The sequence below is a fragment of the Lepisosteus platostomus genome, chromosome 9 (assembly GCF_059453375.1).
Source record: "Lepisosteus platostomus isolate fLepPlt1 chromosome 9, fLepPlt1.hap1, whole genome shotgun sequence".
NCBI lineage: Eukaryota > Metazoa > Chordata > Actinopteri > Semionotiformes > Lepisosteidae > Lepisosteus > Lepisosteus platostomus.
This window is the reverse complement of record NC_142619.1, coordinates 26,171,801-26,243,889: the sequence shown is the minus strand read 5'-3', so window position 1 is coordinate 26,243,889 and position 72,089 is coordinate 26,171,801. Positions and strand designations below refer to the sequence as shown.

At 37.8% G+C, this 72,089-nt stretch overlaps 2 protein-coding genes and 1 long non-coding RNA gene across 6 annotated transcripts; 1 reads left to right on the top strand and 2 right to left on the bottom strand.

Moving 5' to 3' along the window:
- Nucleotides 1-31,820: 31,820 nt before the first annotated feature.
- Nucleotides 31,821-36,531, bottom strand: phlda1 (pleckstrin homology-like domain, family A, member 1). The gene is made up of 2 exons (XM_088647315.1): nt 35,706-36,531; nt 31,821-34,872 (listed from the first exon to the last, which is right to left on the bottom strand). The coding sequence occupies exon 1, from the start codon at nt 36,195-36,197 to the stop codon at nt 35,733-35,735; it is 465 nt and encodes a 154-aa protein (XP_088503441.1). The 5' UTR covers nt 36,198-36,531; the 3' UTR covers nt 31,821-34,872; nt 35,706-35,732.
- A 1,903-nt stretch (nt 36,532-38,434) lies between these two features.
- Nucleotides 38,435-70,986, bottom strand: nap1l1 (nucleosome assembly protein 1-like 1). Of its 4 annotated transcripts, XM_088647314.1 has the most exons (16): nt 70,840-70,961; nt 60,389-60,428; nt 57,193-57,281; nt 55,696-55,798; nt 53,843-53,984; nt 52,843-52,935; nt 48,382-48,510; nt 47,920-47,991; nt 47,582-47,721; nt 47,244-47,389; nt 46,221-46,240; nt 45,788-45,910; nt 45,633-45,665; nt 45,396-45,446; nt 42,621-42,655; nt 38,435-40,596 (listed from the first exon to the last, which is right to left on the bottom strand). In XM_088647314.1, exons 2-15 carry the CDS (start codon nt 60,403-60,405, stop codon nt 42,650-42,652), a joined length of 1,164 nt encoding a protein of 387 aa, XP_088503440.1. In that variant the 5' UTR covers nt 60,406-60,428; nt 70,840-70,961; the 3' UTR covers nt 38,435-40,596; nt 42,621-42,649. The 4 variants fall into 4 exon arrangements, with proteins under 4 accessions (XP_088503440.1, XP_088503437.1, XP_088503436.1 ...); XM_088647311.1 differs by lacking the exon at nt 42,621-42,655 and having other exon boundaries at nt 70,853-70,986; XM_088647310.1 differs by lacking the exon at nt 42,621-42,655 and having other exon boundaries at nt 70,840-70,959.
- On the top strand, nt 40,858-42,737 carry LOC148654679 (uncharacterized). Its single transcript, XR_015941511.1, has 2 exons — nt 40,858-41,235; nt 41,949-42,737. It is a non-coding gene; the product is annotated as an uncharacterized LOC148654679 (long non-coding RNA).
- Nucleotides 70,987-72,089: the final 1,103 nt, after the last annotated feature.

Below are 72,089 nucleotides of genomic sequence, written 5' to 3'. Positions count from 1 at the left end.
TGCACTGGAGTACTGTACTAAATGGACACTTGTCTTACACCTCAGGTTGGAGTGTTTCTATAAATTCTGTGAGCCTACAGGGACGACAGGTACTTTAATTGGTCTATGTCACCAAAACTCCTAATGTATCCAGATCAGGTGGATTTTTTCTGTAATGTTTGTTGATAAATGCTTAATAATAAACTTGAGCATTATTGCAACAGGGGAGGCCTTGAATGAAGAAATAAACTGGTACTGACTTTTTGTAGTTTCTTAGACTATGTGTCTGCTGTTTCTGGATTATCTAAAAAACATCAAGAGAAAAATAAATACTTCTTTTTTCTTTAAGCTGAACAAAAAAGATAAAAGGTCTCCAGGAAGATACTGTAGTCACATGCAGGCTGCCAATTTGGCTGGTACATGTCCGTACTGAAATAGTCTCTTCTTAAAAGGCAGTGTAGCCTCTGCGGTTAAATGAAAGGGCAGCTCTCATCCCGGCCTTCCCCACAGTATTAAGGGTGACCCAGTCCTGTGCACTGACACGTGATCAAGAACAGAGAGCCCCATTATACTCCCTGTCACTGGTTTGTGTGATCACTTGCTTGTCCTTCTCAAGCAGACAGAGCCCATAAGCTGCACTTCAAGTGAAATAGGAAGCCACAGGAAAAAAGGAATGAGGGTTATGAAAAAAGGGTGAGGGTGGACGGTACTCCCAAATACATTACGGCTCACACATCAGAGGTCAGAGCACTTCTGCATGGGGTTACTATCACGTCTAGAAAATGTGCATGGTTTCAAAGACTAGAATTTGTGTGCTGTTTTTATTTACTTCTATTAAAACAATCAGTCATGGCCCCAGGGGTCTGTTCCATCAGATAAAGGAAGTGCAGAAAAGCTGACACATACTGTATTGCTCAGCGATTTCTAATGTCTTGTTTAGGGCAAAACACAGAAACAGGTCTTCAACCCACACTGAATCATGGTTAGGCTAATTCCTTAACTCCCTTGAGTTGTAAACTAACTGTACTGATTTAAGAGCAAAATATAAACCTAGATCAAATGTGGTAAAAAAATAATAAAAATAAAATAGAGTTCAGGGGAAAAGGAAGGCGTGGAACTTTAATTTTAAAAGTACAAAATTGTAGTAAGATAGAAAATGGATAGGTGGACAGACATATTTAAAATATCGTATCAACTCATACTGTCATCCAAACAGTATTTCTGAGAAAATATAATTCATTTTTGGGTATTAGTTATTTATAGATGTCCATGGCAATATAGTCAGGGGAAAGGAAATGTACATTTTCATAATTGTTCAATCTCCTTGTCTGCTTTTTCAGCCAGTATTGGTTAAATGAAATATTTTTCATGTAGTTCTCCGCTGTGTTCTTCATATTAATAGTGAAATATCCAAAGACAAGTGACGTTTATTATACCTGACAGGATCTCTGCTTCTGAACAGCCAGGAATAAAAGAAATACAATGCTACCTGCATATAAATGTGCTGGTGGTCTGGAAAATTAGATTTTCCATATCCCAGGACTATTTCTGAACTTGTCTGTCCAGTTCATCAGGCCTGACAGATATTCTCTAGTGCATAAGCCAAAGGAGAAGTCAATGACATGAGCCGGACAGAATGAATTTGCTTCCGCCCTCAATGGGATTGTTCAATTCAGAATCTGGAGACACAGGCAATAGATGAGAATAATTTCAATTTCAATTTTGCACTTTCAATTTATTTCTGCAAAAATCTAAGTATTAGAGAGTGTGCTTCTTGAAATATTAGGACCAAAAGCATTGACAGAGTATTAATTAATTAATAAATGGTTATTTTTGAACATTTGAGGCAAAGTCCTTCCTCTGTATGTAGTATATACTGTACAGTGCATTCAATACTTATAAGGATGAGCATATTATCAACATGTCAACACTGTAAAATGCAGCAGAGATGAGCTATTACCAAAGGTCAGTAAAATTACAATACAAACACCCACAGTGGAAACTGAGGCCAACCTTCCAAGACATGTCAAGACAAGGTGGGGCAGCAGAAAAGAGTACTAGCAAGTCATTTTGACATTAAATAGAACTGATAAGTGGGGTGAATAAAGATTGTACAGTGCATTCTAAACGTATTCACACTCTTGAAGTTTTCACATTCAACTGCTTTAAAGCTAGTAGTTATGATACTATAAAGTAGGGATTATTAAAGGGATTTTACAACCTGCTCCACGCATTCAAGCAAAAAAAACAAAAAGCAATAAATAGAAAATTAATCTGAAATAAAAATGGAAAAATCGTGATTGCGTAAGTATTCGAACGCTTTGCTGCGGTGAGTCTAAATTAATTTAGATTAATTTAAAATTAAAATTACCTCAACGACCCACACAATTATTTGACTGGTCTCTGTCTACAATAATTGATGCTGACATGCCTCTAACCTGAAGAAGGCACCACGGCCGAAACGTTGTGTTTTCTTTCTTCTCTTTTCACCATGGAATAAACCTATTACTTGTTCCTTTGCATCCTACACATGCTTACGCAGCTACCCACATGAAAAAATACACTTGACTCTGTAAAGTCCGTCAGGTTGTATATTTCAAGCAATGGTTCAAATTTTAAAGACTAAGGAGCTTTTTTAAAAAATCTGAAAATATCCCAGTCAATCCAAAAGGGGTTGTCAAGCATGGTGGTGGCAGTATTATATTATGCATCTCCTTCTCACCCATAGAAACTGGGAAGATTGTCAAGACTGGTTGAAACAAAGATGGAGCAAACTACTAGCAAACTAGAATGATATCTGCTTCAGACGTACATTTATGTTAAAATGTAACCTTTCCAAAGCTATGCTAAAGTTGCTTAAGCAAAGGAAAGAGATTATCCTTGGACAGTCCAAAGTCCTGACTTTAATTCTATTGAGTATCTATTGGAAAAACTGAAAATCTCCTGTACATAGGTAATCGCCCAGGAACCTGTAAGAGCTTGAGTAAATCTGCCATGAAGAATAGGCAAAACTGCCTCAGCCAGTGTGCAAAGTTGGTAGAGACTTACCTGAAAAGACTTGTGGCTACAATTCCACCACATACTGTATTGAGTATTGAGTATTAACAGGACTATCTTTATTTTTTTTCCTTTCTGTTTTGCTGACAATTACTGTAACATGTCTTACCCTAGAAAGATTTAAGTTTGAGCATTCAGGTTTTGAATAAAATTTTAAGCATTAAAATGTGCATGTAGTATTTTGTCATTTAATAAAATGGGACAACACATGAAGAGTCAGAATACTTTTAAGAAGGCAGTGTTATTGTCAAAAAAGTAACAGTAACTGATGGACTGATGGCCAAATACACTATGCACTGTCTGTTTCGCAAAATATTAGGAGGCTGCCTAAAGAAAATAAATTATACAAATTAAATTTAAATCCTAAATGCTGCCTGTCTATTGTTCCAAGAATTAACAGAATATTTGTCTCTGAGTGTTTCAAAAATATACCAAACATGGTTTTTATGCTTTCCATTGACAGCCTGAATTTCAGCTCAGAGTGAAGAAGATGAAATTGAAATAGCTGAACATGTAAATGACTACATTTTTTGTAACCCTGTTTTTAACTCCAATTTCTGGAAGCTCAGAAAATAGCCCAGCGTAAAATAGAACACTGCTCAGAATGGAGCAATTTTATATTACAGAGGCCAAAGTGCTCCAGGAACTAGGAGTGTGAGTACCTTACCCACACCTGATGTTACTTTTTCAATTGCACAATATTATTCCTAGACCATTAGCCAGAATCTTTTAACAGTCAAACAGATTCTCAGATGGCAAATTTTGTGCCAGCCAGCACAGGGGGAGACAGGCAGCAGGCAGATCTTTTTATTTCAATTTTCAGAGGCTGCTGATGAACAGCCACAGTATATGACTGAACATCACAGGAAGCAAAGGTGATGAATGAAAGTGAATACTAATAAGGGGAGGTACCACTATTTATTGTGATGTAAATGCTATAATAGCACACGCAATTCTGCTCTTTCAGAAATGATTGAAAAGTCTTGACTTGGCAAAAGGGGAGAGCTCCAAGTTTGACAATGATACTGTATAAGATGAAGGCAACATTGTAGAAACAGCATAAAGGATAAAAAGCACATACTGTAGTCACATTCCAGGACCAGTGTTAATGTTACTAAATGTGTAAGGTAATACAGTACATGCAGATACCAACACTTTTGGGTTGGAAAAATATATTCTTTTAAAATGTAATTCAGTACAGTTAAATATTGTACAGTATGTGTGAATGATGTCCTGTCCAAATTAAAGTTACAACTCATTAAAGTTGGTTACAGTCATCAATGCAGTGTGATAATAGTTATTGTTTAAAGTAATGCATATCTCTTAAAAGCAATTCCCTCTTTTTGTATCATTTAAAAAATGACACAATCTCATACATAACTAAAATTTCTAAATGGGGTGGATAGAGGGTACATACAATACAGGGGGTAGACAAAATAATGGTATCACCAACCAATATATGAATATTTATTAAATAATAAGGAGTTTGGCCACTCTTTGCCTTCAGAGGAACAGCTTCAGTACTTTTTGGAATACTGTTATACAAGTTTTGAATATCCTAGTGGGATATTGGACCCAAATACCCAAATGGAAGCCTCTAGTTCTTTCAGAGAGAAAGAATGTGGAAATTTACTCTTCACTCTACGTTCCAGGACTGTCCATAAAGGTAATATGTGATGATATGTATATATAAATGATATTTAGATCCGGTAATTGTGGAGGCTATGGAAGGTGTTTGACTTAATTCTGGTGTTCATGAAACCATTCTTGTATCTTTAGCAGTGTGTATGGGGGCGTTATTGTCTTGGAACATGAGAACATCTTGAGGAAAGAATGTTTGCACCATAGGCTGCACCTGGTCACCTAAAAAGGCTTTGTATTCATCGGCGGTAATTCTACCATGCAATGTACTATACTAATTGGTTTCAATGATTTCCATGAGATGGTTGCCCATACAATACCATAGCAGGTCCTCCACCATGTTTAACAGTAAAGAACAGACAGTGTGGGTTCAAGGCTTTCTTTTTTCTTTCTTCAAATATAAACCAATCTGGATGTGGGAAAAGGAGTAAAAGACGACTCGTCAGACCGTACTACTTCCTGTCACTGCCAGCTTTTGTGCTCATTATATCAGGTTATGCATTGCTTCACATTGGCCCAGGTTGTAAGTGGTTTGCGAATAGCAGCCCTACCCTAACTGTCAGTATTGTGAAGCTTACAGCATTCAGTTTCTGTTGAAATCTGGTCACAGAGATGTAGATTCCATTCTGTGATATTTTATGAGGCAATTGTTTTGTGGTTTATGCAACTATCCTGTTAAGTGTCTGTCTATCCCTGTCAGCAAGCTTCAATTTGTGACCACTTTTCCTCTATCCTGATGCTGATGTTTTCCCTTTTTTGGCACATCGTCATGATTTTTTAACACTGTTCCTCTTGACACATTAAATAATTGTGCTGTTTCTGTGACTGACACTCCAGCAATTTGGGTGCTATTTGACCATTTTCAAAATCTTTTTGATCTCTCATGTTGCTTTAGAAACTCAGATCTTAAAGTGTTGATTTTAAGATGTCTTTTAAAGCAGAAACAAAGTATTGAAATTAACACGAAACGTATAGAATCCTTTTTAATTGGGGTTTAGTTTCTTGAAAATAAAAGTTATGTTTCATTAGATGTTTCCATTATTTTGTCCACCTCCTGAAACAGTACAGCTGATTACAGTTTTAAAACGTATTAAAACTAATTTTTGGTACCACTGTTGTACATTCGGGAGATAAAAATTTGCATAAGAACATCAGAGAATTTAAGAGATGAATTTAAGAGAAACACAACTTATTAAAGAAGTTTAAAAGAAAAGCAAGCAGAATAAGTATAACTCCTAGAAAAAGATACATTTAGATATTTGACAGACTAGAAGAACCAAATCTCTTTAGCCTCAAGAAGATTACGAAGGGACTTAATACAAGTATTTAAACCCATGAGAGGTATTGAAAGGTACTGTCAATGAGAGCTTAATAGTCGCTAGGACTCAAAAGAAAGATATGTAATGTAATTACATATATATTAATTTCTGATGTCAGATATACAGTATTATTGGACAAAATACATTGAATCTCACTAAAAATTGGAAAATGAAAGGGGGGACCCATTTAAAATGATAATGTAAGTTACACTATTTTGTTTAAATCTTAGAATCAGCATGTAAAAATCGTAACTGATCAATTTAATAAGGTGCAAATATTTCTTTGAGGGTTAAGGTGTTTTTACACATGAAATAATTTAATAAATTGCATGTTCTGAAGCCACAAAATGAAGTCAGAGAGCTGATGTGTTTGATATGCTGCGCTTTGCTTTCTTCACGTTTATGTGCTGGATTTGTGTGACATCCATATCACAAACTAATTATATAGTGCTGCAAAGAATATGATATACATGTCATAAGACTGCTTGATGTTGGTAATGATTGCATTTATCCTGAATGCAGTTTGCCTACCGTCATAAATATTGTGGATACATTTTTTGTGCCCAGTGCTTCTGCCTCATTATTGAGCCTAGTATATTCCCCATAGATGTCTTTACCTTACTCAGAGCTGTAGTCACTGCTGCCAGGGAAATCTTAATTGCCTCCCTGTTGTGTTTGAATTCAATATACAGTACAACAGGCTTGGCTTTTGAAATAGTCTGGACCTGCCTGCTCTGTATTTCAAATAAGCAGAACCTTCCTGAGGGTGAAACAGTCTGACATACCGTAGTACAAGATGCAAATCAGTTGTGGGTTTATATCTATGTATGTTTTTCAGACAAATGATCTGTGAATTGAACCACATTTTAAACCACCTAGATTTTAATAACTCTTTTGTTGCATTCTACAATGACATTTTTATGTATGGTTATTTTAATTAACAAATCAAAAAGCTTCAATGTCAATACTACCTGATTGTTAATAATTAAGTGTGTCATTCAAGTTGTGCTTTATGCATATACTGTACTTGCGAAGAAAGCAGAAATACAACTAGCATTTAATCCAGGCAATTGAAACCTACAGATTCTACTTAGAAATACAACATATACATTGTATTGTATTTGGACCTAAAATTGGGTCTGAATTCATTATATCAGTGTGTTTACATTCTCTGTAGAAAAAAGACTTGATACAAAGTTTTGTTAGATCAGTACTGTGATTCCAAAGTTTCTCTTCACTGATTTCTGGAAATTACTTCTGATATTTATTCAGAAGCTATTGAACTGAAACAGGAGACAACATGATTTATTAACTAAAATTAGGCTTGACGAACTTGCCTGTCACAATGCTTAAAATTTAATATAATAAGATTGCTCCATCAGTTTCATGCTTTATCATGATTTCCCACTGGCTAATCGTTGTGGATTCAAAGAGCAACATTGCCTGTAGACAAGGAAGTGCTGAAAATAGAAGATGTCTTTTATCATAGGGTGGATAAAATTAATCACGAAAAGGAAATGCAGATTGTCACTTTTGCATTTCAGAATTGTATTTGGTCACCACATTAATGGAGCGCTTTGCTGTAAAATAGGATACAATGCCAGTCCTGTTCTGTGTTAAGTCTATCTGGCAATGAAGTCTTCATTTCCTATGACGACCTTGCTGTAGAATAAGAAACTAAAATAAAAATTTGATCAGTATTTCACCTACAATTCACAAACACTAAATTCTGCATGTATTGATTACATGCAGAGTTCAACATATATATGGATGAAAAATCTATTTTATTTATTGCAGTGATTGAGAGTGTACAGGTATGAGGCTTTGAGGCTAAAAAAATTGAAAAAGCATTAACAATCCTTCTTCACTGTGATGGATGAAAAGCAAAATATCTTAATGTGTCTCGTGATGAAAAAATTAAATCCCTTTCCTGTAAAATTTTTCTTCTTTGAAATTGAAGGGTAAAAGAATTTGAACAAATGTTGTATTTTGTCCTTTGATTGTTTTAATTAACACCCAGTAAGAAAAGTGAAACTCCCCATGAAAGAATAGGACTTCAGTACAGAGCTTACCATTGTACACTGAGAGGCGTGGGGTTGCTGAATTATGTCCACTGTCCATCGTTGACCTTTGAGGATGTTTTTTGATTGAGTAGCCATGACAGCCAAAGGTCTCGACCTTTAGCCATGTCGGGGCTAAAGGTCGAGAGAAGTAAGATTCTGCAGTGATTTTGTTTGTCTCAATACTGCCTATTTGTCATTTTTGTTAAATCTAGGACAACGATGGGCAGCATGGTGGTGCAGTGGTTAGCACTGCTGCTCTCAGTGCTGGGGCCCACTGATTAATTCCAGACCTGGGTACTATCTGTGTGACATGTCTTTGCTCTTCCCCTGTTCGCACAGCTTTTCTCCAGGTTCTCCAGGTGCTCCTGAGAAAACCGGCCCTGGTGTGAGTGTGTGCGTGCTTTCGTTGTTTTGTCTGTGTGTCCCTTGCAACGAACTGGCATCCCAATCAGGGTGCGTCCTGCCACGCTGGCTGGGATGGGCTCTGGCTCCCCCATGGCTCTGAATCGGACCAAGCTGTTAGAAAATGAACGGATAGGACAGTGTGTTTGCCAGAAAAAGGTGGGGTGGCTGGTGTTGCCTCCAAATAAGCAAAACCTGTAGCCATGCGTTTACATTACTCAGACAAGTTAGAGACGAGACCAAGAACTAGACACCTCACATCTTTTTGTAGTCGTGGGTTTACCTTACCTTCTTGTTAGATTTAAAGTAAATCTTTTAATCTTTGTTTGCCCGTCTTCTTACTCTTCCCTGTTTTTCAATAACTTTTTTGTAATGCTGTGACCGGAACTGAACAAACAACCTAGATGAAGTTCCAGTAATGAGTTTTTAGCTTGAATCTCCCTGCTTTGATATTCGTCTGGGGAATAAAAACAACTCGGCAAATCAGTATGATTAAAAAAGTTCATCTAAAAATCTCTTATTTATGACAGTATTTCTTTTAATCCATGAGTCCATAGCAGACTGTCTTTCAGAAAGGCTCATTTATAATTAAGACTCAGAATTATTTTTAATTTGTTTTTAAATTTTACAGCTTTCTTTTTCAATTTTTGGTAACGAAAATACTTCCAACTAACATTGATTTGAACCCTTATTCAGCTCTAATACAATGTTTTGCTGGTTTTGCTTGGCACAAAAAAGGGATTACAGCCCATTAAATTAAACCATCAGAATGCTTACAAATGAGAGAGGGCCACTTGGCACACTGAGCTGATTGACTGTCTGAACAATGGCCATTGTTTATGCCTGTAGTGTTTAAAGCTCACGACAAACTGACAATCGGTATTAGAAATGAGCGGGGTGCATGAGGTTTGGAGTCTGACAGCTGGTTTCAGATTTTAAAAATCTTGCAAAGATTCATGTTGACCTTGCCTATAACAACCAGCTTGGAATAAGCCTACACATTTAGAGACCTGGAGGACTGTACTTGTAGACTGTGCACGTCTTACATCAATGCCACTCCTGCAGTCCTCAGTAGTCACGATTAAGCTTATGAACAAACAGCAGCCTTTTGTGTCTGTGCTGTACCCAAGCTAAACCATTTAATAATGTCATACTACATGACCTTTCTGTGCTGCCTTGTAAACTGGCCGTCACATTTACTTGACTTATTCTGAAACAACTCTCAGCCTTATGGTATAGGCCTGTAACAAAGAGATTTAAATTCAGATTGGGCCACTCCTAACTCCAATCAGAAGTCCTAGTCCTGGTATTTAAGTCCCATTTAGACTGAGATGGAGTACATCCAAAGGAGGAGCCACTATCTAGCATCAGCTGTTGAAACTGACCAGGTGCCTCCGTGCCTCACAGTGGCAGCACATTTCCATTGTGGGTTTGACAGATCTGATGTCACATCAGCTCGGGGGGAGCTACTATAAATGTTCCTCCTTCCACAACTGAGTTCAGGAGTTCCACGGTGTGACCTGTGAGACCACATGAATAATAATAATACATGGCTATCATAAATTAGACTATTCACTGAACTTCTTATTGTAATTCTTGTAATGTTTTTGGCCCTGTATTTCCAAAGGCTTGCCTGTACTAATAATTCCTTACTTACTGTATATGAAGTAGTTCAGGTGAGTAAGATAATCACACCCGAAGAAGGCTCCACGGCTTTTCTTTTCAGCATGGAATAAACCTTTTACTTGTTATTGTACATGATTATTGTTTTCCACAGAAATTGGATATTAATCAGCAATAGTCTGAATGTTACAGTCTTGATTTTTTTTTAATTCAGTCATAATTAAACTTAGTTCAAGTCTTCCATATTACACAGTTTGTGTGCATGTATGCATTTAAAACACATTTCAATACAATGTAACATTTCAGATGGTACAATGTTAATAAAGTATCATAATTAAACATAATGACAGCTAAATGTCTGTTGTGGTACAAGTGGAATTGAATGTCATTTGGTGAAACAGCACTTCATGAAAATGATTGTCTTAGGTTTGAGTTGGAAGTGAATTACTGGATATAATTCTTAATTGTAAAGAAAATGTCAAGCAGATCAGTCCCAGTCTGCAGATGTTTATGTTCTCCAATTTGTTTTCTAATAATTCATTTCTGACAATATTAATTTGAAAGCATTAAACTACTAAACATTTTCAAAGGTGGCAGAAATTCCCTCTCCAGTAGTTAAATTGCATTTTCAGTTGGGTGGCTGGACACATTTATTTAATAGGATGTACTGACCTACTTGTCACAGCCCACCATGATTTGAAACAAATACTGTATCTTAATTGGTTCAGTAGTATTCAGTATGCCAGTAGTATACCAGTAGTGGTGATTTGCTACCACAAATAATCAATCCATGATGCAAGATACACTTTTGAAAAACTCGTAGCTATAGATCCAGTTATGGTAGTTTACAAGTTTAAGACAACTGGTCACGTAGCTGAAGCTGATACCCTAGGCCTAGTGTCTTTCAAGAAAAGAGCTGAAAGAGATTAATGGTCCAAATGGACTCCACTCATTCCTAACCTTTCTTATGTTCTCATAATGTTCAAATGAGAATGAGGCTTCAGACTTAATTTTTATTCCCATAACAGAAATATATCAATAGTTAAGAATAGGCAGCTATTATAATTATTTTTATTAATAAGTAATAATAATGGTTATTTTGATAAAGTTTACATTTTTATTATAAAGTAATAATTTTACATTATTATTTTACTATAATAAGTATACTTAACTTCACTGCTATATTGTACTTGAATAGTTTTGTTATTATTTTATTACAGCCTGGCTTGTGATTAACTATTAACTACAAGCAACAGTTACAACAGAATATATATTTTACTAGCACTAATAATATGGAATGGCCTTTTTCAAAAATGTTACATCTTCATATACCATTATAAGATATTAGTTTCCAAATCATTAGGTGTGCTCAAGGTCCTGGGTTTCAATGCCTGAGCTTCAATTTCTATGCTATCTGCACAGAATTTGTATGTTTTGCCTGTGTTTGCATGGGTTTCCTCCCACAGTCCAGAGATGTGGTGGTAGATTAAATGGCTTCTGTATAAATTGGCCCTTGTGAGAGAATGTGCGTGTTTGTGTCTGTGTGTGCCCTACGATGGACTGGTGTCCCATCCAGAGAGTCTCCTGCCTTGCTTGCTAGGAACCTGTCTGGCTCCCCTATGACCATAAATTGGACAAAGCAGTTAGAAAATGGATGGACAGCTGTTACAAGAAAGATATGGTGATTTCGAATCATTCCAGGGAGGAGCAAAAAAATATATTCCTGGGTTTAAAGGGTTGTCATATTCTAGGGGTTAAAAGAATTGTATCATTTTTGTCTTGAGCAATGTCAACCTATTGATCCTCCTCAAAATCAATAGAGAAATACCAACAACAACACATGGAAGCTACAAGGAATTGCATTTAAAAACCGAAAACAGAAGTAATCTTTTAAAGAAACGGGCACTTTTTACCCAATATGGAACAAGCTATCCAAGTATGGAGTCAAAACTGATTTTTAGGATTGTTTCAAAAAATGGCTAGATGAGATCCACAGGTCAATTAGCTTTTACTAGACAAAGAAACTAGATTGACAAAAGCTTCTCCTATTATTTGTAACCTTTCTTATATTCTAATATTCTAAGTATGAAGAGATTATTAATCCCTTAAGAACACCATCTTACTTCACTATTAGTATTTGTTAACTGTTATAAACGGCACATTTAGTTTCTTCCAGTGCAGCAAGCAAGTATACTGATCACTGATTTGAATTTTCCCCAGGGATTGAGGTACAGTACATAGCCCAGTGTTCAAAATACTGTTTCCCAGGAACTATATGTCACACAAGGCTGAGAGAGGCTGACAGATGGAAGAGAATTATAAACATTATATTTGTGCCTTTTTATATACGCGCTAGTACTCCAGTTTGAACAATAATCTGTGCAAGATGCCACAAAGAAGAAAGGTACTAAAATTCAGCACCTACCTGACAGATGGTATACACACACTGGGTATTTAGAAGCTTCTTCTCTTGTAGAAAGGAATTAAATTAGAAAGAGTCTGGTTTCAGTAAATCTGTAAACACTGTTTTCAGACCTCTGACTCTTCATGAAAGCTTCTCAGAGGCAGTTTAAGCTTTGAAACATGAAGAGCGACTGTATAAATATTACTCTGATACAGGTGGCAAGTACCTCCAGCTCTACAGAAACACAACAACATTGAAGTAAGGCCCTCAAACGTGTATTGCTATCTGAGGTGAAAAGGGTCTGTACCTTTCTTATTGTAGAGCTATAGATCTTTTTCACTACAACACATCTGATCACCATTTCCTAGGACCGATGAGTATTCAGTAAAGACAGAAGAGGTATCACTTACAAATTAGTATATTTTGGGCAGCGTGGTGGTATAGTGGTTAGCATTACTGTTTTGAAACGCTGGGGCCCTAGGTTCAGGGGTGTTATCTGTGTGGACTTTCCCTCTGTGTGCCTCTGTGTCTCATGGAGAACAAGCCGGTGTATGTGAAAAGACCAATTCCTAATGCAAGAAATTGTATATGGCTAATAAAGAGATCTTATCTTATCTTGAGGGCTTCTTCTTGGTGCTTCAGGTTTTCTCCCACACTCCAAACACATACTGCTATATTAACTGGCTTCTGGGAATACTGGCCCTGGTGTGTTTGTGTCTTTATGTGCCCTGTGAAGGACTGGCATCTTGTCCAAGATGTCTCTCACCTTGCACCCTTTGCTTGCCAGCATAGACTCCAGCTCGCCCGGGATCTTGTATTTGCTAAAGCAGTTAGAAAATGGTTAGCGTAATAAAAAACAATATTTAATGCACCTAACAATATTTGTTTATGTCTAAGTAATAAGAATCACAGGCAAATAGGCATCATTTAAAAATAATTCTAGAAGATGGCAGGACATGCTGGAGTATGCTGGAGAGCACCAGTTTATAGCAAAATCCAAAAATCCAAACGTCTTTATGTTATGGTTTTAAAAACAACATACTCTGTTTCAGGTTGACATTTTCCATAAAAGCTGAAGGCTGAAACAGTGCACCATCTGACTTTTTGCTCTGGGGACATCTTTGAAAAGTTTATTTTTGATTAAAATCTCATGTCCAGTAAGGCTGTCAGGATGATGAATGATACCAAATGCCATTGGAACATGGGAATTCAATGTGGTATTTAAAAAAATGTCCCTGCAAAAAATAACATCAGATTACAGACAGGAATTTAATGGTCAACCCCAAACAAAGTTAAAAATAATGCACTATTAATGATTGGTTTAATAACATGAGGAAACATAGGTTCAATTTTCAGTGTTCCAAGACACACATCTTAATTTATGTTGCTATTGAAGAATGTGTAGTACTCGATTTGTAAAGACATTTTAAATTCACACATTCTATGAATTAGTAAAGATGAGAAATGTTATCATGTTTTTTCATGGATTTCAATGTTTATATTTAAAATTTATTATAATAGTTTTATATTCCACCTTAACTTTACTACTACTCATTTATTGCTCTTTTGTATTAACAAAATCGTTTTTTTTCCTTATTAAGGGGTAAAAGGGCATATAAGTGTATATGCCCATACTTTTATACGTTTATAAAATGGTTTAGTGCAGCTTTCAATGACTTCTAACTTTAGTTTTCATTGCAGAATAGCCACACTGACAATCACAAAGTGTATCTTTCATGTGAAAGACAGAAAGAGAGAGGAAACAGACAGAATAAAGCAAGGCACATGAATTGTATATTTGCTTTGTCACGTCTCTTTGGTAAACTAGGGCTTTATAAATGATATCACGTCCCTCCAGCTAAGCTTGAGATTTAGAGCCAACCTAGTTAGCTGTGGTTGGCTGACAGCAGTGGGGCCAGATTCAGTTTATATTTCACATCAATGACACTGGGTCAGTGTATTTCCTTTGGCATCATTGTCACATTGTGCAAATCAAAAGCTTCTTCACAGGGAATGTGAAGTCTGCACTGGTATTCATGTTTTCTGTGACTGAGCTACAACATTTAGACAAACATGTATTCACAATTTAGTCACCTATCTGGGGGCTCAGTTTGAATCCCCTCTTTATACCACTGTAGATGTGAGCTACAAAAACAATCACAATACTATATGTTCCAATGAACAGAACCTAACCCAAAACTCAGACAGCAAAATGAATAGTGAAGTAAGCTGGTGCTCTTAAGAGGTACATAATTATCTTTTGGGTAAGAAATTTGTGGGAAAACATATGATTGTCTTAGCACAGTATTTAAAGCAGTGCTGGAGAACAGAACTTGCAATCAGATGGTTTAAATGCTGACATACTGTCTACTGACCCCAAAGAGACTGCAGTCTTTGACATTTTCTACTGTCCTGAAGCAATATAAAATTTCTGTATATTATTTTGTCTCTGAGATATTTTTAAAAGGCCCTTCTAGAATACCAATTTTGTGTGAGAGGTTTTAAAACGCCTGTTTGTTATTCTCTACAGGCACATGGAATAATAATTCTTCATGAAATACAGATTTTTAAAAAATGTTCTTCACTTCATTCACCAGCAATAATAAGGCTTCCAGTTTAATCTAAATGATCGTAAAAATTAATCACTTTAAGCTATATGATGATTTTGTAAGTGAAATGTGCTGAAAATACATTTTCTGTGTCTGTCTGCTGTGTCTATCACCACTACTTATTTCAAAGGTAAAAGGCCTTTTTGAAGTTATTGCTGGAAGTAATGTTTTAGGAGAAGAAGTTTTTGATCTTGAAAGAACTTGCCTTTGCCTTTAAACAGCAGCTGCTGACCAGCAGCAAATTCTAGACAAGGTACTTTCCTTTCTCTAACTTTGATAAAGGTTTGTCATTATAAGGTGGGGCCAGCTGCCTATCACCTGTACTTGAAGAGATAAGCTGTTTCATGAATCCTTTTGCATTACTATACAATGAGACTGTCGGGCTGGCTAGGATGTGGTTAGGCATTTATAGCTGCTCTCATTGTTCCTTTGATAGCCGTTCAGATTTTTTGCTTGGTTATTTATGTTTAATCATAATCACAAGACAAGCCACTTCCTTCACAGACCACACAGCAAATAAAACATTCACCTTGCATAAACTGAAGCACAATTTGAGGGCTGTGGGTGCAGGTTGATTTATTTCAAGGGACAGGAGAATGTAAAGACTGAAAGAGTTATTTCTACCTAAACCAAAACATCACCTCTAGGTTAACTTCTTTATTCTTGTGTCCTTGTTTCCCATTTAAAACTCTATCATGTCTTGGAAATCCGATCATTGTCAGATATTTAAAACTGTCACATCAGCAGCCTGCATTGTATTAGTGATGGACAGCACTGTCATCAACGGCAGATTAGTGCTGTTTATCAAGTGCTATTAGCACAAAAAATGAAATAGCATTTTAAGGTAAAAATAACTTAGAACTTGGGATACATACAAAAGTACGCTCTGAGACAAAGCTATGAAGACTGAAAGGGTTAGCAGGGGTATAAAGGGTTTAGATTGGTATGGTACTTAATACTATAATTAAAAAATAACTGCTATTAATGATACACTTACTTTCTCTCCATTTAATACATGTATACATGTTAATATGTTTCGCTGTTCAATCATAATCACAAATTGAGCTTATGGTAGAGGTTCGAGAGGAAGGTTAGATTCTAATCTCATACACCTTTGCTCACCTACTGTACATATGCAAGTCTCATACCCAGGACCTACCTTCATGTATCTCTTTAGCATCCCCCTCCACCCTTGCAGCAACTCTCTGCTCACTCCTTACAGCAGTGATAGGGTGGTTTGGGGGCAGAGTGGTGGCTCTGTAGCTAAGGATCTGTACCTGTGGCTGGAAGGTTGCCGGTTCAAATCCTGTGGCTGGCAGAGGAATCCTACCCTGCTGGGCCCCTGAGCGAGGCCTTTCACCCCAACTGCTCCAGGGGTGCTGTACAATGGCTGACCCTGCACTCTGACCCCAAGCTTCTCTCCCTGCCTGTGTGTCTCATGGGGAGCAAGTTGGTATAGGTTAAAAGATGAATTCCTAATGCAAGAAATTGTATATGACCAATAAAGTGACCTTATCTTATATTCATGGCTCGACTGCCATACCCTCAGCTAGGCGAGTCACTCGAAAAACATACTTTGTCCCTCTTGGATTCATTAGGATCTAACTGAACTACTGAAATATAAACTAAGATTAAAAAAAGCTAAGGTGACCAGCAATATAAACAGGAAATAAGAGGTCCAATTCTGTGAACATCCACACAATAACAAATATTAAAATCAGGTAACTCCTATATTCAGTCTGAAAAAGAGTAAATGCAAATGAGTCAAAAATAAAATGCAATCAAACATACTGTAAATTGTATATGTCTTGGAAATTGGAGTAGGAGTGGTATATAAAGTACTTAATATTTCAAGAGATATACAGATGTTATAATAATGTACTCCTGTTCTTTTTTTAATGTAATTTATATATTTTTTTCTGTAGACACTTCTATAGAGTTTTATTTATTGACAACTTAGAATGTCTCATTATTTTTCTTCTTAATGTTATAATGTAATACTTAGTGTTATCTAATACTGAGCTTTATTACTTTTATCTCTGTTACTTTCTATAACCTTTTTCAGTCTGTTTCCTAGCTGGAGTTGTGCACTAGCCAGGAGAGGAATTATAGACACAAAGTTTATTTCTGTAGCTGCTCTTAAATGGAGCTCAGCAGCTAAGCAACACTGTACACGGTCACTACTGGAATGGAAGAAAAGAAAAAAATGGTTGCGTGTGGTTATGGTAGACAAGTAGGAGGCGCTCTTCTCTCTGGACCAGAATTTCTAAAATCAATGCCCCAGAAAGGAAAGAGAACAGACCTTGCTGTAGGAGATGCCTTTCTTCGGATATTATTACAAATGGGGGGTTATGAAACTGGTGAATATCAGGAGGAATAGGCAGAGTGGTTAAAGTCAATAATTAAAATAATTATTAATAACCCCCAACTTGTAAGTAATTTCTCCAGAACATACCTAAGTGGTTGGCATAATTAGAGGCACATTAATTCTTTATTCTCTGGCACAGCTTTGGTAAAAAAAAGTAATAATCCAGTTCTCTTTATTAACAATCACAATACCACAAACTATACTACAAACAACATAAACATACAACATACAAGTTACTATATTTACAGAATGTACAAAAAGGCATTTCAGAGGCCTAACATCATAATCGCCCAGAAAACCTCAGACTGCTACTAAGTATTACTAAGTATTGAACTCCTAAACAATGCCCACAGAGGCTACAATAAGAGATAAGCTGTCTTCTTCACAACTGCAATACAACCTGCAGTTAAATCTCTTTCTCTCTGAAAAACCAGGATGTCACAAAATAAATGGGAGCCTATATCCCTCTTCTAAAAAATGCACCCCTAAGCAGGAAAGACGTCTCTAACCGAGGAATCTTTTACCCAGGAAACTCAAGCCCCCTAAAAACACAGAATAGCAAGCTCTCTCTATCAAGGTTCAAATAGTTAGCTCCAATCAGACCATGTCTGGATGATCATGAAGAAGGGGCTCTAACTTGGCACAAGCTTCAAGTTCCAACCCCTCCTGACTCCTCTCTTGAGATCTGACCTTCCTTCTCTCCTCTCTTTTCCCCTCTGCATCGTCTTGTCTCCTTCTTCCTCATTTTTTTCTGTGATCTTATATGGTGTGATTCTGGACTGTTCATTGACAATCATTAACCCACAACTTAATTTACTAGGTAAACGAGCTGAACTTTATAATTGTCTTTGATCAGGGGACACCCCACATCTCAGCAAACATCCCCTCTGCTTTGAAGCTGGAAGTATTTGCACTTCTAGGTGTTACACACTTTATCTAAACTCTTAGAGACACTTCCTAGTCACCTATAGCTGTAACAATAAATTAAACCAAGTTCCTGATTACTTGAGGTTATTAAAAGATCCCATGGCACTGTTCATTAGAGGAGGAATGTTCAGTATCCAGGCTAAATTCTACTGTGGACACGAATAATCTGCATTACCCTTAAAGCCACCCATTAATTAATTTGACAAAGATATTTCTCTCATTTCTCTACCAGACCTGCTGTGTGGTGTGGTGGGGCTGTTATATTAATAATTATAATTGCTTACACTTATATAGCGCTTTTCTGGACACTCCACTCAAAGTGCTTTACAGGTAATGGGGTCTCCCCTCCACCACCACCAATGTGCAGCATCCACCTGGATGATGCGACAGCAGCCATAGTGCACCAGAATGCTCACCACACTCCAGCTATCAGTGGGGAGGAGAGCAGAGTAATGAAGCCAATTCATAGATGGGGATTATTAGGAGGCCATGATGGGAAATGGGAAATTTGGCCAGGACGCCGGGGTTACACCCCTACTCTTTTTTTCGAGAAACGCCCTGGGATTTTTAATGACCACAGAGAGTCAGGACCTCGTTTTTACGTCTCATCTGAAGGACAGCACCTGTTTTACAGTATAGTGTCCCCATCACTATACTGGGGCATTAGGACCCATGTGGACCACAGGGTGAGCTCCCCCTGCTGGCCCCACTAACACCTCTTCCAGCAGCAACCTTAGTTTTTCCCAGGAGGTCTCCCATCCAGGTACTGACCAGGCTCACACCTGTTTAGCTTCAGTGGGTTGCCAGTTATGAGTTGCAGGGTGATATGGCTGCTGGCTGTTAGCACATAATGGCTGCCATGGATCACTCAGGTGGGTATTGCATTTCAGTGGTGGTTGAAGTGGGTCCCATCCTGTATGTCAAGTGCTTTCTGACTCTCTGGGGTGAAAACAATTATACAGTATAAATGTACAGTATGGTTATTATTGTAACCACCTATTCTTGAGCCGAACACCAGAACAGAAACCACATAACTCAGGTCTTTTCCACTCGACAGGCACAATTGCAATTGACAATGCCTACTCCTCTGAGTTATCTGGAGAACCCACTAATCCCAGAGAAGAGCCTACTTGTTTTGTGACAACGTGAAAGCCACCCTTCAAAATCAATCAAAGAACTTCTGTTCTGTATTGCTACAATACAAGCTAAATATTGCGCATTCATTCACTCTGGTTAATTATTTTCCATGATAAAATCAGCATTTTCAAAAGAGGATAAAAAGCTTTGAAAAACTCTTCTTTATTTTGAAATTTTGATATTTTAGTTTCACACATAGAACAGAGCACATCTTGTCTGTTTAACCGATGCATAATTTATCAAATTGTATCATGTGATGGGTATCAAACAGAAATATCTTAAAGCTCACCCTGTAGCCACATATAAATAAATTATGTTGCATTTAATAATTCAGCACAAATTTGTTTTTGCCTGTTTCTGAGGGCTACTTTACTGCAAGCTTCATTCCTAATGAATGCTGGAATTGATTTTGAAGCGTCCTTCTGTTCTGTAATTAGTGTTTGGGTTATCATTAATTAAACATTTACCTTGGAAAGCCCTTTGGTCTCGTTCATTACAACACTGCGTTTCATATTTATGAAAATTTACTGAATCAGAAAGTTGCCTGTTAGGATGTGTAAACATGGTCGAGACTTCAAGTTAGATATGGCTTGAATGTTATCACTTAATGCACATAGATTATGGGCATGCCTGGGGTCTAGATCACACATTTAACTAGTTTTCCTGATGTTTCCACAGTCTCCTTATCTGTCAAGAATGATGCATTGTAGGTACTGGCTCACCTTCCTTTATAACTAAGGCCAAATCATATCCTTCACCTGATTTTTGAGCCCTTGTGATTTTAATGCAAACCTGCACTTCTCAGAGTCATGCGTTTCTCTGTGTTTCTGTCAAGCGTGCTTCTTCATTTGTGATGAGATAAGAGAGACATGCATAATTAGGTAAATGTGTAAATGTAGACCTACACATTTTTCTCATACAAGTTGAAATTTATAAAAGTTCGATTTGAAGTAAAAATGCAACCTATCTACGTTTTTACATCTGGAACTCTGTTTGGAAGAAACTGCTCCAATATGATTGAACAGATGAATCCTTTAAGGATATTGTCTGAGAAATCCAGACATCCCAGGAGCAAATTAAATGAGTGAACTTTTCATTTTCCAATTATCCTTGTGCATTTGAAGGAAGGAAATCTTTAGAGCCTAAGGGTAGTTTTAAGAAAATGTGTAATTTGAATAAAAGTGATATGGGTTTTGTAAATGCACATTTTGTGAATGAGATTACATTTATCATACACATATATATAATACATAGTGATGGACCTAGTAGTTTCGGTGGGTTCTAAGGAGGCAAACTAAGGCCATCAGTTTGACTCGAGACACAGTTAATAAACTAGAGAAAAAAAAAAGGAAAGCACCTGGAGGCTATCAAATATGATGAAAAGAGTGTTTTTTTCTGGCAGGAGACAGATGCCAAAATTCCCACCAACTGAGAAAAAACTGAGAAAAAGCTTTTATTTCCTTATGGAATTACTCCCAGTGCCATCTTGTATATAATCTTTTATATCAGCACAAATACAAGCCTCCCAGTCCCTGTTTCTCTATATTCAGGAGGTTCAGGCCTGGGCTCATGACTGTTTTTCATTTTGTCTGCACAAATATATGTTATAGTTGAAAACAGAACATTCAGTAAAGAATATATGTTTATTTTTTTAAATAAATCCAGCTACCCATGTCCTCAGTTTTATGTTTTGTGTCAATTTATTGTTTTTAATCTTTGCTGAAATGTCACTAGAAAGCAGATAGAGAGAGCTGAACAATAAACAGGTTTTGTCAGTTTAGATTCCAGATGACCTGTCTTAATATTCAGGGGGGATGTGCCTACATCTGTGTCTACTTTGTGCTCTGTATAAAACTGGCATCATTGTCCTGTTCCTGCCAATGTTTCTGCCAATGTTTCTACACTTCATCACACGTCTTAGTATTGCTCAGAGTAATTCACTTTCTGTAGTCCAAAGTATTACATACAGGTATCTTATTTCAGTACTTAATTAAAAGAGTTTCTGAAGTCTGTCGTGTGATGAAGGTTAATCAATCATATGAAGTTTCAAAGACACTGTAAACTTTGCTTTACCAGGAACCTTTTTCTTTTCAATGTTTTTTGTTCTAGCTGAAACAAATCCTGGAAAAGCAAATCACAATTCATGGTAGAAATAACCAAAACCTACAGTTCCAACCTAACTTTAGAATAAACCTGCAGAAAAAAAAAACAACTTTTTCTCAGGATATTAATTTTTTTCTTTTATGAATTTACAAGGGCTTTGTCTTTCACTTCATGGTATGGTACTGTTTTTACAATTCTTACACGTTTTCTTAGTTCAGTATAATTATTTTCAAATATCTTCTGCACTACTAATCTAAATTGTCTTCATACCTAAAGGACCTTCATATATTTTGGGCAACTGAAACTCTTACTGCCTTTTTATCCTCTTCTGGGATCCTAAACAACAGATCTCTTGGCTTGTTTTAAAATCTGACTTGGCTCCTTTAAAATGGACCCGAGGCTAGGTCTGTTTTCTTATGGAGGCCAGTTAAACACAGGAAACCCAGGACACTGCCTCCTTTTTCAGCAAGTCTAAACACATTTGGTTGCACCTATTTATAGTTGGGTCTCCTTTTAGGAACAGAAGCTCTGAGTGTTTTTTTAGGTCTTAGCATTTTTACTCTGCTGAAAATACAGTCCCATTGTAAATATAGCTTTTCCACAAATAAAAAATTATAATGGACTGTTTGCTGTTTAATTGAGGCCACTTTGCTTTACTACAGATGTAACTGCAGAATTACACACAGCCACCTGGTGCTGTTTCACTTCAGTTAGGACTACAGTGATTAGCAAGCTGAATTTGGCAGTGAACACTCCTTGGCCTGATTACAGTGTGTCTCTCAAATCTTCAGTAGGATTTCACGTTGCTGTCCAGAGGAAGTGTTGAAAATCATTTGCTTCATTTACTAAAGTGTGTGGAGGAGCTGTGTGTGTGTCGTGTTGGAGGGGTGTGTAAAAGCCTGCAGTTTACAAGAGCAGAAAGATCTGATTATTTCACCTCGAAACAGTCTGACATTGAAAAGGCTAGAACTGCCTTCCCTCTCACTTGAAAATGTCACATGGGCTCTCATCAGCTCACAGAGGTGCTGCAAATATTTTTGCTGGCCATGTGAATGAGATCATTCTTCTCAGCCCAAAGCATGAGAGGGTGCTCTCTCTTGAATAGTGTAAGTTTACTTCCTAGAACAGAGGAACCCAAAGCCAGCAGGATGTGCTCATATAAAGCTGTCAAAGGGCAGAGCCTGTCCTCTTCTGATAGGGTTTTTACAGCTGGTAAATATGATTAGATTACTGGCAGGGGATTAGACACAGCTATGCATTAAATGAACACAAAGCACTTCAGTAAATCTGTATAGATTTTGTCAGCCAACAAGGCAGTTAGGTGGAGCTCATCTTTGTGTCTGATAAAAAATGGAGAAAAACACTGCTGAATCTTACCGGTTCTTAAAGGAATAAAGTGCAAAGCATCAAAATGATTTCCAGCTCCAGGGTTTACTATATCAAGTAACAACTGATTCAGTGCCTGGGATGACTGACTTCAGGAATAACAAGACATTATTCCCCATCATCCCACATAATACCCCTTTATTATTCAGACATCATTCCCATGATCTCGTGTCCCCTTGTTAACACATTGTGACAATGCTAAATCTAACATGCTAAGTTATTCGAACTAAAATACTGTGTGGTGAGTGTGCTGGTGCACTTTAGCTGCTGTCGCACCATCCAATAAAGGACTTAAAGTGGAGTGTCCAGAAAATATATACAAGTGTAAGGAATTATTATTATGAATTATTATTGTTGTTGTTGTTGTTGTTGTTGTTGTTGTTGTTGTTGTTGTTGTTGTTGTTGAAACTGTGAAAAATGGATAGCACAAACATTAAATGCGAGGCAAACTGAGTGATTTTCAAAACCGATTTGCTCCCTGTTTTCCAAAGGTAACTGTAAAAATGTAAAGGAGTGAAAGTCTACCACAATTAACCTGCTAATAACTTATATTATTATATCCTTGAAAAGAAAACGCATGCCAGTGAGCAGGAAATGTGTCCCTAGAGCAACTCACTCTTACACACAGCTAGCTAGGAGTGGGAAGAAAGCAAGGTGGAGGAATGCTCAAGGGAAGGAGGGCAGAGCATGACACAAAGGGAAGCAGTCACAGGGAATTTCAGGAGTACTTCATTAATGGGTGCAGTCATCTTTCAAAACTAAAACACCCATTTCCCAGGTAGATGATTTGGGGCCGAAAAATCAATTTCAGCCCAAATATCTACTAAAAAATACTGTCGGGGGGTAAATACTTAGATTTAAGGCAGAGAGTATCTAATTTACTGGGCCAGCTCTTGGCTTTAAAAAAAAAACACTGATTCTAGAACTACAAAGCCATGCTAAATTAGGCGTGGGCGATCAGGCGTGGACTAACATTCATGCAATGTATATGACACAGCTCTAACTCATGACCTGACTCAGACATCTGTGTAGATCTTCCCAGGTGAAAGGAAAATATAGTGTTCCATTAAACTGTAATCAATGCAAGATGAAAAGGCAATCTTTCAATACACGTGTACTGTAAACACATGTGAACTATGGTAAGTTCTGCAATTTTCATTCTCTTAATCTTTGATATATCTCTTAAGCACACATTTCAGACAAGCAGTTACCATCATGTTTAACACTACATCCATTTAGCAATGCTTGTATAAACTGTTTTTACTAATTTCTTACCGTAGTATACTGTATATATACAGTATATAACTATAACCATTATTTATTAATGTATACAAAGTATACAAATTAAATGACAATCACTATTAAGTGCAAAGAATTTATTATGAATGTAAAATCTCTTTACATCATAAGAGTTGGAGTTCCAGAAAAACGTGGTGGCTGAAAATTAGGGGTAATACATATTTTGTACTGAGTGTTTTTCGATGTTTAAGTGTAATATGCTTTTTCATTATGCCTTACTTCTTCTTGACTGTGTGGATTTTAAACCTTTGCTCTGACATTTCTTAAGATATTCTTGAAGTTCACACATCATTTCCAATGAATACTGCTTAGCTAGCAGTACAGAGAGCCTGAAAAATTTCTTCAGAGTAAGGTCTGGTCCATGTTTTATATCCTCCCCCTGAGCACTCCCTTACTGTAATACCCCTATCTTGTGCAGACAATGATAATCCATCCTGGGCGAATTTTGACTACTGACAGGGGTTGCACTTTAATTAATGGGCTGGCACACCCTAGAGAAGAAGGTGAAACTCTGAGTACAAATGTCTTACACATTTAACACCACTCTGACCCCTGTAGTCTGAGGCCGTACCCTGTCCTTTCATTATTTATTACTGTTGTGCCTCTGATGTCTCCTGCTCCTCCCTGTCTAGTCTTGTTTTTTGATTTTGCCAGGGACTGACTCCTCATTCCAAGTTAATGGCCTCCTGGATTGAGAATGCACAGGTGATTGGTAGATACAGGTAAATTCATGGGCAAGCCCAACCCTGATAAACCCGACCAAACAGGGGTTATTATTGGTATAATATTATGAGCTGTTGAGTGCAGCTATGAGCCCATTTATTTTTCAGTTATACTGTATGGATTCAGCAGCATTATGAAACTACCATGGATCATCATTTCCACTGTTAACTCCTGTTTCTAAAAAACAGCATCTTACTCACAATGCTCAGATACAACAGATAAGTCTGACAATAATATGATGTTAAAACCAGATACAGGTTTTATAATAAAAACAAATGTTTATTATATTTTAATATGAGTAAAAGCAATTGTTAAGTGCTTTAAATACCCAAAAACGTGAAATAAAATTTAAAAACATTACAAAGCCAATAGAAAGCAGATGCAGAAGATAAAACAACCACACAAAAAAAAAACTTTTCTGCAAACGTTTTTAATCTATATTTTAAAGACACCCAATGTGCTCGACTGCCTGATTTCTTTGAGGGTGGTGTTCTAGAACTCTGGTGCACAGTAACAAAAGGCCCTGTCACCCATGGAGTGTAGACCAACAGTGAGAAACAACTGAGTGAAGGTCATGTGGAGGGGACTAAAGATAAAAAAGATAACATACCAGCTACTTACTAAAGAGCTCTACTACTGTATGTAAACTAGAGCCTTAAACAGAAACAGAAGAATTTTGTGATCAACTCAAAACCTGACAGAATGCCAGCACAAGAACTCCAAGACAGGAGTAACATGATCCCTTGCGTGGAACCTAGTCAGGACTCTTGCTGTCGAATTCTGATTATATTGGAGCTTAAAAGTCATTTGAAAAACTACTGCAACAAGGGCACCGATACAATCAAATCCTTAAAAAATGAAACACCTGACCCAGCCTTCCCAACTATTTCTAACAGAAACAATATCTTTACAATATTCTGCGCGTGGGTTTCAAATTTCAGTGCAGGAAGATCACCCCCAAATTCAAGCACAGTGCCATCAATTGACAAGGCTACAGCACTGGACTTATGTAACTGATGTTACCCCTTTGTCTTCAGTGAAGACCTCTATTAAGCAATATTAACACACTATTTTGTTTCAATGCTTTTTACACATTTCTTGTAATTTTACTGTCTCCCGCTAGCCTTTGTAATGGGAAACCATTCACCAAGAGCACTATAGATTTAGAGCTGTTGGGATAATCACAGACTTCAGACTGCCTTTAATTTGAACTCAATGAAATCAAAAGACACACCCTATTGTCTACAACACCACTATAATAATCATTTTGATTTGTTGATGTTCTGCTTAATAATAACCTTGTGCTGTAAATCTTATTCTTTACTTTTCATTGAGAGAGTGGTCTAGAGAGACATGTACTTGGATATCTTAGTGATATTTTGGTCTTTCTACAAGAAAAGAGTACACAAAACAATAAAGCTATTGACCAAAACTGTTAAACAAAACTTTCTCTACAAATAACAACACCCAAGAATGAAGCCTGCCGAAACAATCACGGAGTGTCCTCATCAAATTTGGTTGTGGACCAACCTCCTAGACACAGGACGAGGAGTCTGGGACCCCCATGCAGAGTGAGGAGTGGTCAAGGGGCAACTGCAGAGGTGGAGATGGGTTGTGATGGGATACAAAAAGATGTATGCGAGGGAGAGAAGAAGATTGTAAATAGTATTTATGAAAATTTTAGGTGAGGAGATGACATCAGGAGTTGAATTACTGGTGCATATGCCATATACAATACTGTGCAGTTTTTCTCCTTTCCTAAATAAAGAATTATTCTCAAACAATCAATTCAAGCACCAAATCAAGGCCCATATTTTAAGAGCTGCTTACAATATGTTAAGGTCACTGACACACACATTTCCTTAGGTGAAGTTTGACCACCTTAATAACAAGCATATTGTTTTCAAAACAAATTTCTTTTTTTCTGTCAATCATAATAAAGACTCCAAATTAAGAATAGAATATTTTTATAAAGCATTTGTAAAATATCACCAACACTTCAAAGATTATTGCAAATTGGGCAGTTTGAAGGTGTTACGCAGATGAAATTTCTTAAGCAATATGAAATACAACATGATAATGTTAATATATGAAATGTATTAATATAATTTTATTATTTTGTTATTACTGTGCAGGTTATGACAATCAAATGAGGAATAATGTACTATAAATTGCATTTGACTCTTTCCATATTAGGTATCTTTTAAATGGTTGGGTTAACCTGAAAATAGTTTTCTGGTCATTTGTGTTAAGACAGATACTCTCATGTTGAATTCAATAATAAAACCCCTTGCTCACTGTTGTAACACCAAAAAATGTACACAACAAAAGAAAATACACTTAATTCTTTTAAAGAATTTGGAAATAAATTTGGAAGAAAAACTATGTTAGAGTAGCAAACAAGAAAATAATGCACTTGCAGGATTCTGCTGACTTTAAAAATCAGTCAGGCTGTGGCTGTAGGTTTTCTTTACTGTCAGCAAAACCCAAGTAAATTATTTCCCTGTATCTCATTCGCTAGTCTCTTATTTTCTGCTTAGACTGTCATTACCAGCCATTTCATGGCAGGACTGACCTGCGTTTGCTGAAAGCCAGTGACAAATTAACCAGTGAGTTAGATGTGGCCTTTTGAGTCTCCCTGTATGGAACACCTACGCTGCAGTGCCAGTGTGAGAGCTATGTAAGATTAATTGCTGGAGACTTTTTTTTTGTGTCACCCTGTGCTTTTCAATTGCTGAATCTGCTTAGGAAATGAAATACCACTTGTGTCATTCATTGTGTTTAAGGTGTGTTTCTTTTGGTGATTATTTTTTTTAGTTTCTAACCTTATCATTACAACTAGCAAACAAAGGAAAATTTGCACTGAGAGAAAAAGCAGCAAGCATTATTGGCAAATACAAGGTAGCTGCAAAGCTGTTTTTTCTGTAGTTGCTATTAAATACTGTAATTGGAAATAAATAGGAACAGATTAAATGGGTCTATCTATTGTTTTTGCAAAGGCATCCACATCAATTCAATGTAGATATACTGAATGCTAAATACAAAGAATGAAAAAACAAATCAGCTATTAAAACTGTTTCATATGTTTCTAAACTTAATCCTAGCCTGCTTTCATGGATCTTTTTGTTAATGTCTTGCAACATTTTCAAGTCCATTAACAAATGTCTAATTATTAATAAAAATAAAAATATCATTTGGCTCCTAGACTACATTTATTAGTGTGACAAGACTTACAGACTTGTTTTTAAAATTGACTGATCTGTAATTTAGTATTTGTTCCAGAACTTTAATAGCCTTTAATTTTGTTGTTTCACAGGTCATCATCAATATTTTGATGGGATGATCAACATAGAATAACCCTCTTTCATTTGGATGTTGTAAATAAACAAAAGGTGATTGCATAGGCATTTTGTTCTAGGTGAGATCTGAATACAAAAGAATTTTAACTCAATTACAATAAATGGTCATTTTTTATGAAGTTTCACAAACAAATGATGCTTGTTTCGTCATGTAAAACTGTTGTCTATGTTTGAAATCCCACTAACCTACAATGAAAAAGTTAAGGCCTTAAGGTTAAAAAGATGTGAGCTAGGTGTGAGAAAGAGAATAACTTCAATCTGTCCTAAGCCCCTGATCTCAGATCAGATCAGATCTCAGACATGTATTAAGGTCAATTTGAAGTCACAAACCACGTCAACGGGAAATACTAGGGAATGATTTGCATTTGTCAGTTCAGTGTCATTATTACTAACTTTGAGGAGCAGTCAATTAAAAACATCTAATTTTCAAGACCTTTGGCATATATATGTGATATATACCATATACATTCCAGGGGTGACCCCTTATATAGTTCTCAGATTCACTTAGGTATATTGTGGGCAATTCAACGCAAATGTTCATATGCATTATTGTAATTCAGGCTTGCCTTCAAGTTTGCATCACCATCACCAACACGAGCAGCCCAGAAACAATTTCTTTATTGAAAAGCATGACGGCTTTTGACCACTGAATCAAGGTTGCAGCTTGACATTTCTCTTGGAAGGAAAATTATCTATCGGACGGGTGAAAGATCGCCACCAGAGAGCGGTCTCAAAAAGAGGGCTCTGTGAGCTGTTTAACATTTATCCAAAAGTGACTGTCTTGTTTTGTTACATGTAATGAGAAATGAACTCCCTACTGGGACCTTTACAACCAGACTGCAGTAATGCAGTCAGAACACCCAAAAGTCTATAAACATTTTTTTATCAAGATATCTAGTGGTGCAATAAAGCAGCTGGGTTTTTCAACATTTTTAGCAATGAGTCACACTGATGGAGGGTGCATGTGTGTGTTTGTGATAGTTGTCTTTTTACAAACAAAAACAATAGAGCTGGCTGGTTTTTTTCTCAAACTAAAATGTGCATGTTGAAGCTCACAAGAACATCATTTAAAAACAAGGGAAATGGATACAGTATTAATAATAGTATGAAAGCAAATCCAAGGTCAAAGGGCTTTATAACACACTTGGTTCAGACCTATCCCAAGATTTCAACTTACAAGAACAATTACATCCTTGTTTTTGTAACATTTGTGTTTCAGATCTGTTTTCAGTAGAGATTAGCAGGGATCTATAAAAAGATGACCGCCTGATGGATATTTCTTGGAGTCTATTAAAATGGCTTTAATTGCTCTTTCCACGAGTCCAACACAGTCATCATGCAAATAAGCAAGGTGACATTCCCTTTGTTTTCAGACTTCCTGCCTAAATCCCACAGAACACATGACAGCTGAACTAAGCTCTGTGCTGCTGGGAGGACCGAAAGCAGTTGTGAAGTGAAAATTCTGTGGTTCTTCAGCAGCAGGCTGACGCAACACAAATTTTCTCTAGTCAGGCACTAAAAACATTCCTGTGCTTTTTAAAGGAAATGACTACTTTATCATCATTTTACAGAATTCTGCAGTGTTAATACATTCTAAATATACCATAAAATAATGGTTTAGAGACGTGTTATATATCTAACCTGCAAAGATAAAATCATAATTTATAGTCAACAATATTGGTATGCTTAAAGTGAAACAATGTCATTCATGCATTTTCTTAACATATAATGTTAATTGAATCATATCTTACTTTTACTACAGACATAAACTAGTCTTTTTAAAGTTTATTGAATGCCGATTCCTCCTGACATGAAAAAGGTTTCTGGTGAATTAATGGACTTCAGAGAGTAGTGCCTAAACTTATGCCAGCATCATCATAGATACCCATGTGCATGATGTAGAATGAAAAGCTACTAGGCAGGAATGTGTGTGCTTGTCTGATCCATTCTGTGTTTTTTCATTCCAAATGTGATGTCTGTCAAGGCTGCTGTTTATAATGGCAGAGTCTTCATTTTAAATATGTAGGTAGAGATATGTGTAAGCTCTCACGTGCAAGCAATTGCAGTTAAACAGAATGCATTATTCCCTTTATCTCCTTCACTCTCCCTTGTTATGTGGCTATTATATTAAAGCACGAGGGTGTGCAGACCGTATGTGACTCAGAGGAGATAGTTCCAGATTTTGGACGAATTTGCTGGGACACCATTAAGGGCAAGCATGCCTGAAGACCTCAGTATAGTAAAAGCTGGAAAGCTGCATCATGAACACAGTGCCAGTCAGAAAACATCATATGTGTTTTTGACCTTGAAGTCACAGCTCCAGTACCCAGCTCCTTAGCAGCAGGAAATAAAATCTTGCTTCAGCCACAGTATTCTCATTGGCTAAGGGCAAGCAAACTGTTGCTGCTTCTGAGCTTTGGGACAGCATGTTTACACACTAGATAACCTAAAGACACCAGACAATTTCCGCAGCCACAGAGAAGATAAAAAATAAATCAGCAGCAATAACAACTCTGCCACAGGCTTGCCAGTCACCATTCATGAATCCCCCTGAGCCCCTTGCCTGATCCCTGTGAAATCATCCCATTAAACCTTCTTTCCTTCTCCTGCACTCCCTAATAACAGATCACATTCCAGGAGGGAGCTCCAGCTCCTCCGATCTGGACTGTACATACGTGCCACACATCTGACTAATATCTTGCTTTTGAGAATAAGGTGGGCACCACAAAGAATTAACACAATCAAATGTTCATGTCTATACACTTACTGTATGTATGCTTTGCTGAGATTATGTATGACTGTCCATTCCAAATTATATGAAAGCCTCCACCGTCTGCTCTTCGGATATTATTCTCTTATTCATACAAATCCTGAAATGTCAAAGTAACATCATTCTCTAGTTTGAAAGAAAATCATTTAGAAAGGCAATTTTAAAAAACAAAGTTCAGTTTTTAATCATTTTTGTGTAACACGTGATTTAGACTAATTCTTTGTGCTGATCAACTTTATAGATTTTCTAAAAAATGTTTGAAAGCCACTCATTACAATGAGCTGAAACACCTACACAAACATTAGTATGATCACTATCCATTAAATCTGTATGCCTCACCCTCTTTAACACTCACAAAGCCCAGGAAACTCAATTCAGCATTTTTATTTGCTTTTTGTTTTCCTTAGTGCTCCAAGGGACATGGGAAGCAAGAGCTTGTGACTGTATTTCAAGTGAAAGTTGATTTAAAAAAACAGGGCAGACCAGCAATCGGTAACAATCTATCAGAAGACCTTTTTATTCTATTAGCCTATCATTTTACTAAAACTGAACCATATTTCAAGCTAAAACGAAACACTGAGTACTAAATGGCATATTAGATTTGCTCACAAAATAACTATTGATTTCTTAGAAAGAAGAAGAGAAATAACATAAATTACTTTAGATTTATTTGTGAGCATATATTTACAGGAATTACATAGTTTTAAAATGGACATTACATAAAATGTGTGAGTATTACATTCCATAAATGTGAGAACAATATAGGAGGGAAAGCAATTTTTTATAATTACACTGCATAAAGACAATAAGGTGCTATGGTTAGTACTCTGACTGTGCCATTATGTTGAGTACAGTAATTCACCCTCTTTTCATAGACTGATATGTAGAGGCTTACAGTATGTGAAATAAAGGATGGTGAAGTTAAGACTTCATGTCTTAGATAAACACTTGTGTAAATAATACCACACTAGAAGTCTAATTATCCAGAAATGTATTCACTTCTTTGCACTTTATCTTTGACATCCTCCTTGTAGAGGCACCATAGATGTGTTTGTACAGAATTTGCACAAATGTTTACTGGATTCAAATTCCACAGCCCAATGGACTTGCTTCTCTCTCTGCCAGCATTCTAACTAACCAGTGAATTGGATCTTTCTGCATTCCTTTTCTTTCTCTTTCCGTAGGCAGATCATCAGTATCCCATGTTGACATACAAGTATGAGTATCATTCTACCACTATTTAAGAGAAAACTGCTTGACACAGTGACGGGAATTAAAACGACAGGGTTGGTCATGGTTACCTGTTTCTACAGAATCGTTTCTAAAGTTCTGAGTGAGGTATATGCGGTGAACTACACAGCAGAACAAAGAGCAGAACTGCCAGTTTTGACAGAACTAAGGGAATCATGGACGAGGTCTTGTTTTAAACTAGTACACAATCATCTTTTGAGACATTTCCTTCATTAAATCCCTGTGGCCCTGTGGGGACAAATCCCAGGTGCGGCAAGATGGATTCACACTGCCATATATATAATTCAGACGGTAACGTTTATTAAAATTACTTTCATGTTGGAAACAAAGGGCTGGATTCATGGTACAGTTTTGAAATAGGTCAGTTTCAAGCACATTACATACACACACATACACAGTGTACTATGTGTCAGTTCTTTAATGTCTCAGAGCTTATGAAACCAACTAAGGTAACTTGATAATAAATAAATATAGATGGCTTAACTCAAGACGAAACCAGATTGGAAAGTACCTGAGCTACCTACTGTCGTTCTACCTTTTACCATGCTCTTACAGCAGAGTATTTAGGAATGCAAGCATTTCATTGTCAATGACTTGAGTTCGCCATTAGCACATGTTCGTTTATCAACATTATTTTCATCATCTGTGAACTTTAGCTAATTACTCACATGTTGCAGTGATGAATGAAAAAGTAAGGTACTTGTAAAGAGCCTTTGGGCACCAGAGTTTCAGCTCAATATACAGAAACCAACTAATATATTTACATTGTGAACACTGAACACTGTAGCTTACCGGTAGCAAATACTAACATAATACAGTAAATTCCTTCTGCCAAAAGGACACATTGATATGTCAATTTGCAGACATCTGGAGCACAAAAAGCCACAACTACACACTCTGGATGACCTCAATCAATAATAGAGATATCCTTGTGAATAAGAATTCCACTGTTTATGATAATAAAGAGGTCCATGTGAATTTGTTGACAGAAATGCGAACAGTTTCACACTGGTTACTGCATGGAGAGTGCAAAAAACACAGCTGAAAAAGTGGATGATTCATGTAAATATAATTATATTTGCCTATTTTTATTGTCAAACAGTTTTCATTTTTGCAAAAAAGTAGGCCAAACTTTTTAGATGAATACTCCAGTTTTTCAAAATACCACAAAGATTGTTATCTTAAATCAGACAGTTTTCTGAGAATTACGAAAATAGTTCTCATACTACCAGAACCAACAGTGGACACTGCTGAATTACATGTGAGTAATAAAATAATAGCTTCACAAAAACGTCACAACAGTTAACTTAACAGTAATCCCAAAATGAATGTACAGTGCTCTACGTGAGAGGCATAATACAACAGATAAATAACAGTAGTTACAGTTTAGAAGCCGTACTAAATTGCTTTGTTTTCAAACGATCATGTGAGTGCTATAGAGTGAATTGAAAAACATCTGGTTCAGAAAAATAAACTGCTAAAGCAGCTACTAGATTAAGAGATAAAATGTTCAGTGTAAAACTATTTTTGGCATAGTTTTCCAACAATTTGTCGAAGAAAATTTCGTTTCGCGTTTTTTAAAATAATATCATCTTAAAATTGTGCTTCATTTCATAGACAGTTATATGGGATTTAGGTCTTTGGTTCAATATTCATCCGTTACATACTTTTTTTTTTTATTTGTTGCACTGCAACGTATTTTATTTAATTTGAAAGTCGGGAATAAATAGAGATGTGCATTTTTTTATTACTATTATTCCAATTATTTTTTGTTAAGTGAAGAACCAGCTTCTGCAATCTATGCAAACTGGTCTGTTATGTCACAGTACTGTGCGCACATATCGGTTCCTCTAAAACAGGATCTCAAGACAGTTGCACTTTCTATGCTCGAAGGAAAGGGTTATACTTTCCCAGAGATGACAATAATTACAGGCAGAATGTTGTCAAAGCAATTCACAGCAGGTATTTCTTGGTCGGGGTTAGAAAATTTGTTATACGGCCGCGTTTTGAAACACCGATGTGTGTATATTTTGTTAGCAATTTTACAGTAGCGCGAATAGCACCACTGAGTTTTCATATGGTGGAAAATATCAGAAAAATTGTATTTTGTTGTGTGGATTTATTTTCATTAAAATCTTAAGCTGTTTTCTCTCCTCTGCGATCTCACATTCATAAATGTCAAACATAAAAGAAACATTGCAATAAATACAATAATAACATAGCACGCTCAAATACAAAGTTAATATTTCTTCCATGTTGAAAAGCTATACGTCTTTTGTTCATAGCCAAGTCTACAAAAAAGATAACCGTCGTGGAAATGGATGTTTTCCTTAGGACCACCACTCGGTAGGAATATTGACAGAGATGTGACAGACAGCCTTTAGTTAGCGCATCAACGGACGGCTATAAGCAGGCTGCTTTGATCCTTCCGCCGAGAGCCCCGTTTAGTAACCTGTGAACACAATAAATTGAGGTTCAGGTGATTCTGCTGTCGCAGCGCTCGACATGTTAACACACACCTTCCATGTGTTCACAAAAACTTCATGTTTAATAGAGCACAAACTATTAACACGGTGTGCAGCTGTAAAGCAAAATACCTGCGCGTTCCACACACCTTTTATTAGGCCTATTGCCTAGTACAAACTGTTTTCCAAAAACAGATTAAAAAGGTAAGGACAAAGAAGCGCACCACATACTTTAGCAACGTCCAGCGGCAGAACCCAGATATTGGAGTAAAACAATACTTGAACCATTTTAACGAAAATGACAATGATGCACGAAACAACTTAAACGGCTCCTGTGTTATTAAAGTAATTTAATTAATGTATACATTTTAAATAACCTTCCATTCACCCAAAATTTCGCCTTTATCGGTTCCAAATAATAGATTTAACAGCTTTGAAAGGAGGAATATCTGTGTTAGGGGGTCATTTTCCGCAGACGGTAAGTATACACGATATTAAATATACTGCATTTTAATAAAATGCTAGCCCCTCTTCACAAAGCATGACAAATATTTATGCACACCAGCTTAATGTGATTCATATTTTTAAAAGGCTATACTGGTGTATTAACAAGAAACGCTGTTGGTTTTATAGAGTTAAACAGAAGTTATAACGAGGATTGGATTGAGTTCTATAAAGGCTGATAGAAAACGCAACCTTCAGTATTAAAAAATAATGTTAAAATCATGAGATTGGAAAACCTATACACAAATATCGTGAGACAGATTTGTGACTCAAAAATAAATAGCTGTGAAGAAAGCAACGTTCACAGCGGGCTTACCGCAGCTGTTGTATGCCCAGCAGGAGATCATGCTAAATTTTGCGAGTTTCTGATCATTTTGTGCCCTGGCAACTGAACCACCAGGAGCTGCTGTTTTTGCCTCGTCGATTTCACTGCCAGGATAGCCTGTCTGTTCTTATACTGCACCATTTGTAAAGTAATTTCGGCGTTCCAGCCTTCGTCCTGCGGACATCGAAAATCAATCTCTTTGCCTTCTATCATCACCACCGTGAAGTAAATGTATTTGCCCTTCCTCTCGACGCAGTCCACCGTCTTCATGTTGGAGAAGTGGAGCTCTTTGATTTTGCCGGGCTCGCTGGAGGGGCTCATCTGGTGGTGCTGGTTGTGCGTGTGGTCATGCTGTTTCGGGGGGTGAAGCAGGAGCCCCTCTTCCGTCAGGATGCAATGCTTCTTCTTCCACAGCTGCAGCAGACCGTCGCTTCTTTTCTCCAGCAGACCTTCTTTGAGTACCTTGCCGCTGATCTCCAACATAATGGAAGAGAGCGATCGCCTGATTTCCTAGCTAAAGCAGAGGAGCTTTGTCCTGGCTCGGGGGAATGTGAACATCAGCTCTATTCAGGCGACTGTTGTCTATTTATAGCTGTCTTCCCCGCCAAGCTCCACGACTCCCGTCTGCAGCGGTTGCAGAAATATGACTGATACTCTCATTCACTCTGACGGGGTTTTTCCTAAAGCTCTTCCTGTGTGTCCGCCCCCTGACTGACACCCAGTGGAGAGACGGGCTCACATTGCAGTTCCCCACCCACCCCCCAAAAACGTGGCAAGTGTCAAAGTAAAGCACAGCTCAACAAATGTGGTCAAAGAAGCAGATTCAATATGGGGACCGAGTTGTCAAAATTTGTTCCAAGCCTTTTTGTTGAAACTGACAGGTACAATTGAACTGCCTATGAGAAAAACCGAAGAGGGTCCGCCCCTCGACCACATAAAACTAAAACTGCACTTAAAACCCACGGGTTTCATATTTCAACACGTGGATTGAAGTTAAAAGTTTTGGAAATATTCTCGGATAACACACCGGGTATGTATTTCAGATGGGTATGTATTCGCGCACAAGTTCAACGAAAATGTTTCATGGCAGTCTTAGACCTTAACGCTAGTATTTCCCGAAATCCAGTCCTTGGGACATTATCGTCGCGTCTTTGTTCCAGTTGAACCCAGGTCTTTTAAACAGTTGCGTATTACTGGCTGAGACCGAATCCATAAATAAATGTTTTAACCGTGAAACGCTGGAACTGCGAAATGTTAAAAGTTAAAGGCAAGACGGGCTATAAGAAAGGAGAAATGTCGCGTGAAGACGGTAGTTTCTAACATTGCCGCCAGCTGAGTCTTGCAATACCCGAGTAGGGGACAGCCTATGTTCCCCGTTAGCGATACCATCAGCCTGTCCGAGTACGTTACTAACATAACTCAGTTATATTGTGGGGAAGACTAACAAAATGCCCGTTTTGGTCACCATCGTGCGTACAGTATAATCTAAGAATACGACAGCTACTCCACAGTATAATTAGGCTTTTACTTCTACTGCGTTTCAAATTGAAAAACATCCCCGACTATACTTAAATTCCCAGTCGTACACTCAACTAATTTTACTTACATTGTGTTTTAGCTTTGTTCGATTAATTTCACCACTATCTGAACAGGAGCTCTATTGATGTATTAAACAATACAAACCGTAACGTTTTATTAATAAATATTTAAAACCTAAATACACCCTAACAAGGAGGCATGGATCATTTAAACTTGACTATGTGTAGCACAGTCTGTGTATATCTGGACGCAGCTACTAAAAAAAAAATTAACGCTAGAAAAATACTTAAGCAAAAGTATAACCACAGGAAAGGCTACAATAAGCGTGCTAACAGGGAATGTCTACTTGGAGATAACGAGTTTTTCCCACTGAGGTGTGCGTAAATGAACTAAGGTTCGTACAATTGTGAACGTAACTAAGCAGATCTATATTGCAAGACTTAACCTATTAGTTATCAAATGTACAATCTGGAATCCCTAAACGTATAAGAGCAGCTGTTTAGAATAAATCACAGGTAGCTGTAACTTTTTTTTAAAGTGTTTTTAACGCAAAATCGTTCATATTAATTAAAACCCCACTTTAGCTGGGACTTGCAAAGGTAGAATATAACGGTTAATTCTAAAATCCCAACACCTGGGATATACATAAGTGTACACCATGCACTTCTACTAAAACGAGCTCAGTATTGAGGAGAAATTAGAATTATAATCCACAAACCGCTACAGAATAACGTGTTACACAACCGTAGCAGCTAACAAATGTATCCCAAAATGTATACAAGAGAAAACGTGACAAAACGCCTCCTTGTGGCCAAATACCACCATGCTTTACAGAGAAGTAGAGGATAAAGGCGTCTGAAGAATTGCATGCTTTAACATTCCTCTTCTATGGCAGTCAAGAGCCACAAAGCGAAAAATCAGTTATAAAAATGTACCAATTAATCCAGCAAAATTTTACTGTCAATAAAAGCTTACAGGATAAACCACAAACCCTTCAATTACCATGATTAACCACTGGCTATGGGTTCATATCTGGCCAATCCAGTGTTATGACCTTTAATATTAGGATATACAATACCTGGAACTATAGTGTATCATTCTAAAACAGGAGTCAACATGCAAAACACAAAATCCCAAACTTTGAAGTACCAAAGAAAGTATTAGACCAACATAAGACCATACACGTTTAACCAATTTATTCATGAATATACATACAAGTACAATTGAGTACATTAGTATTTTGTAGCATAGCATTTTGCTTTGACAACAGCTGATATAAAGGATCCAGACAGAATCCGCTAGTTTATTTTACAGTCAGATAGGTATTGATCTCCCACTGAACTTGTAATATTTCAAAGGTTTAATCTCCAAGCTATCTGTGGGTAAGCAATATACAAACCCACCTTGTTCAGGATGTGGACAGAAAAAGTGCACAGTATACAACGTTATTCTTCAGTGTCTAAAAAGACATTCCTTTGAGCAGGTTTCAGTTAACCAAGATATTCCTGGACGTCTGGACCAGAAAGCGTTATTCTGAAGACTGGGCAGAAGTAAGGTCCTCTTCCTGTGGGCCTTCAACTGCTCCTTTGTTCCTGGTGAACACCTCTAAATAGACCACAGCCAGTACATGTACTCTATTCACAGAAGTAGGTATTTAAATGGAGTATGGCCACATTCAGGCAAGCCAGCCTGTAACAATCTGGTGGCAGATCCACAGCCATAGCAGCACCCCCATTTCAACAGAACAGAACGATATTTGCTAGTTTCAGGAGCAGTAAAATAAAAAAAAAAGCACAGAACCTATAGGAGGACTCAAAACAAATCCAAACCCATTCCTTCCATGAACACTGAAATATGCACCACTAAATTGAGTATTTTGTCTAAGGCAATCAGAATTCAACTAGAATAACCAGGCAAGAGATGCAATCCAAATGGAGAGTTCTTAGGAAAAGCTTTAACAGCAGGTATAATACGTCAAAATTAATGTCAATTCCTTCCAACAGTAAGTGCTCTTCGATTATAGTTATAAAAAAAATAACCCAAAACATAGAAATTCAGATTACACCAAGTTGTAAGAACATGACTTTTTTTTTTAAAAGTGCTACAAAAAGGACAATAGTTTTGATTTTTCTTAAATTATAGGACCTGCATTGGGGGTGGATGAAACAGCATTAAGTATTCTGCAACTACTGACTACCCATGACACCCAAAAGCATAACCAGTACAGTACATCAGCACTCCAGTTTTAACTGGTGCAGTGGGCTCATTGTACTGACAACCACAGGGGCTTAGTGCATCTTCACACATTTCCCTTACGATTTCCAATGAAGACTAAGTCATAACTGGCATTCATATCAATGCAACATTTCTGTACTTATGTAGTTGAGGTAATCTTTCAACAACTTATTTGAGTTTCAGAAGGTAATATCTGAAGTACACATGTGAATGGAGCTTTAAAATGTGCATCGGTTCATGTCACGCAAACAACAGAGCAGTTTAATATACGACTCCCTAGAAATTAAAATGCCCTTTTGCAAAGTTACTTAACAGGAATGTATACATTGCAATAAAATAGACATAAATACGCAACCCATTTCTGAAAACACTACTTTTGTTTTTATTCACACCCAAGTGGTACACAATAACCTTTGTGGTGTACTAGAAAGGTTCATAGATAACCATTTCACATAAAAAAGCATCAACAGTGTATAGACTGAAGACCGTTCTCAACTGGTTTTCTTCTTTGATTGTGCACTGTTTCTTCCCCTTTGCACAGCCAGCCACAGATATTTTAAATGAAATGAATGTCTAAAATTACAAGTCACTGCAGCACTGCATTTCTATAACAAAATAATGAAGGCACAGCTAGTGCAAGCACAGACTTCTCAAACCCATTGAGACTACTGGGCCGAAAGATTACTTTGGTTGGTTTTTCAGGAAAGGAATAGGTTGGAACAAACACTGGTCTAAAGTATTTTGAAAATTCAGTCTTTCCACAGCTGTTGTCTAAGAGCAATACAACAAAAGACTCCACAAGAACCCAAACTAACAGTGAAGAAACAATGTCATGCTGTTTTAGAGGGATTTACTGCATTCTAACTATTTGTACAGAGAAAAGTTCTAGTAAAATACTATGCAGGACAAGCCAAGTCTTGGAACTGGCCTTTCATGATTTTGTAACAAAAACTTCTTAACCTTTTTATTCTACCAAGAAAATACAAAACATTATAAGGCTGTAAGTAACTATGTTTTGTTTAATAAGCTGTTACAGTGCAGTTAATCCTCAAGGCCACATATGCAGGCTTCACTGCTGCTTGCACTCAGCTGGTGGATTTGTCTCCTTCTGTTAAAAAAAAAGGATAGAGCATTACTGTAACAATCTTCCAAGATAAGCAGTTGCATGTAACAAAACAACCTATCTGCCCAAGAATTTTTTTTTTTAATAACCAGCCCTGTTTACCAATATTCTACTTCATCTCAAGCATCTTATACTGGAAATCAGTTCCCGAATCCCACTGGTCCTTTAACAGAAGGAAACATTAAATCTGGCAAATATGCACAAAGGATAGACTCACTGGGTACAGGCCCCATACAAACCGTTTAGTATCTTTCTATAAGAGAAAACGTGGGTTGAATACCTGCTCTGTTTCACCTTTTATGTAAAACAGTGAAAAATCTTTTAGATGTGCTGAACATGAAAATGCATGTCAGTATCTAGAAAAATAAAATACTGGATACTGACAATGTTACAGACATTTCGATTTTTCTGACCATGATTGAACTAGATATCTTGTGTTGAATGTCGCAGCAGATAAAACTCATGAAAAAAAGGAGGCGATCTGCCCTCCTTGCGAGTGTGACATTTGTGCCATTAGTATCTTTGAGAAACACCTGCCAACTTGCATAAAACTGCTGGGGTGGTCCACGTGTGCTGGTCTGGGTGGAAGTGTATATTTGCTACAGAAATCCACTTAGTAGTCAGGTTGCCATCAAATTGCTACATTGTGCTATACTGAGGTCACGTGCCCTAACTTATTGCCCTGCCTAAGGACTCGTCTTGATTCTAACAGGACAATGTTCTCACGCTGCTCATATAACAGCCTTCTGGACATGAGAAGTGAGTCAGGCCAAGGATGTCCTACTTGGCACTAGTTGAATAGGACTCCTCTGTAAGAAATTCTGGAACAGTGCACCCTAGGACTTAAACCAGCAGAAGGAGATCATGGAAACGGGACAATCTCTCAAGACGGTATCTGCAGCCTGGTGCAAAGCAAGTGCCATAGCTGCATGGTTTGTATTACTTTCAGTGGTGACCACATACTACTACCCTGTGATTTTCACAGAAGATGCCCTGGTGGTGATAAATCATAAATGTATTCAGATAGACCTTCTTCAAAAGATAGACTGGAAAATTCCAGAAACCTGCAGTTGCAGTTATAAGTAATGTTTCTTTTGATGCCGAGACTATAAAAAGCAACCAGGAAAATATGCATTTTCATTAGAAGTGCATTATTTTGATTCTTTTTCTGCATCCCATCTCCTCCAGCTGCAAGCTGACAGGACTGGACAAGAAGTGGGGGTGCCCAATAGGCATCTGCTGCTGCAAGTTTAAATAAAGAGCAACTGAGGTGCAAAGGTTTGCCAGAAAAACCACCCAACTTATTTATGGCAACTTTACATCGCACTAGACAAGAGACAGTGGAAAGAGGGCACAATGACACCTCAATTTTGGAAGGGCAAGAGCTGAAGAAAATTTTTGGGCAGAAATGTTATCGCCACTCAACATCTTTAAAAACGCACACAAAAAGAGGAATACTTCATGATTATGGGGTGGCATTTGCATGGGAGGTCACACAAGACTGAGTATCCTGGAAGGTATTCATATATATAAAATATGGCTGTAAGAATACAAACCTAATGACAGTTCACAAGTAAAAGAATAAACCGAGTATAATTAAATTTATTACAGTTTAAGAAAATTGGAAAGTAATAGACAAATCTATATGTTCCTTCCAGGATATCCAAGAAAGATGCAAAGCACATCCCCCTTGCTTGACTTGATGTATTTAAGAATGATGTGCTATTTAATCAGTCAATACCTACTACTGTTTCATACATTTATATCCATAATACTCCAAAATAACTGATTTTTCCCTTTACCATTTTAGAATTTGAAGTTTTGATAAACTGCCCTTTTTTAAAGGTTTAGCTACCTTCAACATACAGAAGAAATACAAATGTTGCAAAACGCACTCTAGAAAATAAACACTACATTAGTTAAAAGGATAAAAGAGGGAGAAATGGAAAGGGACAGAAAACATCCAAGCATAAAGTGCATTAAACTGACAATTTACAAGCCTTACCTACCAGGATAGGGTTATTTCTACAGACATCATTTAAACCTAGCAAGGAAAAATTTAGAAAGTAGCTGACAAAGTGCAAAGTGATTGGAGATGAAACATTAATAAAAATTAAAAAATAAAAGCATATAGCAAGTAAGAGTCAAAAGGACAGAATTTTCACAGGCTGACAGCAATAGGAAGGCAGGAACTAAAATGTTTGTAATGTTTGTAAAAAGGTTTACATTAAGATAAAGTGTAAAACCCATTAATTAAAATCAGAATTGGAACACTTAAGTTCCTTCAGCACTAAGGCATTTGAAGTGATTCACAGGATTTATAGTAGCAATTAGCATGCAAACCACTCGTTCAATGAAACAAATCGACTATAAATAAAAATCAAACATGCCTTGAAGTACCCGACGCCAAAATCATTTTCACCACACTTAACTCTCCTCTCTCCCTACCAGCCAAAGGACTGAATTATTTATACAGAAAATATAAAATTTCTAACACCCTTTGAGTCCTGCAAAAAGCCATACTACTCAAAGAACCTATCGATGTAATGTTTAATTGCAATTTTACTTTCAGCTAAAGGCAAAACGTGCTTTTGTGAAGTTTTAAATGACTTTGGTCTCTTTTTTAGTTGAGAGACTTGTGAAGTGAATTGCAAAAATGTCAAATGTGAAGGAAGGTCTCACTGTCAATACTTTTCAATTTAAGCAAACGTGCCTGAACTATTTTTAGCTTCTATGTACTTTTTTAAAAAGGGGGAAATTGCATTTTTGCATGTAGGGCCCACATTTACGATTTCTAACCAAGTTGCCATGCTTTTGTACAGCAACTGCTTTTACATTCATGAGTGCAATGACATTTACAGATTTTCAGTCTTTTAAGATGTAGCAATGAGCTTTTTTACACACAGCAGAATAAAACTGACAAAGACTTGTCATCACCTTTTGATTTAGTACTTCGTCTTTGTCAATAATGATCAACTTGTACATACACAATGGCTTTGGACTAATTTATACACTTTTCTCTTCTTTAGGCAGCTAAATAATCAATTTACTAACCTATGGCTAGTCTTGGTCAATGTGGTCAAAAATGAAGAAACAAACCAATACGTGCTGCTTTTGAAGGGAACAATGCCTTCATGTCATCATTATGTTGGCGGCTGATCTACGTCAGCGCACCACTGCCTGCCATAAAACCAAGCCATTTTTTTGCGTTTCCCACCCTAACAGACATCTGAATGTGGTGCATATGTGCTAAACAATACCGGTTGTGTACAACAGGCCAAACCAATTGGGAAGTGTAATCGTAACAAAACCCACTGGCTGGTGGCAATGATTGCAAGTCACTACTCCACTATTCACATCCTGGGACCTCATTCTTCCAGTCTCATCTTGAGGAGACATGCCAACAGTACAATGCCGCTTTTCTAAAAAAGCTTCACTGATGGAAAAAAAATGACAGATGTGCCACAGACATCCTAGTTGTTCCTTAAGGTCCAGTGAAAGTTTGTAGGGCCACCTGGAATAGCATGTGGCATCTCGGGTTAAAAGACATGTGAAATGGCACATTCTTGTCCAGCCTCTACTAGAAAAATAGGACAGAGTCCCACAACACTGCACCCTATACATAGTACAAAGCATGCATTGCAGATATACAGCTTGCATTGATCCATGATTATGCATAGTTTGACTATAAAACCTGCCGATACAATACTTTTCTTTTCCTGGTAATGTCCTGGCAGTAACTGAATTTTGTTGCAGTTACAAGTGGTATCTTTAGATTCTCACTATCATTTTAAAAAATTCAAATATTCACTTAAATCTAGCACTGTTTTTTTAAAATGTAAATGATACATCGTGCCTTCATAGCACAGATTGGGTTATTAATTTTGTTTCACAGCACTGGCTACTGATCTGAGATTTAAAGACAAAAAACAGGAAACAAATAGTTAATTTAAGGTGGTTAAAGCAGTCTGCTGCAAATAACTTGCGATAATGCATTAGCACAGCACATGGTTTTGCTGAAATGGATTTATGCTAAAAAGGAGCCTTACCAAACTCTGCAAGCTAATCATGCATTGACTAGAATTTAGGCAGGTTGGGAAGCACAAGGGTTCAATGTTATAATACAATTTAGTTGTGGTGCATCCAGGCTGTTAACTATAGATTGTTTTTTAAAAAGCTCTGAGAGATGCTCATTGTTTCACTTGCATAAGATTGTGCATTTACATGGAACTTTTTATCTCAAAGAACCCCAAAGCACCAGTGCTAGTACTGCATTTTCAACCCATCTGACTGGGGGAAACCCAATTAATATTTTGAAATCCAGTGACTGGAAGGTCCAACAGTATCACTACTGGGTATTAACTGAAACAAGCACAAGGTGGTATGCTTTCAATTATGATCTAAAAAAGGACTCCACAGTTGCCAATTTAGTTTAGAATTAGAAACTCCCAGTGTATGTCTGCAAATTTAACATGCACATTTGGGTACAATTCAGTCACCTAGAGCATCTTTATGTAGGAAAGCAAATGTGGTTTTGAATTCCATTTTACACCTTGCACCAAAATGACCTTATACTACCCAGTTCCTCAATTTTAGCAATTACAGCACAAACCTCAAATCCCCCAACACTCCCTCAATCCTGGCCATCAGCCCTCCAAAATGAAGTTAATGAAATGCATTTAAATTGGTATGTATTCTGTATGTTGAATTTTTATTTTCATAATGTCTGTCAATTTAAGGGCTAGAAGGTTTGTTAGGAGAAATACATTTTAAAAAGTTCCCACCTTGGGGTCATAATCGGGATCATTTTCCTCATCAGCTTCCTCTTCTCCTTCCTAAGTAAAACAAATAAAAACAACTGAAGATGGTCACATTCAGGCCATTTTAATTTCCACAAGTCACACACTATAGAAAAAAACCTTAAGCAGGCGAGATGAGTGCCAATTAAACACTGAAAGACATTTATACTTTAGCCTCACATTTGGATATCAGAGTTTAAAAAATGGAACTCCAGGCCTTACCTCATCATCTGCTTCCTCTCCCTCTTCATCATACTTAAAGGGAAGAAACAAGACAAAACATTAATACAGCAAGGCATTCAAAAACCACTAATCATAAGAAATATTTCCGGACAAATCAAGATATCACTATTCCAATAAAAATGTTCTGAACTCACATCGTCGTCGTCATCTTCAATTGCCTCGCCTGTGAAGTATAACACGGCCCTCGGTACAATGCGCTCGCGGAGGAAATGCCCAATCTCAAAGTCCGCAGCAAGCACTGCCTCAGCATCCTCCTCCTGCCACAATTCATCATGGGAGAGAGTTTAAGACATAAGAGCTCATACATGAAAAGATTAGTCAAAAGCCATTTCACCAGAATATCAGTTTCTTAAATGATTCATTAGGTTGTACTTCTTTGTGCACTAAATAGGAAAGTATAGGAGGCTATACGAGGAGTAATTATAAGTGAAAAGTTGTATGAGTGGTTCAGGAAATACACACAGGTAGAACGCTATAAAAAGGCTATATTCCTTTCATTTAGAAAGGGGACAAAAGAAAGCCAACAGTTTTAAATAAAATCAAAATTGTAATGACATCTGTACTCACCAGGTCCCCATTCTCTGGAACTGTGGAAGAAAAAAAAAAGTTTACAGCCAAGACCAGATTCAACATTTTACTTTCTTATCAAAATCACAATCCTGCTACAGTAAACAAGAGGGACATATTTAATCTAGCACAGTAGCATCACTCAAGACAGTCACAGACATCAGTGTCTGCCAGAATTCATGCCATTTAATCATCAATAACCTAAGAGAAAAATGTTATTCTAGTTCTCAACATGCCTTATAAAATAGTTCTTAATGAAGAAGGCTTGCGACAATAATACCATATTATGGTATCCCCTACACAATGGAGAGAAGCTACATCACAGGAATATGTAAATGCAGAAATCAAGGAACGCTTTAATTGAGTAATGCACTATAGAATGTGGTGTTCAATTCTGGTCATGTTACAATGTACTCTGGAGAAGAGATGACCAGAGACTAAGGCTAAAAGGAATGTCCCATAAGAAGATAAAACAAATATTTTCAGCTTTTAACAGAAGTCCACAAGGGTTTCTTGATTAAAGCATTTAAAATTCTAATGGGCACTAGCAAAAATCAATGCAATGGACTTCATTATCAGTGAAACTGAAGTAGAAACTGCAAAGGAAGCATATAGAAAACTAAGAATTGAAGGATTTTTTACACGTAAAGGATGGTGGGTGTCTGCTACAAACTAACCAGCCACATTGTTAAATCAGATACTTTGGTTTCTTTCAAGAAAAAAAAACTACATGAGATCCTCAAACCAATTAGTTACTCATACAACAAGGCTTATGTTCTTGTAGGACAAGGCCAGTGCTAAAAAGGCTACACAATTACTGTTCTCAATGTTGTGCCTCAGGGTACTTTCACTAACTGATTAAATACTGTATAGCTGTCTTTAACTAGTGGGACAGTGTGCATAAATATGTATTATGATTAAGTAAGTTGATTAATCAAGTGATTAAGAATTTAGACAACTCATTGTACAGCATGACTATTTTGGGGTCAGAAAAGGCTAAAAAAAACAAAAGCCATTACTTACCTTCAGGAGGAGCAAAGAAGTTGAAGAAGGAATCGTTGGGAACCGTTTTGGTAACTGTCCTGACTGTGCCACGCCCCTTGTGCTTCTGCTTCTTCTTAATAGTTTTCAACGTGACGTTCTTTCCCTTTTTCCAGTCGATTGGACAGCTGAAAAAAAGTGGACAAGGGACCAAAAAAAGTATAAATCAGATATGGTTACGTGAAATCGCACACACCAAGAGCACAAGACTGCTATACTGAGAAATACATTTTTCCTCCATTTGGAGTACATCCACGAGCAGCCTGAACTGCAGCAGTTGAATACTATCTGAACAGCAGCGCACTCAATACATCGCATACCCTGTGCAGCCCATGATTTCTGGCCCATCGAAGGAGAAAGGGTCTGACTCGTCTGGCTCCGACCTCATCTTGTATGTTTTCGTCAGTACTTCATTTGTGAAGAAGTCATTGGATTCGAAATAGAACTCTAATGTAAAGCTCTAGAAATGAGAAAAGATGGTTAAGACCGTGTACCAATTCACTGTATAAAAAGTGAGCAAGCTTCAATCTGAAGTTCACATTTAACGAGACTCAATTAAGAGGTTAAACTAGAGCTTTGAGAAACACTGAATAAAAGTAAATTAATCCCAGAAGCAAGGAAACATTTATGCTTGTGTGGGTAGGGAAATAAAACTTACCATTGGCTGCCCTGGATCTGAAAATTTTACTTTGATGTCTTGTAAGTGCTTTAGAATTGGTTCATCATGCTCCTGAAAGAAAAAAAAATACTTAAAAAATGTGCACTTCTTGGGCCACTCAATTCTGTTTAAAATGCAGTGTGTAACAGAGGAGACTTGAAGTTAGTAAAAAGGTCTGCTTCAGATGAACAAGATGAAGAAAAGATCGATCTAAAATCCATGAACCCTCTACAGTACACCAGTAGATGGCATTATGAACACCAAAATGAAATAACAGGGTTGAACTGCATACTAAAATTTTATATCCACAGCGTCTGAGTGCACAGTGAAAAGATTGCAGTGCGAATGGGGATAATGCAATGGCATTATTAAAGTAGCACGAAGTACAAAATCAGTACCTATTTGATACCAAGGGAAGACAGCTGAATCATGTTCGCATTCATGCCCTGCCCCTTTACATACCTGCAGCATGTCGCTGAGCAAGTCAACATTCTTAAAGACAGTCAGCCAGAATTCTGGAATCCCCTTAGGGTCTTCTTTCTCTTCATCTTTTTTCTCCTCCTCAACTTTTGCCTTCTCTTTCATCTCCTCCTGAAATACCAAAGCATCAAGCATTTTAGGACAGACATTGTATACAAAATATCAACTACATATTTTAATAGCTGCAATAAACCATTTCATGTTGTAAGAAGGGAAATTTACAATTGGATGCATGCAAAGTGTGCCAACTATTCACACAACTATTTGTGCAACTTGTAGGGGCAAACATTTAGATTGCCTGACATCAGAACCCCTAGAGACAGACACCATTGAGGATTACTTATGTTAAGTACATTTAAGTATGCAAGCCATAAAGTTAAGACTGAAGCAACGCATGCAGAGAGTGACTCACAAAAACCCACTAATCTCCACCACCCTGTTGTGATCTGGTATTTGTGAAATTACCTTCTAACTCGGTGCTTAACAGATTTACATGGCTTTAAAATCCAAGTCCCCTCAAAACACAGTATAATGCTGCTAATTTGTGCTGAAAATACATTTAAGTACAAATGATCATTCAATTATCTGCTTTGCTCATTATGGCCAAATAACCTAAGAAAGAACTCCAATTTCCACTAGAAAAGAGAGGAAGCAGCATTAAAGACAGGGTATCGTCTTGCTGTGCTGAAGAAACCTCAAAGAATGTGAACAAAAATCTAGACATCACTGCCTGCAACTTAGCAGCTTGATTTCCAATGGGGCTAGGACTCAACCCATACTTTAATTATACATCTTGCAGACTGATGTCAAGACTTGTCCACAGTCACCAGATCTTCATCCTAGTGAACTTTCAGGATGAAAGGAGGAGCTGGTCAAATCTTAATTTATCCTGCATTTTTAAAATGGCAAATTAACTAATATTATCTATTTAACCAATTAATATTATTGGTATTTTATAAAGCACTATGTCTGAAAATGAAATGAAAACTTCAGTGATGAAACACAGGGGTAAACCGCAGTGAAGAAAGAAAACGAGAGAAATCCACTTTGTTCTCTTGACTTTGTTCTATTGTTGGCATTACAGGAAACAGTGATCAACATATCCTCTACAACAGTGGTTCTTAAATCGATGGTACACCACATGACCCTGGAACTTTGTTGTGTGCGCTGAAGAATTGGGACAGGTTTTCATATTTTCTATTTTAATAAAATGAGTTTGTGTCAAATACACAGCCTACGTACATACAGCGGGCGGTAATACTTGAGTGGACACAAGAGCTACTATGTAATTCTATTTCCATTCTAGAGGAATGTGTGCTATGAACTCAAGTGACCACTAAAATTTTACTAAAATTTATCTCCAGCAAATAGGGAGGTAGGAGAATGTGCATGATTGTGTTTCGCTCCCATGCACATGAAAAAAAACTAACAGAGACACCTGAAACTGAAATGGGGGGAAAATGCTAGCTTGCAGATTGCTTAAGCAGGTAAGCCCCATACTATTTTTAAAGAACTTTGTTTGCCATTGGCAATAGAGCTGACACTTATTGTGTGGAGAAAAGGCTGCTAAGCAGCTTGACCTGCTGCCCCCTCTGAAAGACATTCACTCAAAATTATTGATACGGCGGATGATATCAAAACTACACTGATGGAGCGCGTTAAGATGAGCAGATGCTTTTCACTGCAATTAGATGAGTCTGTAGATGTCGTTGATTTGGCCAGTTTGCTCATTTACGTTAGATACGAGTTTGAGGGCACGTCCCATGAGGACTTTGTTCTGTAAGCAACTACCAACAGGAACTACAGGAGAGCACATATTTCAACTTCTGAATGAATTTATCGAAGAGAATGGCATCGACTGAATCAAATGCATCAGAGTTTGTACAGACGGTGCTAGAGCAATGACAAGCCGAAACAGCGGTGTAGTTGCACGAATTAGAGAAGTTGCTCCAGATATGAAGAGGCCTTTGCCGTCAAGAAAATGCCTGATGATTTAAAATCTGTTAGACTCTGTTGTGAATCATATCAAGGCTTGACCAATGAATTCACATCTGCTTTGCTCGACTAAACAGGCTCACCTCTCTCACTGAAATGGTGCTTTTTTATTGTTTATTTTTAATTGTTGTTGTTCCTGTTGTCATTCTGAAAAGCGCTTTGAGAAGCCACCTTTAAAAGGTGCTATATCAAATTAAGTTTGTTAATATAATATTATATGCGTGTGTGAGTGCGTGTGGTCATGTTGGTCATTGAGATTTTCTGGGGTTCCTATGAGAAGATGTAGGTGGTACTTGGATGCTTTGGTTTGATCAGGGGTGGTACTTGATCCAAAAAGTTAGAGAACCACTGTTCTACAACACATTACACATGCTGGAAAAAATATTAACAGTTCAACTTGCAGTGCCCAAGCAGAAATGACATCTTCCAATGCAAATTCTAAATTCTTCCCTTGACAGCAGCTGTTAGCCGAAAGGCTCTCGTTTGCCCTACAGCATGGTGCCATCACATATCAAGTTTGACATTTGTCTGCCGAGTGGTTGATTTAATCTGGGCCACAGCCTTAATCCAAATATGTGGGGGAGGTAGTAGACATACCATCCTTAAAAAAATTACAGAAAAACCTGCAGGAATTCTGAAACAGTAAAAACTGTAAAAAGACAAGATTACAGGGAATGAAAGCCCTGTCAATTACTGACAGTCAAGGAATATTCGTTTTTAAACTGCCTGAAAAACTCAGTTTAGCCAACATGGACAGTGAATGAAGATCTAACAGCATAATGTTACTTTTAATATTTTGCAGTAGAAAATATTCAAGAGCATACTTGACCCATTTTCCTTAAATAGAGCTAAAGGTTGCCCATTTAAAGCATTTTACCAGTAGACAAATCTTTTCATATCTGCAAACACAGACAAGAGTAACATTTACAAATCACAATGGCAATTTAAAGCTGTTAAAAGCATACCACAAAGCCAAAATCTAATATGAATGGAGTTGATGTATTTATGTAAATATTCCAGCCAGCCATGTAGATAAATCATGCTCCTAGTGCCATAGTATACAAGTGGACAAACCTAGCCAGCACCATCTGATGTTCATATTTATGCAATATCAACACCACCAAAGAGTGCAAGCATATTATCAACAGGGAGAACATCGCTCTCAAGTCCCTGGAATCCTTTTGAGACAAAATATAGGAAGAAATGTAAACTCAACTACGTATTTGCCAAGACTAATATTAATGTCTTGAGGCAAAGAATGAAAAGTCAGGTTCTTGGAACAGTCTTTTCACTTTTCCCTGCTAATGCTCAATGAATTCATCACCATTTATCTGTTGAAAGTGAAAATAATTCTGCCAGTTGCTACAGGCTGAGTAAAACATTAAGCATCATAAAGAAGTGAGAACTGCACATTAATTGGGTATCAGCTTTTTACAAATATCTGCAGACTATACCATCGGTTGTCTTCAAACTAACAACTTTCAGGATACTGGTGGTTTGCTTTAAGTGCCTCAATTACATTTGCACTGGATATTTATTAGTATTCAATATCTGTAAAGTAAAACATACAGATGTTCTTAAATGTTACCAGATTAAAATGGTTTTAAAAAGTAAAATCCATTCAAAACTAAAATTCCTAAAAAACAAACCTTGGTTTGATATTTTGCCATAAACAAAACTACCTATTAGGTGGAACCACAACATTTCACATGAAAAAGTTACACAAATAACTCCATGACAGAAGCACATACAATTTTTAAATGTGCAGTATGTATTCATCATGAATTGTGGCTTGTTCAAGATCAGCTCTGTTATTTCTTCAGAATGCATTACTCCCAATATTTGGTCAAAATTCACAGCCATTGTTACAAATACAACATATGGTATAGAACAGCAGAAGACACTGCAGACAAGTTTAAAAAAGCATACTTTTGCAAAGAACAATATTTTTGGTCTTTAAAAACAGATTAACACGTCACAATCAATTTTTACATCAAAGAGATTAGTGAGAAGGAGCCAAACTAAGCTCTACTGACCCCAGCAACGTAAATATTTCATGCAGTGATTGTCCTAGTTTAAAAGTCGTAAAAGTTTCAGATTGCTTCCTGCTAGAAGTGAAACACTGTACACCTAAGATCATATTCCATGTAAATACAGTACCACAATCATCCAGTCACATCTCAGGAGAAAGTCAGGAAAAGAGCTACATAAGGAAGGGGCTGCTGATTTCCTAAAAATCTGGAGGTTTGTCATCACCTAAACTAGTTTATTGGGTTATCGGGCATAACAGATTGAAGTGGAAATACAACTACATTTACAAAGTCACTTGTCACTTCAGATAAAGAGGTTCAAGCCACTGACAAGATACAGGCAAACATGCTTAAGTAGCCTTTGTGTATTAAAAGTCAAGCAGTGTAAAAATCAAGTCAATGTATTCATCATCTGTACCTGACCACTTACTGTCAGTTCTTCCTCCTCATCTGCCTTCCATTCACACTCCTCATCAGTTGGCTCATAGGTTGCTTTGACGATATCACTTCGCTAATGGGAACATAATGAATTCAGATATTACTTGTAAGAATGCATTTCTTGAAAATAAGTAAGGCTCAAAAGCATTTAATGTATTTAAACTCTAACTAGACGGGTATACATTCAAGTTATACACAAACTTGAAAGTACAGGTTTTTCCAGATATGGTCACATCTTTAAAATCAATAAATCAGAATTAACTGACAGGCCTCTTTAGAAATAATCTGTACAACACATGTAATTGAAGGGATTCTAAGCAAAGATCTACTTAAATGTTTCCAAATCACATATCAGGGTTATACTTTGAGAAACCATTCTGTTTCCAAGTCTATTTTCTGCACAAAGTTAATAACCAGATCAGACTGGGCTTGTTTCTAAGAGTTGTAATTGGACCCAAGCTAAAACTCAAGTCTTCTACACAAGACATGTGAAGTGAACTGAATAATTAACCAAAATGGCTGAAAGAGATACATGATAGGTGGTGCCACATTGCAGTATGGGCATCACACATTGCTTGTATTATCTTTATCTGCTTTACACCCAACAATTCATGTTCAGACTGTTCCCTCAGAATCAGAAGTCATCGATAATGCAATGTCATCCGACAGCTTTTCATCAACTGTACAGGCAACAGATGTGGTGTCTGTAGAACTATTAAGTTGTCTCTTTATATATGGGTTGGAAATTTAACGATTCCTAAAAAAAATGCATCATCCAATAGCATCAGTTTGTCTTCAACTACAATGTAAAAGAAATGCAGAAATTAAAATGCTGTAGGAAGGAAAAAACTCACTTTAATTTTCCAAGGCATTTTAACGGTTTGTTGGACATGTTGAATAATTAATCTTTTATCTGCTATTCTTAATAAAAATAACCTTGCATTAGGACTTAAATACTATGCATAACGGCAGATTCCTACCTTGTCAAACAGTGGCTGATAAAGAGCTGCATACTTTCTTTCCAATTCATGCACTTCTTCATAAAACTTGGCTTCAATTTGGGCGCATTTTACTTGGAGGTTCTTAAGGGCATTGACACGTCTCTTGACTACCTTAGGTAAACTGTAAAAGAGATGAAGATCCATCAAGTTGTTTCATATAAAAAATGAAAATCAAATTTGTACAAGTATCATGCACAGAATGATTTAAGCAAAACAAAGGATTATGCAGTCACAATATAAAATTAAAACCTCCGACATGCAGATTAGGCAAATGTACATACTGTCATTGCCATAGTGGCTTTAAAGTGAAAACGATGTGTGCAGTGGGAAGATGCACTAGGCTCTTTGAGTTTTCTCCAAGACTCGCGACTACTCAGCATCAGTCTTCCAGACTTTAAATACCTATGGACAAAGATATCCTACTATTCTTAAGACTTCATTTAGGAATATATTAAATCTAGATTATTTCTTTACAAATGTCCACATTCAAACAAAAAGGGACATGTTGAATTATAACAGATCACAAAGCATGGTTAAGCAGATCAAGAATTTCAGTTCTGAGGGGTGAAACTGCACCCCCCCCCACTGGCAGAGTCTAGCTCTAACCTTACCGGGCTGTGCTTGTTGTGTCTGTTGATTGGAAGCTCTTATTTTTAAAGCTCCCGTTACAGTACAACAAGCAAGGTGTCACAATATGATTATCAGATCAATGATTTCACTTCTGAAGGACACAGCACTCACTTTTCTTACAGTCTGAGTACTTTTCCAGAACCACAAGCCAAATGAGAGCTTTTCTGGCTTCAAATGGAGCCATTGAGAACTGCAGACCAAATGAATGAGGTCCACAAAAAGACATTTAGCCCTTTGCCTACTGTTCAACGGTATACGCATTGTTGACAGCTCCCCACAGTGCTCCATTGCATTCACTTATATTATGATTTAATACTGCCTTCTTTTTCCTTCACCTTACGGTTTATATTGGACAAAATGTTGCACGATTATGAAAAGAAAAAGAATATTTCAAGGAAATCAAATACTGGGCTATTTGAACAAAGATGTAATCAGCAGTTTGTTGCAGAAATTGAACTTGGCATCTTTGGGAATACAAAATAGTATTGCCACCCTTCCGTCTTTAGATTTTGTCACATTTACTTCTTCAGTTCACGTTTATATAACAGCCATCTGGTTGCTGTTCTAGTTTGTTCCATTGCGTAGCTGCCTGGTACTAGTCGTGGATCTGAAGGTTTCAATCAGAAGCTCAAAAAGGAGCTAGGGTTGTTTTTACTGTTTTGGTTTCTGGTGGATGTTTTCCCCTTACACTGTAAAAAAAATAACTTTAACCTTATTGCTGCATTTGTGTGCCTGTTGTCCTGGACATGCTTATTTTTAAAGATGATTAATGACTGAATGAAGAGAAGGGGTACTGCCAACAGGTCTGTCCACTTCATTAGAGTTAGTGCTGTAATAAATCTGTCCTGAAGGTCACTGCAAGTCTCTCTGAAGCAGACCAGTAAATTCATTCAACCCAGAACGTTAGATTTAACTGTACTGAAACAGTTTCATGTTTGTATTAATTTCAGATTTTACACTGTATCAGGGCATGGGAATAACGTGTAATTCTGTAAACGTTCACTGTATAATTTCACACAGCCTAGTATCTGGTATCTGACATATTTTACCTATGCATGTAGTCCAAGTGATCAAGAAAACAAACTGAGGTTGTGAAAGCAATGCCATTTTCTAATAACTCCAAAAGAGAAAGCAGACAGGCATTTCACACAGAAGTGGAGATCTTTCCTGCTACGGTCAGGATTGCTCTGAACATGCCTCACCTTTCCATGTAGCCAGACGGCGACCCCACCAGCCCGTCCAGCCTCTCTTGCAGCGCTGCCAGTATCTGTGGGTTCTGCATCATCTGGACCGTTAGCTGACGAGCTGCAAGTACAGCAGAATGCCAGGGAGGCAGATCAGCAAGTGTAAACCGTGGACCAGTTCTGTCTGAGATGCGTAGTCCTATTTGAACCAAACATCTGTGTACAGTCTTGTTTTAGTGGACTGTTGCTAGATTTTAATTACAGGGTAGCATTTACAATGTCTCATCCCCCACAAAGACTAACGTTTGAATTGACCTAAAGAGGATTACATTCTTAGCAACAAATGCAAAGCGGATATGTGAAGCTAATTATAATAATCACCTCCCTGATTTTATTACACATATAAAAAACTAAATATTTAATGAAAATCTGCTTAACATATGTTTACTGAACTTTATTCAATTGTGCATTTAAAGTAAAGTCAATGTATGCTGGATGAGTTCCACATTTTGGTTAAAGTGGGCTTGTTTTCCTCACATCAGAGATTCTACAAACTACCTGGTAGATTGATTTGGAATTATTGAATAGGTGACAGACATGAATTTCAAGGTCTACTTCAAACCCTCAGACAAAAAGGGGGGGAAACAACTACAAATGTACCAGTAATTAATAGTTATGACAGCTGAACGTCAACTAGCTTATATTTACTTTACTATAAGTACTATGTTGAGTGTCTCAAAAGCTAATATTACAGACTCTCATGAAGGTCTCTATATGACAATGCACACCCGAAGACAGGCTATTTTTGGAAGATTAATGAAGGCATCAATTTCCCATTTGACTCCAAACACAAAAGTTTCAATAAGTCATCTGATAATACACAAGTCATCCTTATCCTGTTCAAAAACTATCAAAAAAGCTGCCTAGTAACTGGAAAGCAGTTGTATTCAATAACAGAAACAACAATCAAGTGAAAACAAAAGGCATAGCTGAATGAAGTTTGCCTTTGGTTTGGTTTACAGCCAAGTCATTTTCTGAACATTTCTGAAGAAAATGAGAAAATTAATGGTTTGTAAGATTGAATGAAATCATTTGAAATGAAATGTACATAATCCTAGTAAGTTCAATGTATGACAGTTTAGAAATGTCTAAACCAAAGCTGTTGAAATGCAACCTCAAAACTTAAGCACTTAGCCCCAGAGCAAATGATCCAGACTGCTATAGGCAGTCACTGTCTCTGAAGGAACAAGGGTAAAACCTAAGTGACAGAGCCATGATGCACACAGACAGGCACGTCTACTCACAGAAGCAACTAGTCTGCCTCTAAGCAGTAGAGATGAAAATAAGGTAATATGGCAGCAGCTGCAAGTGAAAATGTTATCCATCATTTTGAGATTCCATGAATGAGATGAAAGAGGAAGAAAACCAAATTTGTTTTGGGAATTTTAGAAATTCAATTTTCTCTAAACACACAGTACATAGACCAAAACACTGATGGCTCTAAAACAGCCGCACCTTTGCTGTTAACATCTTCTCCAGCTTCTTCTTCTTCAACTTCCTCCACATCTTCCATATCTGCCTGGTCCAGCTCAGCTTGCTCTTTGCTTCACAGAGAAAGAAAATTAGGAGATGGTTTAACTATCATTTTAAAAAGCCGATCTGAAACGGCCATTTTCACAGCCAATGAACCCAGAAGTATAAACCATTTTGAAACTAAAAACAACTAACAGCACTACCAATTACATCTAAATGTCTACCCATACCGTGAAACCTATCATTACTTAAGTGATACTGTGATATCATTACTTAGATATCAAGAATACAATAGCAGGATTCAGTAAGTTTTAAAAGACGGCAAATACCTGCCAAAATACTTTTGAGACTTACCAAAATATAGTCAGCGACTAGACTGTGTGCAACTAAACCCACTGCCAAAAATTTATTTCCATTCACTTTAAACAAGGCTTATAAATCATACTTGAGAACTGTTTCACTGGCCAGTCAACCCCCTTCTTGAGGGACTGTACACAGCTGTGAAAGCATACGCCCTGTGTAAAACTGAAGCAAAGGCATCCAAGCTGGTATTCAATGAGTAAACAATTTAAAAATGCAACAGCTGTTACAACAATGCCCTGATGGTTACAATACTTTCAAGATGGTGCCTCAACTGGTTCAACTGGTTTCAAGGCGCTTCATTGAACAAGAGGTCAAAGCTAATTACCTTTCACAAAACAAATTAAGCACTTAAATGTCAACACTTGGGTCCAACACTTGCACATAAACTGAGATTTTATCCAAACAGTTTGTCAGAAGATAACTGTGGGGAGGCAGAGAAGTCAGGGACAAACAGGTACTACTGCAATTTTCAAACTAAATTGCCAAATCAAAATGAACATTCAACAAGAATGGATTATAATTTCTAACCTAACATCTCTTTAATTCAGTATTTATGGATTTGTTATCATATACTGATTTATTTTATAACACTCAATAGAGTGCTTACAAAGAAAACGTGATTAAGGAGACTGCTGTTGAGGTCCTGAAGACTCCAGTTCCATGAATCTCTCAGACCTGCAGATCCACATTTGACTCAGCAAGACAAAAAGACTGGATTACCAGCCCTTATTTGACATTATGCTTAAATCACAGCCAGAATCCACAGACAAGATGGATTATATCTGTTACATCATGCAGCAGAACACAGCTGATCTGGAAGGTGACACCCTCTGTTCCTGGGCACCAATATGAGAACCGCCATCTGATAATTGGTTATGATAGGAGAGCAACTGACTCTCCAAATCTATTTTTACTGATGGCGATGCCTTCCAATGAACATCACAGATCACCTTGGCCGTTTCCTTCTGAAGTACGATAGAGCAGCCACTGAGACTATTCACCGACATCAGCCAGCCAGGACAATAAAGGACCCTGCATAAGCCCTAGTGTACGCCTACCCAGGAAGATTGTCTCATTTTAACCTATAGAGACCTATAGATATGGATAATTCCAATAACTCACACTGTACTGTTATGTTTAACTCTACACATCGCACAACTTGGTAATTGTACTTCAGTGGGGGGGCGGGGAATTCGACTTAACTTCTACTGTTCCACAATTACGTATTTCATAGCTTTGCATCTCACTACTTGTAACTTTACTTTCCTTCAGGTCATATGACAAATATGCTGCTCTCTCAGTTTCTGCAAGCATCACTGCCAATTTAATCCCCCCCCCACCATTCTACCCGCATGAATCTTCCTTCTACTTCAAAACATAGAAAAATGTGTATTTTGCATCTAAAAAAAGGTTTAGTAAAAGTCATTTTCCATTTTGCAAATTACCACTGTTGTCCTATCGAACACAAAGCATCCAAGATATTTATCAGAGTAAAATAATTCAATAAGAACAGTATCCGACTGAATGGATATACCATCTTATTGAGGATAATTTTCCAAAAGTTAGTTTAAATTCTAATGTAGTCTGTCAAGCAGCTAACACTTACAGTAGTGCTTCAACCACTGTCAACAACGACTTCCAGCTAAAGTTCTAAAGAACAATTACAGGCAGATACAGTTGCAGCATTTTAAATTTCAATACAGAGAAGATTTAGAAACAAAAGCCAGTAACATTTAAGTTATTCTATAAAATTGACCTTAAAAAGTAACATGGAGATGCAGTGGAAAAGCAATCTCCGCAAAGCTTCTTTTCAAAAGAGAAGGTATAACTAATTTGTTCCACACACAAAGCAGTTTGTGACACGTACCTATACATTTATGCAATTACAGGGATTCTCACCCCAGAGGACTCTATACTTTACAAAGAGGAATTTCCTCTACAGCAGCCATCAGGCTCTTGCAACTCCAGTATATAGCCATAGAGAAGAATGAAACTTTGTCCAGCTGAATTAGGGGGGAAACCCAAGTAGGTCAGGATCTGCACACTAGGTGTGGAATTTAGTCGGCACATAGTGCCATAGAATCTTAAACGGACAAGTAGTCAAGGTTAACTGTGCACTAACTCCTTACAGCATTGTTCCTGGTCACCATGTGTGAACACAGCAGTTAACTTTCTGGACCAGAGGGAAAGGCAACACCAACTGGTCCAGCTCCACACACAGTAATAACCTGGAGGTCTTCTATTCCAACACTAACCAGGCGACAAGGCTGCACTGTTAAATCTATAAACGAGTCAATGCTCAGATTCTAATGTCATTTAACAGTGGAATTTAGACAAGCAAGAAACAAGAAGTGACCAAATGCTGTCTGAAAACTAATTGTACTGCAGTCAGTTAAAAAGTGGGATCCTTTCCCCAACCTTTAAAAGGTAAAGCTAAACGCATTCATTTTTCATTACTGTCTACACCAAAGAATAACAAAACACTTAGGTGCAGAGTGGGTGTAGGGCGGAGTGGTGGCTCTGTGGCTCAGGATCTGCGCCTGTGACTGGAAGGTTGCCGGTTCAAATCCCGCGGCCAGCAGAGGAATCCTACTCCGTTGGGCCCCTGAGCAAGGCCCTTCACCCCAGCTGCTCCAGGGGCGCCGTACAATGGCAGACCCTGTGCTCTGACCCTAAGCTTCTCTCCCTGTCTCTGTGTCTGTGTCTCCATGGAGAAAAGCTGGGGTATGCAAAAAGACGCATTCCTAATGCAAGAAATTGTATAGGGCTAATAAAGAAACATTATTATTATTACATTATGACGTTGAATACTTACTTGTCCATGTCTGCCATTTTTGCTGTAATCCAGGGAATTGCTAGAAAGAAAGCAAAAAAAAAGGTTAAAAAATGCAAGATCACATTTAGAATTAAAATTTTGGTTAACATGGCCAAGAATTGAATTAAATGAGATTTTAATTAAAATATATAAAATAAGTTTATATTTACAAACTTCAAACCAATTAAATGCCCATGAGCATGGCAATTGGACAACTTCCCCACACTGTTACAGGTACATTAAGTTCACAAAAGAGACCAGGACTAAAGAAACCAAAAACTGGAGTACACAAATTTTTTCCAGAGGTGTTGGTTTTGTATGGTCATATGGCAAACAGGCATTGTTCATTTTAGGTCATAAAATATTTTTGAAAATTGATTCTTAAGCCACTTAAACCATGGTAATGAAGAAGAAAGGCATAACCAATGTTGATCACACATACTAAGTGAAGGAGCCTGAAATATCCAGGCCCTACTGCTGTCTTTGATACATTTTCTTTATGGTTAGCATGCGCCAAGTGAAATGCAAAGGAAGCCTTTTTGTTTTCTCTGGGACAGCAGTAGGTAAGGGAAAACCTCAGCTTTGGAGGGTGGCAAGGGCTCCTAGATTTGTCCTGTGTCCATTTACAACATAGCCAAACTGAACACCCATCGTGTTTACACAGAAATCAATTTCAAGACGCCTACACAACTGGACCAAGAATGACCCCCCACAGGTAGACAGGAGTAATTAGGTAATCCCTATATATGTATATAAAAAAAATCAATCTAGCCATTAGCTCTGTGAAAACCTGCTCACAGGCAGAAATAAATTGGACATTAGGCATAAGACAGCATGTAGCATAAATCTCAGCTTTGCTTCACACAATTTAAAACCCACCTAAAAAAACACAGGTAACAAGCAAGATCTACCAAATTTCAAACCTGTGATGCCTTGGTTAAATGAGGAATTCTATTTTGTTTTTAAACTAAGGGCTCCTAAATGCCCTTTTGATGCTTAATACATAGCACCTGATAAGGTTACAGGAACATAACTCTCTTTGATGTAGCCTGTTGAGCTGCTGCCCTCCATTAGCCTACCGGTTTAGAAAAAACAGTTACATGCAGTAGCTCAGACACAAAGAGAGCTACAGATCACATGTCAGACTTCCAGCCTGCACAATCACCAAGGTGTGAAATGGATTGCGGCTCACTTACATCCATCCAGCTTCAAGATCTAGGAAACTTAGAACAGCTGACACAGCAAACAATAGAAAAAAAAACCTCAAAGACAGTAACTCTATAAATGATAAGCCTATTTTGGGTAACCAACAGCTCAAATGAAGATGCCAGAAACCAACTACAAAATACAAGATAAATATAGCCCTATTTATGATTTTCTATAAAGGCTGAATGGTTTGTACCTACGGAGACATTTTTACCGACAAATATCAGGCACAGAATAGGGACCACACCAATTATACAGGCAAATGAAATTATATTGGGGTATGCATTAATCCATCCTCTGATTACCCTGGTTAGCCAAGTGAAGCAAACATGACTTAATTTGCCTTATTGTTTCATTTGGAAAAGCTCCTTCTCTATGCACCACGTTCACAAACAAAGAGGAACACATTTAGAACATGTGGTAAACAAGGACCAGGTTACAGAAGGAACAAATGTTTTTTTAGTTACAGCACACCAACAAGCAAAGGAAAACAATTTTCAATTACTGAACGCAACATTCTGAAGGTGTTTAACTGTGCTTTATGCTTCCCAACATACATCTATCTTGAAAAAAGCCACTTCTAATGGCCTATCTACACTCTGCTCATACTCCAACATCTCCCTGTATGATTAAGGAGATTTTTTTTTTTTATAGGTGTTTGGAGGACTGCCAGGACTCTCAAGACATGAAGATGTATGGAACTGAAGACATGACAGAAGCAAGGTTCTAATGCTTTCAAGTGCACAGTGAAAGCTGCAACTATTTAAATCTAGATGGCCGTTTTGTCTTGCAACACGAAAGAGGTCATCTTGCTTCTAACAGTGGTACGCATGAGAAAAATCCCAAGAGCACTCCACCTTTCTCAAGACACAGCTTTAACTTGACATTTTACAGTAATTTACTTTAATTGAGGACAATTATCATATAGTTTCCATTAAATGGTAAGTGTACAACTCCTGCCAGTCACCTATACGCACTAGGCAAATATGATAAACATTAGGTTACGTAACTATAGAGTTTTAAAACCGTTAAACTGAAAAGGTGAGTTTTGTTTCTGACAGATCTAGTGCGTAACCATTTTTTTTTTCCTGAAGTACCCGTTTGAAAGTTTCCCGTAAGGGGTTTTACAAGGTTGCCTGCCGACAGTTTTAATTACTAATAAAATCCCGGCTAGTGTCCTTTAGAACCTGCCTTTCTGATTACTTAGGGTTTTCCACCAAAGTTGTTTACTCCAAAGTGCCTTGGATACCTTTGGATAGCTCCAAAGTGAACAACCTGAGGATTAAGTGAAGCTGAGAAGAGACAAGGCCTAAACTCTAAGTGCAGTATTTCACTGCAGCCTTTAAACAAGGTTCACATGTAATTACATACATCAATATGCTAGAATAGCTAATAGAGCTGACAAAGTCAATTATCCAAACCAGTATTCTTACAAATGCAAAGGAACTGAAACATACAGAATGTTTTAATATACTTCTAAGGTAGAAAAACCTGTTAAATAATTATCATAAATCTAAACATGTTATTACAAAATCCTTAAAATACACAAACCAGAGGACAAGGGGAACTACAGCTTTGTGCATTTAAACAAAGGCACAGAGGCAGTTTTTTTTTTTTTTTACACTAAGAGCTGTGGGAGCCGAGAAGAAGCTGGAATAGATCCTCACATCACTGAGTTACTAGCTACTAAACCAGACAGACTTCAAAATCAACTTGAGCACAGCACTCTCCACAAGTACTACTGAAGAATGTGTAATGGCCTCCTGTTGTGCACAGATTTATGTTTTGGAAATGGAGAGTTCCACAGCAGCATGCTAAAAAATACTCAAGTTTAACAAGCCAGAGCAGTCTTCAAAATGTACAGAAAATTCAATTTAGTTATAAAAACAAAAGGTAAAGCATTAGGTGCTTTCTGATCAGCGCTTTTAGAAAGGACATTATATCACCATCTATCTGGATAGCAGTTTTGCAAAATCTTCTGCCAAAGTACTGGCAGTACTTCAAAGGGAATCTCTTTGAACTAAGAAGCATGGCCGTTGACGTTTTGATTTTGGTCCAAATGACTCAATCTTGTTTGGATGTCATCAAAACAAGCATTTGTAGTAAACAAGGTCAAGTACAAACAGCGTTACACTAAATGTTGCACACTCACACTAAAACAGATTAAACATGGACTGTTAATTCTCAAGCCTGATATTTCATACATGCTCAAATCTCCACCTTCACTACTACATGAAAATCACCAGATGTGCATTTCAAATGCTGTTCATTGTAGAGTCAATACATAAATGAAGATCAAAAGCACAAATGCTGATCTGAGGATGAGAACTCTGTGCAGCATTTAATCCTGACTTGCTGTTGATGGCAGGCTTTGAATGGATGCTTTCAGCCACTGGAGATCCATAATTGTATGATTACAGGCACAGCTTTCTGCAGTTTGCCTCTTTTACTGACCCAGCAGCAACAACGAATCGGCTCCAACTGCTTTGTGCACAACTCACTGGCAGAAGCAATTTCTGTTTAACAGGAGGGCTGATTGGGCACAATTTGTTAATTTGGATGGGGTCTGACAAGTCCCAAAAGCCCCTGGCCTTCAGTTGAACAGCGATTAAGTTTAACTTCTGATCAATATAAACAGGTAAATGGCAGAGCCATTGTCAAAAAGATCTTGGTGTTCTTCCTAACTGCTTGCTTCACATAAAACCTCATTACAGCATTACATCTAAGGACAAAGATATCGGTACAAATACCAGAAGATTTTCTAGAACAATTTTCATCTTGCAGTCATGAAACGTCCAGCATGATAACGTCAAAGTATTTCTAATGATATTTGTCCTGTGAAGAATGCTGCATCAATTTTAAAAGTATGAAAAAAGGATGATCAAATGAGGTTTTCAGCATAATGCCATTAATTCATTTGACAAATTCAGTGGTATCCAAAGTAAAAATATTTAAATGGAAAAAAGGGTCAACATCCCTAATAGGAATGATAATACAAACTAAACACCTTATGAGAATACTCCTGACTTGGGCACGCCGTCAGAGCACAATTATTAGAAAGTAACATTACATTTCCAATCTTGTAAGATCTTTCTGCACTGTTCTCTCAGGGTAGCCTCTGGTTTTTAGAATAAGGTTGTGGGAATGAAGCAGATGTTTAAGTAGCATTCATTTTATCACCACCTCATTACATAGGCCAGTCCATCTTTGGGACATCAAGGCATCACAGGAGGAAGCCAGCCAACCTGGCTTAATGAAGACAAATATGCATTTACACCAACTGTTGCTGCAATTGATCATATAAAAGCAGGAAAAGATTTCTCCACTAAAGGTAAAAGCAATGATATCATGAGCACAAAAAGATATATCCTGAGAAGCAAATCCATGATGATCACAGTCCATACCCTGTACTTCTAGGATAAAAATTGGAAATAATCAGATTTGCATATACTATACATATGCCTCAGGAATCATTGCAAAAACCCCATTCCACACTACTCTGGACATCTCTAAAGGTTTGCTTTCAGACAGACATCTGGCAAAGGATTTATGTCTCAAACATCTACACTGCTTTGAAACAGGGAGAACTAACCAGTCATTTGACATTGTGGTTAACCATGTATAATCCATCCTCTTGGTATCATTTCCAAAACTTATGATTCAGACTTTGGCAGGGCACACATAAAAACCTAGAATTGTGATGTTCCCCTTATTACACTCAGTTTCACCAGATATTCTGTATATATTTATGTACACTTTCACGATACATTAGCAGTGTGGCTTGCTGGCAACTTTTTAAATAAAATCATTCCCTTTTTTCCAAAACCAGGAATGATTTCCAATTTTATCAAATCATGATATCCATGTGCCTATTTTATTTTAAAATCATATACGCTTTTTATTCTATATTAAAGAAACAGACCCAGCACTACTCTTTAAGGAGAGTGCGAAAGGCAAACTTAAAACCTTATTAAAACAGACTGGCAGTACCAACGTTTGGACCGATAACAGATACAGATTAATGCAATTATTGATGGTCTTTTAACATTAATTTGAGTGCGTGAAGTGCATTAGACTAATGCGAGAACTACAATTAGAATAAATTCAAGGAACCCAGTAGAAATGCTATGTCTCCCACCTCTACCTTTCAGTTAGACACTGGCCTGTGTCTCAGTAGCTTTCTGTGCCAGGCTATAAACTGGATAAATGCGAGAGAGGGCTAATTATGTTGGTTGAGTAAGGGTGAGCAGGGATGACTAAAGAAATAACCGGTTTAAAAAATTAGAAAATCATATGTAGATTACACCACAAATTGAACCTGTTTGAGCAGTGGCTAGAAAGGGGTTTAAGGAAACTTAAGTTTTCATAAGCAGCATTCACCAGCACTCCTTGCTGAAAATTTGCAAAGAATTATTGTAAAAGGATCTGTCTTGCCTCTCTCCTTGTTCAAGGCTGCAGGTCTCCCATGGGGGACACTCATCTTCCTCTGGGGAGAGCTGACAATGCTGGCTGGTATTCCAACAACATACACACAGGACTGACAAGTGTGGAAGTACCACAAACTGGAGACTTTTCACTGTAATTCCTAGATCACTCTTCTTCTCAACATAACTGCCTAGTCATTGATAATACACTACACGCAATGTGACAGCAGGCCACGACGCTGCCTTTCTCTTGGACGACTGCCACTGGTTATTGGACTGCCCGAGAAAGCCACTTAGGTTACCTGCTTCTTAAAACAAGGAGCCTTTATTACTACCTCCAACAGCTTTCATCCAAATCCTCTAAAAATAATGACATTGCAGGCTTTGCCACAATTTCCATCAGTAGGTCAATTATATCCAGGGGCATAAATGACATGCACACAAGACGCTTCTAAACCGTACAGCTGTTTTTACCAATATGATTATGGCTGCCTTCATTCCAACCTCCTCACCAACACACGTGAAAATGAGAAGTATTCACTGGTGCAAACACTCATGGACCTAAGAATTAGAGTGAAGAGAAATGGATCCCCAAACCTTTCCACAAACAAGGTCTCCAAACTTCTGGATGGTACTGCATGTATGGTCATGCAAGACCTGTATTAATGGGTGGATACAGTACTGGCAAGAGAATGGTTTTCATGTTCAAGCTTTTTACAAAATAATGACACAATTGAGAGAAAATGTTTGAAAAGTGCAAACAACCATTGCTTACTTGGATAATTACTACAGATACCTGCCAAATCTGAATGACCCCATACGACGTTACAAAGAAAAAGACATCTGCTAACAAATTACTGCAACGGTGTAATGTGTTCACACACCTCAAACTCAATTGAGCGTAGGAAGAAAACTGAGATTTTCACAATCTATGGAGATTAAAAAGTAATACAAAATTACTGCATTAATTTCAATGCAAACAAGAATAAGAGCCTTTCCATTAGATGGGATAGATAGACAAAATAACCCAATTAGAGAACTGCAGGTAAAAGCATTTACAAATCCAGGGCCTCTTTCACTGCATGGCTCGCCCTGTTTGCGAAGACCACACTCATCTCAGCCCACAGTTTTGCACAGCAAACTGTGCATTGAAGGTGGGTGCAAGGTTTCTGCAGCCCTACAAATGCCTATATACATAACGAGCTGAAGTTCAATCACATCCGTAAAATATAAAGCAAGACGGCATAATGCATTTACAATGAACGCCCCTCCTGAGGTCACAGCAATAAATGTAAATAGGCACTATTTCAAGATAAGAAAAGATTTGAAAGATCCTCTATTGCAGTACAAATTACTTGACATCAGGTCACACCTGGCTCATCCTTACGCAATTACATGGTGATGAAACTACTTCAAAAGGCTGACACACCAACACTGCTAATCAGCAGCCTTGGCAAAGAGTGGTCAAATTTGCAAAAGCCCCAGTACAAATAGATACCTAAATTACTCCCCAATCAACACACTCCTACCTCAGTAGTTAAAGTGTCTAAAATGCAAAATTACTGGCTGAGGCATTTCCCGTTAGCACAGAAACTCAAAAAACAATCGGGCACATACTGAATAAATCACTGCTAGACTGTAAAATCTGTACCCCACAGTACAGTACACAAACAACCAGAAACTGACTCACAATTTGATTATAAGCAAGTTTCCATATTTCCAGGCAGTGTTTTTTCTTAAATGGCAGGCTGGCCCATATTACAATCCAGCAACTGGAGACCAGAAAAGGAAAACATGACTTTTTAACAATGACATGGTACCTAAAATAGATCTGGTCAGTAGCTGTGCAAGGACAAGTGTTTAACTGTAGCCCTGGAGGGTGGTGGTGTTCACACTTACATTCTAGGTCAGCCTTTTACCACTTAATCTGATTACCTTATTTAAACCAACCCCTTTCCCCAGTTCTTCAAAAGCTGAACATCAACAGGACTGCAGCCATCCAAGACCAAGGTTAACCAACCTTAGGGATATGCAAATCTCCTAAAACAAATTTCTTAGATACTTCCAGATGCTGTTATTCAAGTACTTCATGGTCCCCCCAACTTAACTCTCAACTGACATTTTACTTAATTTCATCCTGGCTTATTTAATGGAATTCCAGGTGAAAAAGGTATCCATTTAGAATCTTACTCATTTTCATGTGACATAAAAGCTGCAACAAAACTATTGACCCACTGATCAAGTCTGAGTCTTAAAATCAACTTGGCGCACACTGGTTGATGGTTATGTTTAGAGGTAGACCTATAGTAGCAGCTTGATTCATTTGATACCTAACAAGCACTGACATCCTGCATATAAATCAGTGCAAGATGGACATTTAAACTGGATTTGCATGACCCTGTGGAGACCTAGGTTAAAACAGCTACCATTTTTCTGCTTCAACGGCACAATGTATAACCGGGCTTGCAGCTCATAAAACACAAATTGCATCTTAACATGTTCCTATGCATGCTCATACTAACTGATGACAGAGCTTCTTGTGGCTATTAGCAAGTTAACAAAATTATCAAAATGATTTGAATTGCTGCTCTGTAACTGGTCCTGTGGATTTAATTGTCCTATGATGTTGCACGCCTGGCTGTCACCCCAAGGGGCAGTAGACTTTCAGTGTAATGGAGATCGCTTGGCACTTTCCCAATACAATGCAAACATTCACCTCTGGATACAAAAAGCACACAAAGTAACAAATGAAATAAGGCAAACCAAGACAGAACCACGTGTTCAAAAACCCTTTTGTAGCATTTTCACAACACTAAACCAGAGTCACTCCCAACCCTAAATGGACACACACACACAGCCTGCCCGACAATCCCCAATTCAACAAGCCAGTTTAGGAGATGAGCCAATATCCTTTACCGAGTAAAAGGGCCAGGCATGGAAAGCCAGATGCAATGCCAGCAGGCAGCACAAGCAGGTGCTCTGTGACAGTGGTCCTCCAACACAGGTGCATGAGGCCTGGAGGCTATACAAGCAGGGAGTTCCCACAAACTAGGAAAAACTCAGCCACGCTTCCACACAATAGATTCACTCTAAGAGCACCAAATGAGCTATCTGTAGATGTGCATTCTTGTTTTGAGCATCTTGCAGACATTATTTGTATTTATGCGCTCATAAATTGGGGATTCTTGTCTAGAATGATTTATTGAGAGGGGTTCACATTTAGGGTTGGGGTAACACGGTTAAAAAAGGCTACTCTACAAACACTGGAGTGCATCCCTCTTGGAATTAAAAGGATAACAGCACACTCCATTTTTGTGATATTTGTTTCTCCGCAGGTAAATTAAGGACACTCACTCGGCCTCCATTTTGGGCTTCCCAAAATTAAGCTCCGATATTAAAAACCCATTAGGTTTACCACGTCCAAGTATTACGGGATTTTTTTGTCGTCATTACGAAAGACAATATCTAATTTCTTAAAAACACACACACACACCAGACAAAGGAACGGATAACAGGTGCCACAGCAGATCTGCAATCGCTGTTTACAAGCCCAGGAAACGCCGGTGACGAAAGAAGCCGAACTGCTCCTGCACGGAAGGAGAAACAAACATTTCTGCCCGGCAGCCACGCAGCACCGGAGTGACAGGGTTACTAAATGTACGCGTAAGCTGGGCAAAGGAAGCAGATACGGAGCCATAAACCCTAAGCCGAAATAATATCATTCTACTTTTCTAGACGACGGACCTCTAACGAAAAATAGTCTTTCTTCAAAAAGCCTGCGGCAGCCGAGAGGAGCTCTCTTTCCGACTCGGCCTACCCGACAGGGCTTTCATATTGCGTCTGAGCCTCTCGCTTGCACTCAACCACGTGTTGCTGCCATACCGTGCCCGGCAACAGGGGGGGGAAAAATGTCATAGCGAGAAAGAAGACACCATTTCGCCCCCCGCACTAACTGTTGACCTAAATTGAATATTTTAAGTCTCAATTCCATAGTCGTCAGGAAATGTGGCTAATCCTTCGCCTAAGGGCTTGTCACCACAATGCAATACTCCAATACTGGATCGCTTTTCATATACAGCTCCATACCCCCCAAATCGTACAGCACCATTACGTATAACAGATTTGTTTTTTATAAACACATGCCGTGATATATCCGATTCGGCATACATTACTCCAACCGTATGACTGAGAAAAGTTGGGGATGCAGAAAGCACATTAACGTGACTGAAGCAACGGACTGTCCTCATCTGAACACGTTTGCACGTTTTGCCTGAACGCGGAACAGGGGTTTGCACAGTAAAATTCCATTAGCCATTTTGTTTGACAAGCAGCCATGATTTTTTATTCTGCACAACGTGATCAGATACCAAAAAACTTATCCCATCCCCCCCCCCCACCCCACACTCCCCGTCCCGTTACTCAAGAAATAAGGTCAAGTCTAGATGGATGAAAAACAATCGTACGGCTGCCTTTACATCGCAGAGAGGCCCGTAAACTGTCACACCCCGAGGTGTAGGAGAACAACACGCTCCAAAAGAGTAATGTGAGAAGACACATCTTTTTCCAGCCCTGTGCATGCACAGCACACGCATCATGGAGGTTCAGTCTCAATGGCTGCTGTCTGTGATGACTTAACAGCGTCGGCGAATTATTGTTTTCCATTTCCTTCACGGGGATGCTTTACGGTTCTGTACGGTCTCACACCCCGGCCACCGACGCCACAAACACAGTCGTAACGAAAGAGCAGCAGACCCCGCAAGGCGGCCAGTGGACCTGTGAGGGCCGGGGGGCTGAAAACGCGAAGCCCCGGTCGCCGCTTACCTCTTCTGCGGACGGGTTTGCTCAGCGGCAGTGCGCAGCGCTCGGGCTCCGGGAAAAAGGCTCCGCGCGGATGGCGGTAAAAGGGAAAGAGATCCCGCCGCTCGCGCTCATATACATCGAGCGTCAGCACGTAACCCAGCAGTCACCAGGGCAACGCTCTCTCGGTGGGAGGGGCTGAACTTCAAGCGGGGCTGTTATTCTTTTTCACCCTCATCTTTCATCTCAGAGATTTCGGGGCCTCTCTATTCATTTTTAAATAACGCGTTGTTTTGTGTCACCATGCCAAAAAAAACACACACGAATTTCTCATTAGAAGATATTTACATGTAATTCAAAACTTCAAGTAGACAAACTAGCTGAAGCTGTTTCGCTATGTGAAATGATCCTTTGGCCTCGTTCTAGTTTTGTGTTAATTAATCTTTTATTTTTCTTTCCTTTAAATGAAATATTGTATGCCAATTATCGGTGAAATCACGGGGGGGGCATGTTCGCATATGGAAATAAATGTGTTAATCGTCTTCAATTTTGCTTTTATGTCTTGACATTTTAAAAAAGTTGATTCGTCCCAGTTAGTGGTTAATTTGCATAAAAATGGAGCTGGACGAAGATAGCGTGATAACTCCTTTTTTTCTCTATGGCTGCAGTATTCTGGCAATGTGGGTTTTTTTCTGTAACGCATAAGTAAGCCAGCACTATGCGCGTGTCCCTGGTTTCCACATTCTATTTCTGCTATAGTGGTGTTTTTGTTAAGCTCGATTTTGTGCAGTCAAAAATAAAGATTTTTTTTCTCATAGGTGGGAGTTTTAGTGCCCCCATATATTATCATTGGCAACCCAGCAAATCAGATCTCGTTCTAAATCCCCTCAGCTTTCTTCTACTTACGTCTTTGCTCCTTTAATGGAGATCCTGTTGTTGTGCAGAGAAGTCAGAGGCATGTACCAATTAATAGAAAAAATTTAACACGCTTACGTTTTTAGTTACTGATTCAATCTCCCCCCACACACACACACAACTCAAGCGAGCACTCATACTGTAGATAAACCCATATTTAACACTGGAAACGATTAACAATTGTACATTATGATCTATTTATGTATGTCTGTGGAAACCCCTACATTATTTTAGGTTTGTTTCATGAAGGCAATATTAGAAAATTCCTATTCGTATATGAAAAATACTTTTTATTGGTCTATCTTATTTCCTGCGCGGTGTATTTTTTTTCTGTTTACGACCCGAATAAAGAAAATGTA

What these genes read in the sequence shown, in the direction of transcription:
- nap1l1 (XM_088647311.1), bottom strand. An exon ending in AGAAGATGTTAACAGCAAAG is followed by an intron (nt 55,799 to 57,192) that starts GTGCGGCTGTTT and finishes CTGTACTTGCAG; the next exon opens with CTCGTCAGCTAACGGTCCAG. An exon ending in ATCAGCCACTGTTTGACAAG is followed by an intron (nt 52,936 to 53,842) that starts GTAGGAATCTGC and finishes TGTTCCCATTAG; the next exon opens with CGAAGTGATATCGTCAAAGC.
- phlda1 (XM_088647315.1), bottom strand. Translation starts at nt 36,197, where the DNA reads ATGTTGGAGATCAGCGGCAAGGTACTCAAAGAAGGTCTGCTGGAGAAA.